This window comes from Halichoerus grypus, chromosome 3, assembly GCF_964656455.1.
Source record: "Halichoerus grypus chromosome 3, mHalGry1.hap1.1, whole genome shotgun sequence".
NCBI lineage: Eukaryota > Metazoa > Chordata > Mammalia > Carnivora > Phocidae > Halichoerus > Halichoerus grypus.
The window spans coordinates 181,660,408-181,731,526 of NC_135714.1; the positions used below are offsets into that span (position 1 = coordinate 181,660,408).

The window sequence follows — 71,119 nt, forward strand, 5'->3', positions numbered from 1 at the left end:
CACACACAATACATCCCTACAGAACCCCCACATCCTTCGTTTAAGTACCAATATGACAAATATTCCTCTGACCCAAGGGGCGTTTTCAAGACCAAGCTTGGCACAGCTCATATAACAACTAAAAATATGTCCAGGGGAAACCATTTTTCCCCAGAACAGATTGCCTTTAGAAATGAAAATTCAGAGCAGACGTTCAGGTGAAAATTTGATTACTCTTTCAGTCTGCTCAGAGGACAGCAGTAGTCGATACACAAATCCTTGGCTATAGATTCATTACTGACTCAACGAACACTAATTAAGACACCTTTGTTTTCACAGCCTGTGGGATTTTTGCCATGAAAGGTATTCTGCCCACCAGACTTGTGTCCCAGAGAGAAAATAACTGCCCACCTGAGCAGCCCGAGTGGCCAGGAAGGATGAGATTAAATCATTAGAACAAAAGCCAATGAAACAGTTATTGCAGGTGATAGCTGGACATCTGAGGAGAAAAAAATAATGAGCCTCAAACTCCAGAATCCTGCGGCTTAAAAATATGATTGTAAACTGAAAATTTTAGTAGCTGAATTCACCGTTCGCATCCAAATTGGTGGCCTCAAAAATCAAGAACGCCTCGGGCGCCTGGGAGACTCAGTTGTTAAGCGTCTGCCTTCAGCTCAGGTCATGATCCCAGGGTCCTGGGATCGAGCCCTGCATCGGGCTTTCTGCTCCCCAGGGAGCCTGCTTCTCCCTCTCCCACTCCTCGTGCTTGTGTTCCCTCTCTCGCTGTGTCTCTCTCTGTCAAACAAATAAATAAAATCTTTGAAAAAAAATCAAGAATGCCTCAATGAATAGAGAGAAGACAGTTATGGGGACAAGATAAGAGACTCAGATGATAGATTCAGGAAGCAACGTGGAAAATGAATGCCTGCACAGGCTGGGTATTTATTATCAAGGTATGGCAATAGTATTGTAGTTATGGTATGGGTGAGATCAATGCTGGCATTCTTAGGAGTGGAATGATAAAATGTCAAGGACTTGCTTTACAATTCTCAAACAACAACAACAACAACAACAACAAAACAAAAAAACCATAAACAAGCCCAAGCAGAATGAGGGAAAGTGCCATGAGATGAAATAAGAATGCTAATATGTTGATAATTGTTGAAACTGAATAACAGTGCAAGGGAGTTCTTTATAGTGTTTTAAAAGGAGTTAAGTTCAAACAAAGTGACAGAGAAGGGTAGAAAGTTGGGGGGGAGCAACAGAATGGTAGATCAGTCACTCTGAAGCTCTCACATCCACTGAAATGTAACTAGTTTCTTGATCACTTACAACAAACAAAAACCATAATGGTATATGTAGGACATACTAGAAAGGAAACGTTCAAGACCCCGAAAAAAAGAAAAACAAAAGCAGAGACCTAAATCTTGAGTTGGGAACACAAGCCATACACGGGTAAGTAGGAAGATTAATAATATATGACAATCCAATGAGGAAGGGGCAATCTTTTGAACAGATAGTTCCAGAACAATTAGACTTTCATATGTAAAAATGTAAATAGATACCTAAGCCTGATCCTTCCCTCACACCATGTACAAAATGAAACTTAAAATGAATCACAGACCATCTTGACGTTTTTAAAGGTATCAGGATTGGACTTGATATTCTCTTTTTACCCGGTCTCAGGTTCTTTCTCTCACCACGGATGAATTCCTGATGCGGAACCTAAGTGGAAGCCAACACAATGACTTGAAGCCTTCTTACGCCTAATTATTCCCACTAACCACCAACTGTTCTTCACGACAAAAGTCATGTTTATAGGGGCGCCTGGGTGGCTCAGTCATTAAGCGTCTGCCTTGGCTCAGGTCATGATCCCGGGGTCCTGGGATCGGGTTCCCTGCTCTGTGGGAAGCCTGGTTCTCCCTCTCCCACTCCCCCTGCTTGTGTTCAGTCTCTAGCTGTGTCTCTCTCTGTCAGATAAATAAATAAAATCTTTAAAAAAAAATCATGTTTATATCATTGATATCACTGGACTCCTACATCCTACGGATGCCATTACTGCTGTTTGCCATACAATTCCCGTTCTACCCCCTTCCAGTCACATGATTGAAGTGCACTTCCTGTCTCCCTTGTAGTTCATTGGGACCACGTGGATAATTCTGGCCAATGAGCTATGAGGAAAGAGATGTGCGGCACTTCCAATGTCAATGATGGAATTACAGTGCAACTAGCAACATTCAGCCTGGGGGTTTGCATATCCATGGTGAGCGGAGGCACAACAACCACTGATGGACGCAGTGAGAACAAGAAACAGACCTTTGTTGTTCGGAACTTCTAAAACCTTGGGGTTGCTTGTTACCAGATGGTAACAAGCTGTCCCATTTCAATTAACACCACCCTTAGGTGGAGGAGATACCATTTTAATCACTTCCGAGTTGCATTCATTCCTTACCGAGCCCCTACTTTGTACTAGGAATTGTACTCGCTCTGGAGATACGGAAGCGCAGAAAGCACTTGCCTAGGTCCTTTGCCTGGGTCTGTGACTATAGATATAAAAATAGGGGGGAAATAAAAACTCTATTCACCTAAGTAATTTGGCTTGTCTGTTAGCCTCTCTGAGGTCAGTTCCCTCATCTATAAAATACACATAATGCCTACCTTGCAAGGGTTTTATAAAGATTAGCAACAATGCCTAGTATATGAAGAGGAAACTAAACAACAGCTATAAATATTTTTTTTCACATTTCATAAAAAAAATATTTTAGGCAAAGAATGAAAATGTAGCAGAAAATAAGGATTTAAATTCTCTGATTATCAGTTGCCATTTTTACATTATTCTTTATCCTAAGACATCTTGGTATTGGTGGTCCTTTTTCAATTTAGTGATTGGTACCAGTTGGCCTGCCAGCCCCGCTCTGACTAGTTTCGGGATCTGTAGCGAGTAGCCTGGGCTTCCTTGGAGACAAACCGCATCAGAGAGGAACTTGTGTTTACATGGGCCGAGCTTGCTAAGGACAAGTACCACCTTCCCACAAGCTCTCAGGAAGATCCATGTGAAAGTGAACCTCTGACGTGTTGGGATCTTTTCTGCATTGGGGACAGCTCAAAGGTGGGAGAGGCAGGGCGAGAAAAGATGTCGTCCCCAGAGGATCGGTTGGCCAGAGGGATTTGAGAAGGTATGCATGTGGCCTACACAATGATTTTCATCAGTGTGAATGAATGTGTCTCCGAGAGTGGGTGTCCATGATTCAGGCCAGGCCCCAGTGCCTAAGCATGTGCATGATTTAGAAGCCTTCCCCTGCTTCCTCAGTGTCAAACAGAAATTGAGAAAAGAGGCTGCACATGGAGGCAGTTTCCTTGAGATAACCATCGCTGCCATCTCGAAACAGTCCCTCAACCCTCCTGGCAAGAGTGATGACATTTGGACCGTCTAGAAAACATGCAAAATAGCCAAGCATTTGCTTAATCTTTAGGACCTGAGCAGCAATGGAAAAACAAATTCAGTGCTCACATCCTGGAGAGCTAATCAAAGCCAGTGAGCTGTTGACTAACAAGTCTGAGGAATGGGCAGGTCTTAGGGTGTGAGGACAATGCTTTCAGCTTGGGTAGCTGGTGAGTATGCGGTCAGAAGTATGAATGTAAGCCCAGGTGAAAATGTTGGGGCTGAAGAGAAATATTTGGGAGTCATCCTTACATAAATAGTAATTGAATCCTTGAACATGACTGAAAATAATCCAGATTCTGGACAATGAAGGCAGGAGAGGTAAGAGGATGGTGTGAAAATCATCAAGATTGCTAAGAACATCAGGTCTTCTCCACAGTGCTGCTAGGAAAGAAATAAGAAAAATAAAGAGGAACTTTGGGTTGGTCCCTGTCTTTTGTTTCAGCCATTAAAGCCTCAAAGTGGCAGTTCTTCCTAAGGAGTATAACATAAAAAGTAAGGGCACGGGGTTTTCAAATCAAGTAAACTGGGATTTGAATCGGTTCCAAGATGTACTGCATGTGTGACCTTGAGCAAGTAATTTAATCTCTGAGTTTCAGTTTCTTCATCTATAAAATATGATAAGATCTACAACAAATAGCGGTTTGTTAATTAGAGAATGACATTAGATGGTGCATCTATATGCAGTACGATGCCTTGTAAATAATGTGTGCAAAAGATGTCCCATAAAAATAGTATGATTATGATTATAAAAGAAAGATAGCTAGGTGTCCAACAAAAATCCACACACCCTCTTCCGTGGTATAGAGTCGTTGCTAGAAAGTGGATGCCAAGGGGCACCTGGGTGGCTCAGTCCATTAAGTGTCTGACTCTTGATTTTGGCTCAGGTTGTGATCTCCAGGGTCGTGGGATCGAGCCCCATGTTGGGCTCTGTGCTGGAGCCTGCCTAAGATTCTCTCTCTCCCTCTCCTTCTGCCCCTCCCCACCCCTCCTCTCTCTCTCTCTCTCTCTCTCTCTAAATAAATAAATAAAGTTAAAAGGAAAAGTGGATTCCCAGCCAGAGACTACATTTCCCAGGCTCCCTTGCAGTTAGGTGGCCATGTGACTGAGTTCTGGGCAGCCGAATGGGAGAGGAACGGACCCACTCAACTCCCAGGTCTGGCCCATACAACCCTGCCATGCAGTTCTTCTCCATTTTTTTCTCCTACCAGCGGATGGAGTGTCAATCTTGGAAGCCACATGTTGGAGAGAGTAGAGTGAAGCCTGGGTCCCAGAATTATGATGTGGAGGAGGGTTATCCTGCTGAACTCTTCAATCATCCACTTGTCATGTGAGCAAGAAATAAATTTTGAGTGTGTTAGAGCGAGCCATTACATACTTGGGGGTCTATTTGTTACCGCAGGTAGAAACAGCAAACAACAAATAAGGTGACAGTTAGCCTATTCTGATGGGTTTTATTTTTCAGTGACATGGCCCCTGAGCGTCAAGCATATATCTAAGGGGCGCTGATAGATAATAGTATCATGTTAGTGCCTTCAGGCCCCACTTCTGTACTCATAAGGGTGCGAAAAACTCAGAGATGTCTACTCTAATCTTTAGGGAGGAAGAGAAGAAATTGATAGTGTTAGGGTTAGATATCACAGGCTTTGAATAGATCCCATAGGAAAGAAAGGAGGCTCTGAAAGAGGCAGGGCATAGGAGGTTGAAGTTTGCAGAAGTGTGGTCAGTAAGGAATTTCTTGTGGCAGTGTGCCAGGGGGATTCAAAAACACAGGTGTTAGGGGGCACCTGACTGGCTCAGTGGGTGGAGCATGGGGATCTTGATCTTGAGGTTGTGAATTCAAGCCCCACGGTGGGTGTAGAGAATACTTAAAAATAAAATCTAAAAACAACAACAACAACAAAAACCCCCCACAGATGTCATATATTCCTTTTTATGTTAATTACATTGCTGAAATGTAAACCTTCTCCCAAAACTTAAACAAGTTTGATTTGTACACACACACACACACACACACACACACACACACACTCTATACTATATATCTCTAAATGGAGCACACAATTTTCTGTAGCGATATGGCTGAAAAGCTTTGGGAAAGTCAAAATGTAAAAGACTAACTACATTGTGCTCAGAAGGAAGGAAGGGTAATGGTAATCATGAAAACTTAGTGGGGCAGGAGGTGGAGAGGAGAGAGTGAAAAAAAAAAGAAGGGTCAGACTTTGCCATTGTTTATCAGTGTCCAGGAAGAAATCCACTTGATTATGGTATATCCATACAATGGAAAAATCAGACATCTTGGAAAGATATCCAAGGTATAATATTAAGTGAAAAAACAAGGCATACGATGGAGTGTCTAGAGTACTACCAGAGGTTCATATAAAATATGAGTGAAAGACATACACAAACATGTATATCTCTACACATATAGAATATCTCTGGAAGGAAGCTCGGATATTGGCAGGGATTGGAGAACCGGGAACAGAGGTGGGAGCATGATTCGGTTTTCACTGCATCCTCTTTTTTTATTTGAATTTTTTAGCATGTGCATGTTTATTATTATTTTCCAGGAATAATAATAAGTAGTAAATAAAAAGAACAGTAGATAATCTGAAAAACTCTTTTGTAGTTTTGTTTTGTTTTGTTTGACTTGAGCAAGTCTGCTACGCACACAAAAACAATGAAGGGGTGGATAAAATTGGATGTGCATTCTAAATTCCTTCCTTTCCCTCTGATTCTAGCTGTACCAAGGCCCTTTCTAAAATTATAATTGGCTTTTCATATACATAAGTCTAAAAAGAGAAAATGACCTGCCCAGGAAGTACACTGTCTTCTGGTCCCCTCGTGGTTATATTTCTTATTCTAAATCGATCATCCCCTCTTGGAAGTTTGACTATAATAATTGTGTTCCTCTATGCCTCATCAGCATACTTACATCTGAAACTCCAACCGGAAAACCAGATCTAGTAGGGGGATTTGCCCTGGAGAGCGACAGTTAGTCAGTCTGGAACACTCCATTTGCCGAGGGGGTGGCTAATGGCCAGAGGAGAGGAAGAGCAGGTTGCCTAAGTGGCCCCCATGCCTATGTCAGCCATGCTCCCCACCTCCACTCCGCAAGCTCTTCCACTCGCCATTCATCCAGCCCTTTATTCCATGGAACCCAGGCCATTTCTGGCAGGAAAGGGAGAAATGCAAATTTTTCTCACTAGCCAATAGTTCTGTACCTCATGGGAGGGCTAAAATATTAGCAAAGGACCTGTCGTGAACCAAAAGAGACAAAACAAAAAACAAAAGCAAGCCTGAGCTATCCGGAGACTGTGTCATTAAAAATGATTTCATCCCACTCGGCTCCGGAGATGTGATTTACAGGAGGCAGTCAGCCTACCCGGGTGGTGGGAACTCATTTTTAATAAATGATAGCGAGTAGGTTTATCCCAACCTGTGACTATGAGTCACCGTATTTGAAGCTGTCTGACACCATCAGAAACAAATGACCTTGTCCAGGGGACTTTCTCTTTCAGGGAAACGAAGTGCATTTCCTGAAAGTGGGATTGAAGCACGAACGTCTCAGGTCAGATCAGCCAGAGAGGCGTGGGCCTGTCAACAGAGGACCAGACCACATTGTCGCCAGGGTCCCTTCCTCCTCAAGAGGTCTGTGATTCAGCGTGCTTGGAAACCTGGTAGGAAGAACAGCATTTAATTCTGACTAAACCTGAGCTGTGGTGGGAGAGGAGGTTGCGTTACGTTTTTGGGGGAAAAAACGATACACTTGTGATTCCTGCTGTCGCTAATAATAGTGCAAATTAATAACAGGCCCAAAGCTCAGCAACCGTTTGTCGCTTCAGATTCCCTTTCACTGTGACGGAGCACCTTTCCCAAGGGTGAAAGGAGGAGACTGTTCACAGGCGCACGGGTGTCTGTGATGTGTCGGGCTAGGGGCCAGGGACATGAAGGGGGATTCTTTGTGAATCCCCGCAGATGTAGGAGTGACAGGGACAATGGCACTGTCAGAGGCCACAGTGTCACCCCTTTGACGGACACTTGCCTTCCACAGTCTGGGAGCTGCACAGAGCTCAGCTTGGGGCGACTGGGGAAGGTTTTCCAGAGGCAGTAGTGAGCGGCCTACTACAACCTCCTTCTCTTCTCTTCTCCCCATTTCTTCTGCTTGTTTGCTTCTTGCTTGAAAGGACCATTCTAGGGGCACCTGGGTGGCTCAGTCGTTAAGCGTCTGCCTTCGGCTCAGGTCATGGTCCCAGGCTCCTGGGATTGAGCCCCGCATCGGGCTCCCTGCTCCGCGGGAAGCCTGCTTCTCCCTCTCCCACTCCCCCTGCTTGTGTTCCCTCTCTCGCTGTGTCTCTCTCTGTCGAATAAATAAATAAATTCTTAAAAAAAAAAAAAAAGGACCATTCTATCATCTAATAGTGCATTTTTTTAAGGCAAGAAGAAACAGGTGTTTGGGATCAGAGAGAAATGGGAGTGGCACTTTCTCTATCAGCTAGAAGAGGGAAGACTGAGATTAGAGTCTGACTCTCAAGCCCAAAGAAGAAGGTAAAGTACGGGGGAGGTAGGTCCGTCCAAAGCCAAGCAACCTAAAACTCACTTTATTTCCAGTCTTTGTTTTGTTGTAATTTTGGCCCAAACAAATGATGCCAAACAGACACAGTAAACACTTGTGTGCATGCACACCCATGTGCGCTTGCTTATATCAACAGGAAAAATCTCTAGAAAAACACGCAAGAAATATAACTTTCTTTGCTTCCAGGAGGGAACTTCCTGTACCTTCTTCCTGTTGAATGAGGTGGGTAGATTACCTATTCAGGCTAAACATCAATAAACTGTATAGAAAACAGAATGTTTCTTAACTAATGGGTATAGGGAAATGGTGGTTCCCATCTGAGAAGTAATGAGTATGATGTGATAGGGAATTGAACCTTTCAGCAAATGAAACACTTCTAGATGAATGTCACAGTAGGAGGTCTCACAATCAGATACACACACACACACACACATAGCCCACTTCCAATATATGGCGGCATAAAATGTTGTGGTTTTGAGATTCAAGAATATGTAAATCTTTAATATTTCTATTTTAATAGTTGTACAAGTAACACATGCCAGATGTAGAAGATACTGAAAATATTTTTCTTAAATAAAATTACACTTACTCCCACAATCAGAATGAACTACTCCAAGTCCTTGCTCTGCCTATAGATGAAGTAGAGTCAAGATACAAGACCCCTTTTTGGTCCTCTCTGACAAAACCTCAGTGTAGAATTGGCCCAGAGGGAGAAATCCCTTTAAAAAATCTGCCAACCCCAAATCCATAGCTTGATGTTTTGAATATTTTCCATTTTAAGTCTTTCAACAAATAAGGCAACATTTTTTTCTCTCTCTCTCGGGGTCATCAAGTATCTGATTCCCGCAGTGTGGAAGATTCTCTAGGATCCCTTCAGAAAATATCTGGGCCTTTCCTAATCTGGACGGACTAAGGTCAAGCTTTCCCTGAAAAGAGGAGGTGGGCCACCATTAACCATGGGCTTCTCTGTGGCCCACCAATGATAGAGAGGTTCTAACCTTGAACTAGGTCAGCTGCACCCTTTCCCCACCCCTGTACTCCAACACTCCCTCCAAAGAAATACAATTCTATTTGTTTACTGCATTACGTTTCTTAAGTTAAACTCCCTTTGGAGGGCTAAAGTAAAGTGAAATCCCGAGATGCCACCAACAGAAGGATGAAAGGTGTATTGTTTAACACTGTTTAGAGGTATAGTCCATCAATATGGCACACAGCGATTCACACCATGTGCACATTAGACTCACTTTCCTTTACATCACACTGTGATAGAGTACCGCAATTAAAAGCAGGGCTTTGGAGCGAACCAGCCCAGGATCCCATTACTGGTGCTGCCAATTATTTAATTGGGACTTTGGGCTACATTTTTATTCTCTTAAGTCTCTATTTCCTCATCTACAAAATCAAGATAATAATACCTTCCTCATGGAGTTTTTGTGAGATTTAGATGAAAAGGTATTAAAACATGAGCCCAGTGCAGGAAGCATGGTGCGCACTGAGTCAACATTATCTGTTATCGTTGTTCACATATTGTGGAAACAAGAGTGACTGTCTCCTAGGTGAGTCAACATTGGTCATAGTTTCCTGTCCCTTTCTGCCCTTGCCAGTCTTTGACACTTATTCTCGTCCGTTGGGAATAGAGAAAAAAAGATCCATTTAATTCCGTGTGTCTGGTTTTTCTTTATTGGGTTCAAGCGGTTGAGTGAAATTGGGTTTTAAAATATCTATGAATTTCAAATGCCTCTGTCAGCTTTGGTGGCATTTCCTAACAATCACTGAGAGCCGGTTAATGTTTCTCTTATTTCATACAGGTTTAGCCACGTTTGGCCAAATTCTTATGTTCTATTTTTCCAGGTTCTAAAGCCCTTGACTTCTCAGGAGCCATAAAAGTAACAACTCATGTCTTGGGCTCCATCTAGTTCCATCCCTGCTACCCCCACGACCCAGCCGTATGAGTGAGCAAACAACCCATTGTCAGAAGGGAATGGATTTTATCATTTAGGATTCAACCCAGATCACACGTGAGCTGTCTTTAAGAAAACTCCAAACAATAAAAAGATGGCTTAAAATGTTTTTTTTTTCTTCTAAAATCCTAGATAGTCTGGGAAGCTTGGCAAGGAGTTTTCAAAATCCTCTTGGTCCCATGTGAAAAATGGAGAGACCACCGACATCAGCTCCCAGCTTCCCCAGACAAGAAGAGAACATCCCATTGCTCAAGGACCCAGCAAGTGACTTCAGAGGACTCGGGAGTGCCCAACCACTCTTTTCTAGATCATTGTGCGAAAGGGCCCAAGGTCATAGAATTTGGAATTTTTTTACATAACAGGACACATTTCCTATATCCCACAGCAGTGAGAAAAGTCAGCATGTAAGGCACTTGTGTTCAAAACGAACACTTTCCCACCAAAATAAAGATAGAGCCATGTAGATTGGCTTAATTCCAACTTGCTTGATATGTTCTGTAAATTCCTCCAGTGTGTTCCTAAAAGGAGACTATGAGAACACGTACTGTACTCCCACGGCTTTTCCCCTCCCCCCCCCCATTCTGCTCCTACCATTCCCACCCCACCCCTACCAAATAACAATAACCAAAAAAAAAAAAAAAAAAAAATTTAATAAATAGGATGCCTTGCATTTGCGTGATAGGTTTTCCTAAAAGGAGGCTGTATCCTGTTTATTATGAGGAGGCAAACTAGAACGGAGTAACTTAAGCCATTAATACAAGGCACGGATGTATTAAATAAAACAAGGGCTACAGGACCAAGAGTGAGTTCTACCGCCAACATCTCCACATTGAGGAAATGAAGAAAGAAGAAGAACACAAAACCCCAGCCCCAGGACATCAAAGCCTAGTAAATAGTGGCTTTTTGATCTAAATTAAGAAGAATCTATAAGCTAGGAGTCAGGAGCAGCAGGACAGTTGCTGAGAAGGCAAAGCAGGTGAATAGAGAAGGGGAGGACTTGGGTGACTGAGGGAGGAGGGGGGGAGGCTGTCAGAAGAGGGGACTTAATTTCCACTGGTAGGGCGACCATCCATCCCGGCTGGCCTGACGTGATCCCAGGTCATACCTGTAGACCCAGTTTAAGGAGTAGTGACATCTCCTTTCCCTCTCAGAACTGTCCTTGTTTGGATGATAAGTTAGCTCTAGTCACCCTACCAATGGGACACATTAAATGTTCCACGAGGGACAATAAGGAAGATTCATTTTCTTTTTTTAGAAGAGACAAAATATAGGTGAGTGGATTGATATTCCACTGAGGCTGCTGCAAAGCATCAGCACCAACAGAGAAGAGTTGATAAGGCACAGAGCGGAGCCCAGGGCTATTATTATCCCTCAGGGACATCACAGCCTATTACCACGCTTTGCCCTTTGAACTCCCTGTGTATTTGTACTTGCACTGTTGTCACCACTTATAACAGTCTGTCTTATACTATAGCTATGTGCCTGTCGTACCTACAGAGTATTTCTTCTACTCAGAGGTAAATTCCTTAGGGTAGAGAGGATGCCTTTTTCCTCCTCTTTGTATCCTCACCCAGCGACTAGAAGCGGTTTGTACATAGAGCAGTAATAAATTCTTATATCTCCCATTAGAATGTTATAATTGAGGCTGCTAGCTGCCCACCAAAATCCGTTTCATCCTTATTTCTGGGCACATAGCTGACCACATTTCCCAGACTCCTTTGCGGTCAGGAGCACTCCATGACTAAGTTCTCCATCAACAGAATGTGAATGGAAATGGTATGTGTCACTTGTAGGTTTGAGCCTGGGAAAGCGGTTGTGTCTCCTCTGTATTCTTTTGTTCCTTCCTTCCAGCAAACCCGCCCACCATCCAAGCTTCACCCGTGTAGCAATTATAAGACCCTGGTTGATGGTACAAAGGACTAGTGGAAGGAAACTTGGTCCTTGATAGTTTGTGTGGAGGAGAGCTGTCTGCCAAACTGGAATGTTCCCTTGGACTGTTATGTGAGAGAAAAATAAAATTCTGTCTTCTTTAACCACTGAATAATCACTATGTCTCTATTATTATAGCTAGCCCTGACCCAACTAATAGAAATATAAACTCCAGTAGGTTGGGGATCTTGTCTGCTTTGTGCCTGGCAGGAAATAAGCATTAACGAGTATTTGTTAAACTAACTTCTGATTTCACCAAGCCACTGTGTGATATTCTTTGATTTCACAAGCAAAATTTTCTATGAGAAGAAATATAAGAAGCACTTATTCACCAGTGTATATGAACTCAACTGTTATTTGTATCCATGTATCAGTCAGTATAAGCTAGGTTATGCTGCAAGAACAGAAACCCCCCAATCTAAGTGCTGTATAAGAACAAAGTTTTATTTATTGCTATCATTTACCCGTCCATCATGGGTTTACAGGTGCATCCTGCTCATTGTGTGATTCAAGGATATAGAAAGACGGAGTACCTCCCAGCTAAATGTCAATCACTGCCACAAAGAAAAAAAAGATGGCTGTGGAGGGTCTTGAACTAGCAATTAAATGCTCCATCTAAAGTGACAACTGGCCTGGTTTTCTAGAGACTGTCTCGGTTTAACGCTGTAAACCCCACATCCTGGTAAACCTCTTCGTCTCAGGCAAATTGGGGTGGTTGGCCACAGTTCTAGCCCAGAAGTGACACATATCATTTATATTCACAAGCCAATGTCTAGAACCAGTCAGCTGGCTTCACCTAACCACAAAGCGGGGCAGGGAAGTGCAATCTAAAAATATGGCCAGAAGTGGAAAGAACCAGAAATAGTTGCCAACCAACATTAGCATAATCCCTTATCATGAACTGGTAACCTTATTTTTTTTTCAAGATTTACTTACTTACTTTAGAGAGCTAGAGTGCATGAGTGGGGGTAGAGGGAGAGGGAGAAGAGAAGCAGATTCCCCACTGAGCGGGAAACCTGACAGGCTCATGGAGTTTATGGGGCTCAATCCGAGACCATGACCAGAGCCGAAACCAAGAGTCAGATACTCAACCAACTGCGCCACCCAGGCGCCCCGTAAATTGGTATTCTTACTTCTAAATCATTCTCTCACGAGTTTTTTTTCTCCTTGCTTTTGATTCTATGGGAACTTGGTTATATAAGTAAATCCTGAATTTGGCTCAGAGTACTGAATTCCCACCTCTATGCTGAGTTACGCAGGCTCTGTAGAAATAAATAAGCTATAAGCCCTGCCCTCAAAGAGTTTAAAATTATTAGGGGAAATAAGATACAAATATTATAATGTAAGGTAGAAACAGAAGAATATACAGAGGCTAGGGCATTAAGAATAGAAGCAATCACACCCAGCTGAGAAGACATTCTGAAGAGCAACCCAAGGGGAAGAGTATTACCCCATGATACCATTCTCTCCATTTTTCTTCATCAGATGATAGTAGCCATTAAAACCCATCTGCCTTAAACGAGTTGAAAACCATTCGCAACCTTTCTGTATGGAAAATGAAGAAAATATTTTGCCTTGAGAAATGTTTGGCATTTCCCTATTCCTGGTTGTGATCCGTGCAGCCTGAGAAGAGCCATTGTCATACATACTATTTTGGGACATCTAAGCCCAATGTTGAAAAAAGGACAATTACACCAAGTCAAGGAGAGAGATTTAACCACAAGTTGTGTTCAAATTGGATTCCGTTCAGTTTTGTGGTGGCAAAACAGTCCTGCCTCCTACACAGGCTTTGTGGGTTATCCTCCAAAGCCCTGTGAGGTTCCTCCATGTGATTAAAGTCACCAAGAAGTTTTATGATTGAAAACTCCCCTTTGCCTAGGATTTATTTAGCTATTCCTCTGACACACTCTCTCTAACTCGAGCTCCGGTGGGAATTGTACAGGGAAATCTACTCATAAGTTACAAAACCAAGCTAATATGACAAGCAGAGAAGAGCCATCTGGCAAATTGTTTGTAAAACACTTTCCTTGTGTTTGTTAAATCCTGTTTCCTTGTAAGTCACTTACCAGGAGACCTAGCACACACAGCTGAACCAATGCTAAAAGTCCCCCAAAGCTTTCTTGGTGAGTATCAAAGGCAGGAAAAGAGTTAAAGCCTTCCAGGTATAAAATGCAGACTTAAAAAGGAAGATTCCTTCAGCGTTAGGCATTACGAAAGAGATGCACGCATTATGAAAGACTCAGAAGCTTCTAGAACTTCTAATACCTGACATTAACAAAACCAGCCTTTGGTAGCTTAAAGTGCCAGCCTGCTTTCTTGGAGTTTACAAGAAGTTGAGAAGGAGAGAGAGAAGGGTGGATATGGACACACACACACACACACGTACACATGCACGTACACACACACACACACACACACACACACACATTCCCTCAGACTTCCAAGGTAGAGCCAAAGTTCTAAGATGGTTAGACATGCAGCGCAGCATTCCACCCAGAACAAGAGGTATGAAAATGAAAAGGCCTCAGACTCTCATGGAGCTGATGGTGGGTAGGGAGCAGGAACCATTAGATAAAATCCAATCAAGCCCCGCACAGTCTTTAATAAAGCACCAAACGTACTCCATTGCGTTTCAAAGCACAGCTTACATCTCTCTTTGGGCCCTGGGACTATGAAATGCTGAAAGACTTTAAATGGGTCTTGGATTAGCATCTGATAATTAGCAATCCCCATTTCTCACTTTGGACTTTATTCACAGCCTAATTAGTAAAGACCACATTGACTCTTGGGGTTTGGAACAGCAAAGTGGAGCTTCACGCCGCAGCCTGCCACGCCTTTCTCCCTGCCCCCTTCCTCCCCTCTGCCTCACTCCCTCCTGACACCAGAAACACAGGAGTGGCCCCAGCCCAGCCTCAGCTGCTCTGACTGCTCAGCAGCTGACAGTGTGGGCCGGGGTGTGGACAGCTGTTGTCACCCGGGTTCCTACAGAGGGGAAGACGCCAGAGGTAGAGACCTGCAAAATGGATAAAATGTGTTTGAGTCAACGGAGGCGATGTCAGATGACAAATTTGCAAAACAGGAGTTTCCAGCCTGAAGCGAATGAAGGGATTTAGCAGAGCCCCCAGCTTCCATGGGCCCCCACGCGTGGGAGGTGCCCCACACCGCATGCTCACTGACTTTCCATGAATTCACCCCACTCTAGGGTGAGTGATGGTCCTCGTGAATCCACTAGTGCTGGGAAGAAGATAGGGAAATGTACTGGTTAACATCCTTAAGTGCTGGCTGTCCCAGACTCGTGGGTAAGGGGGGGGGGGGTCTTGTTTAAAGTCTTGTGTCAGGGATCATAAAGTTTTCTACTTCACTTTCTTTCTTTCTTTTTTTTTTAAGATTTATTTACTTATTTTAGAGAGAGAGAGGGTGGGGGGAGGGAGAGGGAGAGAGTCCTAAGCAGACTCCGTGCTGAGTGTGGAGCCTGATACAGGGCTCGATCTCACGACCTCGAGATCAGGACCTGAGCTGAAACCAAGAGTTGGGTGCTTAACCGACCGAGCCACCCAGGCGCCTCTCTGCTTCACTGTCTCCATCTCTCTAGTGGGGATGGTCAGAGTCAACCCCACATCTCCTGCCGGCACGTACTGTCTCCACAACCTTAGCTTTGCCATACTTTGGAGAAGAATGTGTTGATATTTAAAGAAAGTTATTGGGTTTGAAAAGGTGGGACAAAGCAATGATCGCCAGAACCAGAATGGTGAGGAGGACGAGACCAGAGAGTTCACCTAAGAGGCAGTCACAATTGGGATCTCAGGAGAGTTGATCAACACATGGTGCTTCTTCATCCCTGGACTTTGAAGAAGAAAATTATTTAAAGAAAGATATCTATAAATATGATGCATTGGAAGGATTGGGAAGCTGAAAAATCAAACAGTTTTGTTTCAAATAAAGTTACCAAGTCCTGGACATTTTCATGCTGGCCTCTCCAGACAGCTTGGTGTCTAGTACACATCTTCAGAAATTATTTTTCCAACTGCACTTGTCAATTTTCTAATTGTCCATGTTGATAAGGGCTAGAGATCGTCTGATGACCTGAAACCTTATTGTACTGAGTCTGAGTGGTGCTTCCTCTTATTTTCAAAGCAAGTAAATGTCATCCCTATTTTCTTCTCTTTAGCCATCTGAGCGGAAGAGACGAGACTGAAAGCCAGGTGCGCTGTGTAGTACAGGACCGGTGTGGACTCAGGTCTGCTGTTTATTCAATGTTTATATTTTTGCCAGCCTCCTGTGGAGATGCTCCAGGACGTTTTCCCATCCACAAGGTCAAATTCCATTTCCATCCATTCACTGGAGCTGCTGAGTGATTTAGTCAAAAGCCTTTTTCCCTCTGTGCTCTCTCTGGCTTGACCACCCCACCCCCCCCCCCCCGCCCCTCAGTCAAGTTGAAAGATTGAGCAGATCGGAGAAGCAGGAACGAGAAGGAAACAGGGTCTCTCTGGCGCAAATGTACCTCCCACCCCCTCCCCTGTTCACCGTGTCCAGCCCCAAGGTATCTGGTTTGAAGAGGTGGGACAAAGCAATGACCACCAGAACCAGAAAGGTGAGGAGGATGAGACCAGATAGTTCACCTAAGAGGCAGTCACAGTTGGGAAATCAGGAGAGTTAACTGACACATGGTGCTTCCTCGTTCCTGAACTTTGAAGAAGAAAATTCAGATCACAGGGGGCACCTGGGTGGCTCAGTCGGTTAAGCGTCTGCCTTTGGCTCAGGTCATGATCCCAGGGTCCTGGGGATGGAGTCCCGCATCGGGCTCCCTGCTCAGCGGGGAGTCTGCTTCTCCCTCTCCCTCTGCCCCTCCCCCAGCTTGCACTCTCTCTCAAATAAATAAATAAAATCTTAAAAAAAGAAAGAAAGAAAGAAAATTCAGATCACAGTGTTGCACATGCAAATCACATCACAGGTCCTGGCAAGCACTGTGCCTGTTGAGAGAGGAGGGGTAACTCAGGATAAAGAGGCACAGTGTCTGAGGGCCTGATGGCCTGTCCACGGTCTGCCCCCCCCACCCCCCAAGGTACCTGCAGCCCCACCGCATGGCAGCGTCTACAGGGTCTTTAAGGAAGACAAGTGTTTAAATACGGACAAAGGAGGAAAGAAACGTTTGCAGTTTATCCAGGGTATTTGCTTCTCTTTCTCCTTTGTTTTACTCACAATATAGGAGGCCCCCGAATGAGTCGGGAAATATACGCAAACACAAAGTGTTCAAAAAAAGATGAAATTTGTGAAAATAGATGATGGTAAGGGATGGGGCGTAGGGGTGGCATTGAGAATGGTGGTGAGCGCAAAAGTGCCGCTCCTGGGAGAGGGTTCTGAGAAATAACTGGATAAATGGATATGTGTCAGTGTATATATTTTAGCGTTATTTGTAATAGCAAAAAATGAGAAAAAAACTATCAATAGGACATCAGCTAAATAAATGGTGGTATATCCCTAGAACAGAATACTATGGAGCCATTTAAAAACATCGTAAAAACAACATCGTTCATTTGCATTCGACATGGTTAGATGTCTACAGCGTGGTAAGTTTTTTTTTTTTTTTTAAAGATTTTATTTATTTATTTGAGAGAGAGAATGAGAGACAGAGAGCATGAGAGGGAGGAGGGTCAGAGGGAGAAGCAGACTCCCTGCCGAGCAGGGAGCCCGATGCGGGACTCGATCCCGGGACTCCAGGATCATGACCTGAGCCGAAGGCAGTCGCTTAACCAACTGAGCCACCCAGGCGCCCCTTTTTTTTTTTTTTTAATTTTATTTATTTATTTGACACACAGAGAGAGAGAGAGCACAAGCAAGCAGAGCGGCAGGCAGAGGGAGAGGGAGAAGCAGGCTCCCCACTGAGCAGAGAGCTGGATGTGCGGCTTGATCCCAGGACCCTGGGGTCATGACCCGAGCCGAAGGCAAACGTTTCACCGACTGAGCGACCCAGGCGCCCCTACAGCGTGGTAAGTTTAAAAGCAAGTTGCAGGGGCACTTCCTGTCCCCACAGGCCACCTGAGGAAACACGGCTTCCTCCCCAAATGACTGTCCCGACCCAAGTCCTCATCCAGCTGGCTGACTCAAGCTTGACTATTTCTTATCAAAATTTAAAAATCAGCTTTTTTTAAAAAATGTATTTGAACAAACTTTAACGAGCAGCTTAGGAAGGTCAACCATTCCCACCACCATAGGCTCCAATCCTGTGATCTGAGTTTTATTACCCCTATTTTTACAGGAAGAGCCCAAAGCTCAGAAAAGTTAAGTGCCTTCCCCAAGGTTACACAGCTTAACAAGTGGTAGAGCTGAGCTGTGAATCCAAGACCCACAAAGTGTTCTGACGTCCTTGGTGGTGTCATAGTGATAACCCCAAATATAAGAGAGAAGACTCAGGATCCGTCCAGGAGCAGAAGTTCGAGGTTCTGTTTGTAAGTATTAAGAGTAAGGACACTTCATAATGACCCCAGGGCCAGGTTGTTCGGTAGCCTCAAAGGTAATCCCTACTAATCCACTGAAGATCTCTCGCTCAAGATCTATTTGGTTGGCTCTGAAATACTTGGATCTTTTCTCCAGAGCCACTGAGAATGGGTTATAGGCTCATGGCTGGTTTAGGGGCTGGTTAACAGAGCGTCCACTGATGTTGAGGTAAGTTGACCCAAGTTCCAGATCCCAGCGTCGCGTTAACTTGCTTGAATCAGATGGCGATCCTTTTGTTCATTTCAGAAGAACCCGTCACCACTTGAGCCTCCGCCACCTGCTAGGGGCAAAGTGGCCATTCTGAAGGCACAGCTCAGACCCCTGAGAGCCGGAAGTTCTGTGCTCACCTGTGACACCCGGACACCCCGTGTCCTCCCAGCTTCTGCTTCCCCTTGTCCGGGTCTAGTTTTCTCAGCTGGTCTGTCCCCGCTTCCCCTTTACCATTTCAGTCTCCCTCACTGGACATCCTGTCCATAGGAGGGCGGAGGCTGGACCGCACCCACTATCCCTCCCGGGGAGGCAGTGGGCCTGGCTCCTTCCCCTGAAGGTGCACCTCATCAAATAGGGCCTTTCGCAGGTAAGGGCATCCTCGGAGGGCCTTAGGTCATGGGCCTCTGGAGCATCTTTTTTTTTTTTTTTTTTTTTTTTTTAAGATTATTTATTTATTTATTAGAGAGAGAGAGAGAGCACTGAGCTGGGAGGAGAGGGAGAAGCAGGTTCCCCTTAAGCAAGTGGGGCATCTTTGATGAAAAACTCTTAGGAAAATATCTTTGAGGAAAACTTCTTGGTCTCTCTCTTCTGCGAATTTCTCTTTTTATGTTATTTTCTACAAGGGCACCTTTCTGAAAGAAGGGTGGGAGTGTGACTTTGACTTGCTTTTCTTTTTTTAAAAAAACTTAAGGAACACCCCCAGGTGCCCATAACTCCCTGTATTTGGTACCTCTGCTTTCTTTTTCTACCCTGTCAAGTTGCTCCCTTTCCATTCTTTGGATTCTTTTCTCAAAGAGGCGAGTGTAAGGGGATGAGTGTTTAGAAGCTCTATGTGCCGCGAACGCACACACGCACACACGCACGCGCACACGCACACTTTTGTTTATTCGCTACACCTTATCTCCTCTAATCCTCACAACAAATCCCTGGAGGGTTTTACCATCACCATTTTATAGATGAGGAAGCTGAGCCGTGGGGAGGTGCAGTAACTTGCCCTTGATCACTGCTACAGGGCTTGTAGAGTGATTTACAAGCACGCCAGTTCAAACAGCGTGAGCCTTGGACAAGATACCTCTCATCTATAGCACGGGCGCACCTAGCAAGTATTTAAGGACAAATTAGGGGTGACTGACAGACAAAGTGCCCTAATCAAGAATGAATACCTTCAGAGGCAGTGCCTTAGCATTTAAATCATAGTATGTCACTGTACACTAAAGAGATTATTAATTAGCATAAGGGATGCTAGAAATATTCCTATTGGTGAAGCGAATAGGTGATGTATTCTAAAATAGGTCACTGGTTAGAAAGATGACCCAGCCTCCGGTGCCATGGCAACCATGAGGCTTAAAAGGTGGGCAAATCCAGCAATTTAATGCCGAGGGGCATCCCCGCTGATCCCGAGTCCCTCCGGTTCCCCGGGGAACTACCAGAAGGCGTCCCCTGAACCCCTGAGCAAACCTTCCGCGCCAAGTCCTTTCCAGAGCGCTACAGAATAGGTTGGGTGAACAAGTTGTACAACTGTGCCACCGTGCTAACAAACGTGTGTACGTTTAGCAGAATCTAGCCTAAGGCTGGCTCTTGCTGTCACTCGGAACACCACTGTGGGGAAAGGGACTCGGAACACCACTGTGGGGAAAGGGACTCGGAACACCACTGTGGGGAAAGGGACTCGGAACACCACTGTGGGGAAAGGGACTCGGAACACCACTGTGGGGAAAGGGACATCAACCCGCTTGCCCCTGGTCTCCAGAGGACCACCCCCCATCTCTGCCAGGTGGTCTGAGCCACGTCCTGAAGGATCAGACCGGCTTAGGGGCAGTCTGCAGCCATCCCATGAACAGTGAGGGGCAAGGCCAGAATGTGGGGCCAGGTCCATCTCCTCCAAAGCCCACAGGCCAGCTACCTCTTTAAAAAGGGGGAAAGGCTGGGCGCCTGGGTGGCTCAGTCGTTAAGCGTCTGCCTTCGGCTCAGGTCATGATCCCAGGACTCTGGGATCGAGCCCCGCATCGGGCTCCCTGCTCCGCGGGAAGCCTGCTTCTCCCTCTCCCACTCCCCCGCTTGTGTTCCCTCTCTCACTGTGTCTCTCTCTGTCAAATAAATAAAATCTTTAAAAAAAAAATAAATAAATAAAAAAATAAAAAGGGGGAAAGGCCAAAGTGAACAAACAGAACCCTTCGAGACCAGTAGCTCTGTCAGTCAACAAAGTAGGGAAAAAAATCCTCTTTATTGACTGAACTATCTTTAATCTTCAGGATCTTCCATTAAGTGAATCCTTTAGAAATCCTCCTCGAGTCCTAAGTTCTTTAAAGGTCAGGCTGAATATGTAATCCACTTTTAAGTCCTAACAGGAAACAAACGATGTTCAGCTTGAAGTATGTACTTAGAATATCTCATGTAAAATTCAGTACTTAGGCGCATGAACGGGAGGGGCTTGGAGTGGAAACCACGGATACAAGTTTCTCAGTGTTCCCTTTCAAAAGGTCAGATTTATTTTAATTCTGGTGTCCCTGGGCCCGGCCAGGGAAACGCACCCTTCTCTTCCACGTGCTAAGACTCCAGGCGGCTCCCGTTTCAAGCAATCACATTGTCCAGATCATCAACAAATACTTATTTTTAGACCTGAAAGGATGAGAATTTCCTATCCTTCCACCATCCTCTGAAGGCAGTTGGGGCCTTGTTTGTGAGTATTATCAACAAGGATATAAAGCAGAAAATCTTCCAGATTTTTTTTCCATCCGCACTGACAGTTGACTGAAAGCATTTCCGAATTGGACCCAAAAAAAGAAAACATTGTGAGCAGGAAGGTCACCTCAGTGGGAATGAACAGTGGGTCATGGTCTTTAAAACACACACGTGCTTGTCAGAGCGTTTCCCCCCCGGAATGTGTTTATAGTGGTGCGGCCGACAGATCACCGCTGAGTTTGTCATCCTGGAAGCATAGGTTTCGGAGCTGGAAGGGGGCCTTAGAGATGGTCTAATCCAGCTTTCTCACTGTACACATGAGGAGACAGGCTGACCTGAGGTCCTATGAACAGCTAGGTGTAGAACCAGGAGAATAGAGGAGTTTGGAATCCTAGGGTCCTTTCCCCACTACCACTTATTAGAAACTCAAGTGCCTGTGAGTTCCAGGCCAAGTGCTAGAGTTGGGGCATCGTCGACAACAATCTCTAGATCCTTCTATACAAATCTTTTTATGATAAAGAGTCACACTGGAGACAGAGTACCCAGCAAACCTCCTCTTCTCCACACTTCTCTTGAGACCTTTAGGTGTGGCCTAGAAGGACTTGAAGTTTTTGATATTTGTCCTTTAAGGAAATCTATGTATCCCTGCATTGTAACAAACACACTGCAACACATTTTCTATTCCTTGTAAAATCAGCTACCAATCCACAGCCACGTGTCTGGTTTCCTGAGGAGCTGAGGGGTCAGAGCCCCTGGCTGGGGTACATGGAAAGCTCTCCATCATCTGGCTCTGTTTGATGCCTTTATGAAGATCTGAAAGCATCAGTCTGAAGCAGCAATGGGAATCGAGAAAGGCTGCACGTGTGAGACCTGGTGGATTCCCTGGGGCTCTCCAGGTGAGTTTCTTGATCCTAAAGGGAGGAGTCCTGTGCTTGGGTCTACCAACATACAAGAATAAAAGAGATAAGGAATGGGGCCGGGGGCAAGAGTGGGAACCTAATCTATTCTAACCTTACTCTGGAAACTCTTAATCACCTCCTCCTTATCTCCAGACCCCTCCCCTAGACCTTCTCCCCCTGTTTGACACTGTCCCTTTGACCCTGTCCCTGGAAGGCGTGTCTTTCCAGGAAGCAAGGAAGATGCGAAAGCTAGGATGACCCAAAAGCAAGAAGACCCAGTGATTTCAACATCTGACAGCCTTTGTACTCCTTTTCATTCATTCAGTGTGTATATTCTGAGCACTTACTCTGTGCTAGGCCCTGTGCTGAGCACCGATGCTCTGGTATGAACGAATACCTACATTTGTTCTGCTAACATTCTGCCTAACTCCTGGTAAGCTGACCAGGGCTAGTCCTGACACCTCATCTCTTGCATTAGGCTTGAAGAACTCTGCATCCTGCTTTGCCTTTCATCCATTCCACAAAGACTTATTGATTCATCTACCATGTTCAAAATGCTGTAAGGGTATGCAGATGAATTAGGTAAGCATCCTGTCCTCATTGTCTAGGAGAGAAGATGCTCATATAAAAATAGAATGCCCATTTGGGTTGTTTCCAGTTTGGGGCCATTATGAGAAAAGCTGCTATGAATATATTTATACAGTTCTTTTTATAGACATATGTTTTCATTCATCTTGGGTAAATATGTCATCCAAAGGTCCATTATCAGGTGAATAGATAAATTGTGGTATATTCATCCAATGGAATATTACTCAGAAATAAAAAGGAATGAACTACTGGTATTTGCAGCATCATGGAAGAATCCCAAAACCATTATGATGAGCAAAAGGAGCCAGGCATAAAAGAGTTCATTCTGTACCATTCTATTTATATAAAGTTCTAGAACAGGCAAAACTAATCTATTGTGAGAAAAATCAGGACAGTGGTTGCCTCTGGCAGGGGGCATTGACTGGAAAAGACACATGAGAGAAAATTCTATATCTTGTCCTGTCCGGGGTGATGGTGACACAGATGTACACGGTTGTCAAAACTTACCACACTGTACATTGAAAATCTGTGTACCTTATTGTATGTAAATTATGCCTCGATAAATATGTAATTAAAAAAAAGAAACAAGGCTGCACAGGGTTTATTTGGATCCAGAATAGAAAGTTAAAATATGACGATTAAGTGTTCTTTACATGTGTTTGTTAGTTACTGTATTATTTCTGTACTTTTCCATATGCTTGAAAAATTGGCACTAAGAAATCTTTTAGAGATGCCTGGGTGGCTCAGTAGGTTTAGCATCTGCTTTCAGCTCAGGTCATGATCCCAGGGTCCTGGGATCCAGCCGCACGTCAGGCTCCCTGCTCAGGATGGAATCTGCTTCTCCTTCTGCCCCTCCCCCGCTCAACGCTCTCTCTGTCTCTCTTCCAAATAAATACAAATAAACTTAAAAAAAAAATATTTTAGAAGTTCAAAAGCAAGAAATGGATAGAGAATAATCAAACCCTAAGTTGGAAGGGAACTTAGAGTTCATCTGGCCCAACTTCCCATCTTGAACTTGGATCTTCTTAAAACATCTCTCTCCAGACTACACTTGAACACATTGAAGGAGAGCACTTACTACTCCCCTGGGGCAGCAGATTCTAAAACCAAAATGATAAGTGCAGCAACCAGGAAGGTATAGAGATAAGGTGCTATGAAAATCCAGTGGAAAAAGAACACCCCTGCATAGCCCACCCTCCTTAGGAGCAGGTTCTTTAGAGAACCACCATTCATTGAGCACTCCCGAGAGGCCTCCACGAGAGCTGCAGGAGTAAGCCAAAGCTGACCACATCATGGCAACTGGGTTTGTCAGGCTTAAGGTTCTGGTTCTTTCCTCTCTGTCTTACACTCTCTCTCCAGCACTGACCTGGCTCCAGGGTGAGCTGGTCTGGAGGAGAGTGGGAGGGCCAGGAAGGAGACAGCCAAGTTGGAGTCTGACCTAGTAAGGAGTCAGACCTGGGAGGCCAGGCTAGATGCAGGCAAATGCTGAGAAGACCTACCTCCCCTCCACTCTGGACTCAGGCAAAGTAAAGAGAACATTCTGGAAACTGCCGTCCAAAATACGAAGGAACGCTGGCAACACAGTGTTCTTCTTCCTGGCAGCACTGACCACACAGCAGAAGGGTGGGGGCAGGCCAGCTACTCGACAGACATCAACAGGGCAGCTAAGTGGCTCTCGTGACAGAGGCCTCCTCTTACCAGGGCTTCCCCGTCATGGGTAAAGCAGGTCCAGAGGTCGCTGTAAGCCTGGCTGGTCCTACGGCCACTTCTCCCTGTGCAAGATCAGGTTCAGAGACCAGCCACAGATTAGCTTTCTTAGCACTTCAGGGTCTAAAGTTACCATCAACAGAAAAGAACTCTAGATAATCTCGGCAAGAACATGGATGTGTTAGACAGACACAGGGTAGTTTCCGCAATTGAATCATCAAGCTTGGATAGGGTAGGAATCAAAGCCATCTGCGATCTGAGGAGCAGAATCATATCGACGGGCCCACTGAGACAAATCCATGCCAGGTGACCTCATGTCTGCTCAGGAGAAAGAGAGGTGGAGAGGATACCCTGCTGGTTGTGTCCATTGCAGGTGGGCAGCCTGATTGACAGCCCCGCCAAATGGGGGGAAAGCACATTTCCCTGCAGGAAAAGCATGGTGCTGTGGCCACAAGAGGGAACACCGGGCAGATGGAGGGCCTGGAGGAGTTCTGCTGGGCTCAGTGCCGGGTTGTGTCCTAACTGGACCCCATGCAGGGCATTTTCCAGGGGATGGGATGTTATGAGGCATCAAGGGGCTGTGGCTACCTCGCGCCTTCCCTCAAGTCGTCTCCCTGCCGTCCCCCTGCTTGCCTCTCAAATAGTAAGCACAGGAAGTCAATGTCGTGCATTCCAGAAGGTTTTCTCCAACTTTTCTCCAAATCCACCAGCCAGGTTATGCTCGCAAATGTGAGTTTCCCAGGACCCCCACTTCGGACCAACCTAAGTTCAGATGGAGTGGGAATTTTCGCTGAGCCATCCCTGGGATGGCCCGAGTGAGTCACCTCTGTCTCCATCTGGCCCAGCAAGACTTCAGGTCTTCCCTCGCAAGCCCTGCCCCAAAGCCGGCACTCGGGAAGGCTGTGCCTTCGGGAGCGAGGCCCGTGGACCTGAATGTCATCTCAGCCCTGCCCTGCGATCTGCACCTGGACTCCCCAGGTGACCGGGAGCAGGAGGTGGGACAAGGTTGGGGGAGGAGGCAGGGCTGGGGACATGGGACACAGGATGATGGAATGCCCATCGGGGTCACATCAGCTGAAGGCTGGAATTCTTCAGGACCGGGCTAACATCACTCACTCATCCACTAGCCCGTGAACTCCTGGGCGGCAGAGTTTCCTGTTTGTTCCGTTTACAGCTTTACCTCCACCGCGGAGAGCAGCCCCTGGCCCACTTGGGAATCAGGACGGATTTGTACCTCGAATGGGGAATACTAACATTGCTCTGCCTTCTTTGCATAACTAGTCTGGGATCTCCTCCCCTCCCGCCCCGCCCCCGCCAACCCCGGCGAGCTGGGCCTGCGTGCGGAGAGGAGCTGGAACGTCACCCCCGCCATCTGGCACTGGCCACTGGAGGCGGCCGAGTGACCGGGCCAGGCAGCTGGCCATCTGCTCAGTGGTGCTCAGGGCTGGGGATGAGTCAGGAGCCCCGCCTTCAGTGCTGTACTCAGGAGGTGCGCCCTCCCACCTGGCACAATTCTTGGGCTGCTTTTCTTCCTTCAGCTCTAGAGGATGGGATGCAAAGGAGGGAAGAAACCTGCTGCTGGAAGAAGCTTCATTCGCTCAGCTCGGGAGACAAGCTCTCCTCTTCGCTCAGGCCCCTCAGGAGCTGACAGGGAGCCCATCGGCCACCCGCCCTCCACTTGCTCCCCTTGGGAGGAGCCCAGTCCTTCCTGGCCTCCTGCCCGGTCCTGTTTGCCAAGCCCATTGTCAGCGATCTCCCTCCCTCTGCACCCCCATCCTGCTGTTTTGGGGGATCTGGTGATGGTGGGCCCAAATGGCAGCCCCCTCTTGGCTTCCTTCTCTCCTGCTTCTCCCCAGGGTTTCTGTGGTCAAGAAGGCCCTCCCCTCGGCAACCAGCTGTCTGGGGGGTAAGGAGAGCTGCCTGTCAAAGCTGTCCCTCCAACAGCCTGGCAACGGTCTCCTCCTGCTTTGCGCAGCTCTGCTCCTCCCAGCCAGTCAAGGAGGTCTCTGCACCCCAAACTCGCTCCTGAGCCACCTTCAGGGCCATCTCTGTTCCCCTCCACTGCAACAGGCCCGGGAGCCGTAGGAGGGGGATCGAGAGTAAGAATCTGGAGCCAGACACCTGGGTCACACTTGTGGCTCTGCCGCTCCCAGGTTCCTACCTGGGAACCTCAAGAAGTGCCCCAAACTCTGCGCGCCTCACCGTCCTCACTGTAAAGTGGGGGTCATTGCAGGACACACCTCATAGGCCTGGTGTGAGATTAAGGGGGCCACCGTAGCACCTAGAACAGCTCCTGACATGTAGTGAATGCTCGATACGTATTTATAATCATTATTACAACTCTCCTCACCCCTCCTACCCTGCAGGGCCTACCTAGAAGTCTCATCAGGGTCTCTCTCTTCTCCAGACTCCCAGAGTATGGTCATCGCAATCACGAAAGGTAAATGCTTTCTATCACATACTGTCCTTGTGACCCCATATCGTTCCAGTCACTCCAAGAGGTTATCTTTGCTCCTCAGGGAGGCTGAGCGCGCCCAGCTGGGTGCAAGGCCTCTCCCGTGGACGCCATTGCCCTGAACCCCTGCCAACAGTCTCCATGAACTAGGACATGGTGGGGTGGGGGCAGGGGGACGGATTGCTTACAAACTGGTTTCAAAACTGTCTTTTAGGGTCTCCATATTTAAATTCAGACAACCAAGGACTCCTTTTCATGATCGATTGCGTGTTTAGTCCTGTGGACACAAAAAGAGTAATCAACCCATCGGCTGAGTTCGAGCCAGAAATCGTTGAGCCATCCCTCCCTCTCGCGCTTCCCTTTCCCCTAGTCTCCATGTCAACCTGTCGCTGGGTCCTGTGGCTTTCACCGTGTCCTTCCTCTCCTGAACCTCCTCACGGCATCGCCCTCATCCGGACCCCTGTGTTTCTTGCCTGGACTGTTGCTAAAAGTCCTCACGGGTCTCTCTGCCTCCAGTCTCTACTACTAAAATCCCAGAGGTTTCTAACAAAATACAAATTAGATCCACTCACTTGAAGACTTAAAAACTGTCAGTGTTTCCTATTGTCTACCGAATACAAGTTGAAATCCTACACAAGGCCATGACCACTGTGGTCTACAGCCTTAACGGACTCAGCTCCCACCATCTGTATTCCTGTACACATTCCAAGTAGCTCATCCTCATGTCTTGACCACACTCCTCCTTCTGCTGAAAACAACTTTCTTCCCTGCTCTACATGGCAATCACCACCCTTCCTGCAAGACCAGATCAGATGTCACCTCCCGGAATTTCCTCCAACTTCATCTCTGTATCTGCCTGTTCCCATAGAACTTGGTGCAATCCTTTATTAGGATGCTTGTGGCTGTTCGTAGAATTTCCTCTGCTGGGTGGTGGCTCCCAGCGGGGAACATGGCTCCAGCTTCGTTCATTTGGCACCCATCCCTAGCCTGCATTAGACGATCGGGAAATATGGCATTGAACCTCATATAAATAGCACCCTAAAGGGATTTACCTCCCCTTCTTCTCTTGCTCTTTTCAGCAATACTGATCAGAAGGGTGGTTTATACTCACTAGCTCAATTTTGCTCCTCCCACTCTCTCGCATCCCCTCTAGCCAAGGGGTGGATTCTCGTCAAGGGCACCAGAGACCTCCATGTTGTGAAATCAGATCTCCGTCCTCATCTTCACAGTGGGTCACCACCTCCTCTTTGTCCACTTTTTTCCCCTGGTTCCCCAGGAGGGCACACAATCTCCTGGTGTTCCTCTGGTCTCATTGGTGGCCCCTTCTCAGACTTAGCTAGTTCCTCCTTGTCTCCCTGACCTCTTAATGCTAGAGAATCTTAGAGCTTGATCCTAGGACCTCTTCTCTTTTTAATCTACTTTCTACCTCACTTTCTGGGTCACCTTATCCACCTTATCATGGCCTTAAGCACCATCTCTATGTTGATTACTTCCGAATTTAGAACTCTTGCCACTGAAATCCTGACCTACCTCTCCAACACCTTCTTCCCCTGAGCTCCCCTCTCCATCTTCCCCCTCATCCAACCTTCTGGGTGCTCAACCCAAACACCTTGAGTCGACTTGGAGTTCTTTCTTTCTCTCACACCCCACCTCCCATTTGTCACCTAACCCTGCTGCTCTACCTTCAGTGTGTATGCGGAATCCAACCACTTCTCGCTGCTCTGGCCAGGCTCACCTGGCCTATTCCAGTAGGTCCCTAACTGGTCACCTTTCTGTGGCCTGTGTCCCCATCGATTTATTTCAACAAGACAACCTGATCGATCCCGTGAAAACCTGAGCCAGATCATGTCACTGCTCTGTGCAAAATTCTCCAGTGGCTTCTGTCTCACTTACAATGGCCCACAAGGCTCCATGTAATGTGGCCCTATTACCTTTCTGGTGTCACCTGCTGCTGACTGCTCTCTCCCTCCCTCCTTGACTCGGCTTCAGCCGCACTGTTCCTCAAACAGGTCAGGCACACTTTGCTTCAGGGACGTTGGACTTACTATTCTTTCAGCCTACAATGCTTCCCAAAGATGCATGCTTACCACCTTCAAGTCTTTCAAAAGGCCACTTTCCCAATGAGGTCTTCCCTCAATACCTGTTACGATACTTGTAATTTACCTTAAAATACTTCAGTATGGTCGGTAGTGTATTACGTATGTGTCCGTTCATTTAAATTTTAATTCTAGAGACGGTCAGTTAATGTGTAATCAAGAATGCACAGTTCAGGAATGCTCAGCTGGTATTCCACTGGAAAAGGTCACACTTCAAGGCACTGCTCCAAGAGTTTCTGTTGTCCCCATCTCAAGCAACAACCGACACTGCTAATTAGCGCAATAATTTTTTTTTTAAAAAAGGTCTTTATTGGTGAAACTACAAACCTGTTAAGTAGCATAGTGAAAGTGAAGAACTGGCTTTCTTAGCTGAAATTAAAATCATCTCTGCTGATTGGCTTCAACAGTTCGCTACAATCATTTGGGACTGAGGGACACAACCTACTCGTACATAAACAGGGTATAAGAACCCAGCAAGGCTTGCAAATGGCACCCATTGGGAGAGACTTATTCCCTACTCTGTCCCATATCCAGACATTGGTTTGGAATAATTTGTGGTGCATGATCCCAACCAGAAGGCACAGAACCTTGGAGATGCAGAAAGGTCACTGGGAACTCAGAACAGGTTTTATGATTGATTTTAGGCCTGCTTTGCTAACAATTATTTGGTTAATAGATGTCATAAGCAGAATCTGGTTTGAGATGTGTTTTGGTTACTCCCTGATGGTGACATTATGGGGGGCTGTCAAACCCTCACCCACCTCAAACCTCTTAGTGACCACCATCATCTACCAAAAAGAACCTAAGAATTGAGCATATCTAAACCAACGTACGTCAAGTTTACAAAACCTTCTTATTTAAAATTTTTACCATCCTCCCACACTGTACATCGCTATCCTTGTTTTATTTTTCTCTGTCAACATCTAACATCCTTTACATGTTACTTTTTGGTCCTTATTGACTGTCTCTACCTGTAGATGGTCTAAGCTCCACAAGGTCAGGGATTTCTATCACAATCTATTTGTCTGTTTTGCTCACTACCATAGCCCACTACAAATAACAGTGCCAGGTATAATAACAATGCCTGGATATTTGTTAACTGAATGAATTAAAAATGAGGGAGTGCTGAAAGAGTTCGGAAGAAAAGAGGATTACTTTTGGCTGGAAAAATCAAGAAAACATAGCATTTGATCGTGACATGGAAGAAAGACAGCCAGAGTGGTCTAAATGTATAGACACGAATTTATCGCTTGCCAAGCAAAGAGAGTCACAACCTTTAAGAAAGGTCAGTGAGTCTCCCTGAACTGAAAGTGAAAGAGGCAGATATAATGTCAACAGATTTTGTCCAAATTTCCAGTTGATTCAAAAGTGAAGTTTGAAGTCTCTCTTCAAATGGGTTCCTATTCTGGTTTTGTATCACTCGGATGTGGGGCAATTCTCAAACTGGTCCACGAGGGGTTGCGTGAGGCCCCGGTGGGAGCACACTGGGAATCACACAGGGGGCAGATTCGTCTGTGCATGCTCAGAGTGGGGCAAGATCTTTCTTCAGCTGTCCCCAGAGATCTGGGAGGAGGGCATCTGGGGCAGAGAGAATGGTGTGAGCCAAAGCACTCCGGAAAGAAAATACAGAGCACATCCAAGGAAGACACAGAGCAAAGGGTGACTCCAGACAAAGGGTTGAAGATGTTGGGAGAGGAGAACTTTGTATTCTCACTGGAGACCCCTTGATCGTGGCCAGCAATAGAGTCATCAGACATTTGGAATCTGGAAATATGATCAGAGCTGTGTTTAAGAAGGTTAATCGAGGGCGCCTGGGTGGCTCAGTCGTTAGGCGTCTGACTTCAGCTCAGGTCATGATCCCGGGGTCCTGGGATCGAGTTCTGCATTGGGCTCCTGCTCAGCAGGGAATCTGCTTCTCCTTCTGCCCCTCCCTACTGCTTGTGTGCTCTCTCCCTCTCTCTCTCTCTCTCAAAAATAAATAAATAAAATCTTTAAAAAAAAAAAAAAAAAGAAGGCTAATCGAGGGCTGTGGACGCACGGCCAGGCTGGGTGGGAGATGCTGGGACAAAGAGACACCTGTGTCTTCATGGATATTCTGGAGAGGGCTGGAAATTCCTCTTCCTATGCCACATTGCCCTCGCCGCTCCCCAGCAAAGCCTCGGGCAGATGCTCGGGCTGTGGAATAATGACCAGTGCTTAGTTAACCTCTGCCTATGTTCTGCTGCATTGGGAAGCAAGGAGGTACTCCTAAGGACACAATACCCACATAACTCTCACGCAGCTGCTACCCCTGCCAAGCAAATCGTACTTGCTTCTCGGTCACCTCTTTCCTTTTTGGCACCTACTGGAGAAGATGGGAACTAGGCTTAGAAGGGCAGGCAAAGGCAGAAGAGAGGGAGGAGAGAACAGTGCCACCGAGGGGCTGGCTTACGCCCATGCATCCCCCTTCCCGTGGCTGACCTCTTCTCTCTTGCGGTTCCTCCACCACAAAGTGCTGCCCACCAGAGCCTGGACCACGGTCAAGCCTGAGAGAGCGTGGGAGGGACGTGGGGATGGCACTTGGAAGGCACTGATTCCAGCAGCCCTGCAGCACTCCTTCCGATTGAGAAACTCCTTCCCTGTCTTCAGGGACGCCCTCCATGCGATGCCTTCTAGAGCAAAGAGAGCTAAGCTCTCCCCGCGAATCTGGCACTCTCCCCTGTCGCCTTTGCTCTCCTCAACTGCTCTTAGCAATTGCTTTGGACTCTCCCAACAAGCCAGAGGTCACCTTCCAGAGCCTGGGAAACTGCTAATCACTGGAGTCTGACGACTAGTACAAGTGAATTTGCCTTGGCCCCAATCCAAGGCTAGAGCTATTCGATTTCGGTCTGCGGCCACGTTGGACTCTCCACTAGGAGCCCTCTGCCCTTCCCCCTACCTGTTCTGGGGCAGCTGCCCTAGAAGAAGAGGCTTCCTAGCCTTCCCCCACCCCCAGCCCAGCAGGGGAAGGGGCTGCTGGAGGGAGGTCCTGGAGCACAAAGCAGGTTTAGTTATGCAAGTGGAAACCAGGAGACCAAGATCCTTCCCTTGAGGTTCTGAGGAATTAATGGGGGGGTGGGTAGGGCATAAGCTATTGACCCGGCAGGCACTCGCTCACCTGATCAGAAATAACTTCATCTGTCTGATCTCTAGATGGGCATGTCCCTGGGGCCTCAGAGAGGTGAATGAGGCAAGAGGTGATGGAGGGCAACTGGGTCTTGAACCAGGTAGTGTGCCAGGCTCTCTTACATCATCATACTGGATCCGTGGGCTAACGCTGAGGTGTGTGTGTATCTTGTCCCACTTGGCAGCAGAGGAAACTGGAGCTCGGAAATATTCAGTAACTGACCTAAGAGCACACAGCTAGAGACAGCCAATCTGGGGTCCAAATCCAGTTCCAGCTGATTCTAGAACTTCAGCTCTCTCAACTTCACGGAACTACCTCCTGGGGAGAGTGTCCAGAAGAATGACATTGAAGACTTCAGGTGTCTTTCTGGGAAAAGTTAACAACAGTTCTATTATGTCACCAAACTTCCTATGTTAAAACCCTAACTTCCAGTACCTCAGAACGTGATGTATATATTTGGAGATAGGGTTTTTAAGAGGTAATTAAGTTAAAATGAAGTCATAAGGGTGGGCCCTAATCCAACATGACTGGCGCCCTTATAAGAAGAGAAAAGTAGGACACAGACACAGAGGAAAGGCCATCGTCAGGACCCAGAGAGAAGCCAGCTGCCTACGAACCAAGGAGAGAGGCCTCAGAAGGAACCACCTCTGCCGGCACCTTAAGCTTGGACGTCTGGCCTCCAGAACCGAGAAAATAAATTCCTGTTGTTGTTGAAGCCACTCTGTCTGTGTGTGGTTCTTTGTTATAGCAGCCCCAGCCGACTGAGACAAGTCCCCACGTTCCGGGTGCTCGTTGTTTCCTAGACTCTGTACAGGGTATTCAACATGGTGGAGTTACGTTCAGAATCGAGTCCCATCCAAGAGGGAGGCAGGGAGGCTCGGCCTCTCAAAACAGGACTAGAATAAGTGTAGGAGGGAGAGACAGATAGACAGACACTGGCCCTGCCTGATGACAGGCAGAGGCTGACTTGAGGCACTGGCTTGGGGGGGGACGGTGGGGCACCCTTCTTCCCCTGGCCTAATTCAGCAAGAGCACCTGCTTTTCTCCTCTTCTGCTATGATCACAGGGAAATGCAAAACGCCTCACTACTGGGGACGCCCTGATTCTTCCTGTCCCCCCCACCCCCGTCAATCATCACCCAGCAACTGCTTCTGACCTTCCAGAGTGGTAACTAACTTTATAGAAGCATCGACAAGTGGGAAAACCCAGACAGGAGGCGGAATAAAATCGGTCTCCGAATTTTGCGAGCACTTAATTTGAATACCTCCTATCAGGAGGGGACAGGAGTGAACACACACAAAGGGAGAGGAAAAAAGCCCCTTTGAATTGCAAGGGCGGTGAAAGAACAAGGGGGTTTTACAAACATGAGCCCAGATATAGAGAGGGAGATTGGTAATGGGTGTTTCAAGAAGAAAAAAGAATTTTTCTACATACTCGTTTGTGCGGATGTATATGTACATACATACACTTGCATATGTGTGTGTGTGTGTGTATGTATTTGTGCCCCCCACACACACACACTTCATCATCTGAAATGCAAGGTCTTGGGGAATTTCCTATGGAGAAAAGGCCTTTGCCAGAGCTGCCCTACGGGGAAGGTTTAAACCCGTCTGCCACATTTTTCTGGATTCTTCAGTCAACTGGAGAGAAGACACACAAACCGGGGCCTCATCAGTACGACCAAAAGAATCTATATTTTTAGCATTCTGCAGTTTGGTATCCTTCAAACTTGGTAACTCCCAAGTGGACACCCTGACCATTTAAAAACCAATTTCTGTGTTCTTCCCAACCCAAAGACCGTGAAGTGACTGCTACAGGTCCCCAGTCCAGTCTCCTGCCTTTCCTTTTAAACCAACAACTACCACAAAAATGTCTGCTCTAGAGTTGCATTCACTATTTGTGTAAAATATTTAACAGCGTGCTTTGTTTAAAACAGAAAAAGGAAAAACCTCTGCCTGACCACACTTCATTCCAAGCCTGAAAACTATCCCTTGTGAAAGGGGAAAAAGATGCTATGTGGTGTTTCTGCCTCAGGTCTTTGGCTTGGGCCCTGGCGAGCCCCCGACATCCACACAGAAGCTTCTGCTGTGTGACTGCCTTCGGGCGCCTCCGCTGAGTGGAAGCCGCTAGCTGGGGCAGAAGTTCCGGCCAAGCACACGCCTGACCGGGGCAGGATTGGAAAGTGCCCGGAGCTCCTTGGAGCCCCAGGAGCCCAGGGAGCGGTTGGCCCAGGGGACTGGCTGGAGGCTAAGGGTCTGGATGGGTCTCTCCTGAGAACTGGGCTGTGGTCCCGGGTACCCCGGCTGCAAACATCAAAACCACATAAAAGGTGCGGGTGGTCGGAGAAGCCCGCGACAGTGACTGGTGTGGCGGAGCAGGTGAATCCTACTGGGCGTTTGAAAGACTGTGAGGAGCTCAAATGCAGCAGAGAGGCTGGGGAGGGGGCGGACGGGGAGACACAAAAACTCTGAGCAGTCACAGTAATTAATACATTAACAGATCTCAGTTCCGAGTATTCCTGGCCTGAGGACTGTAGTTTTGCCAAGGTGCAAGAACAGAGCTTACAGTGTGGCTAGGCACATAATGGGCACAGAGGTTTTACTGGGGATTTGCTGGGAATGATCTAGGATGACTTCGTTCTGCTCTTGAAAAGAAGGAAAACTCAGTATAGAAGTGGGTAGCTTGCTACAGACTGAATATTTGTGTCTCCTCAAAACTCATATGCTGCGGGGCCCCTGGGTGGCTCAGTCGTTAAGTGTCTGCCTTCGGCTCAGGTCATGATCCCAGGGTCCTGGGATCCAGCCCCGCATTGGGCTCCCTGCTCAGCGGGAAGCCTGCTTCTCCCTCTCCCACTCCCCCTGCTTGTGTTCCCTCTCTCACTGTGTGTTTCTCTCTGTCAAATAAAAAAATAAAATCTTTAAAAAAAATTCATATGCTGAAACGCTATCCCCCAAGGTGATGGTACTAGGAGGCGGGGCTTTGGGAGGTGATGAAGTCATGAGGGTGGAGCCCTCAGGAATGGGATTCGTGCCCTTGTAAGAAGAGCCTGGCAAGAGCCTGCTTCCTCCCTTTCTGCTCTGTACCATGTGATAATGTCATGAAAGGCAGCCATCTGCAAACCAGAAAGCGGGTCCCCACCAGACCCCAGATCGGCCAGCACTTTGATCTTGGACAGAATTCCCAGCTTCCAGAACCTTGAGAAATAAACGTCTGATGTTTCAGTCACCTGGTCTGTGGTATTTTGTTATAGCAGCTTGGTCCCACTAAGACAGATCGTTTGCCCAGTTGTAGAATTAGAGGCTACCATTTTATCAAGGAAATTTCTTACATAACGGTGAAAAGACATGCACTGTGCAGAAAACAGTAAGAAATAAATGAGTGCACATATGTGGAATTTGCAAAACAAAACAGATGAACATAGGGGAAGGGAAGGAAAAATAAAATAAGATGAAATCAGAGAGGGAGACAAACCATGAGACGCTGCACTCTAGGAAACAAACTGAGGGATGCTGGAGGGGAGGTACGGGGAGATGGGGTAACTGGGTGATGGACACTAAGGAGGACATGTAATGTAATGAGCACGGGGTGTTGTATGCAACTGATGAATCACTACATTCTACCCTGAAAGTAATAAAATATATATATATATAGGTTTGGAACAAAAAGACATTTAAAAAAAGAAAGAAAGAAAGAAAGAAAGGAGTGAAAGGCAGCAAGTGTTGGAGAAAATCAGAAGGGGGAAGGGTTGTCCCGCTGAAGTGGTCACAGCAAGTCTCCCTGATACAGGGAGATGTGTATGTGGATGCAGAGGGGTGGGGGGAGACATATCGAGGGGGCTGGGAGGAGGGGGCAAGGAGCGGTCCAGGATAGTGGGAAGCAGCAGAAAGGATCCAGGGGCCTTTCATGGTGCCCTGGCCGATGGGCAAAGGACTGGGCAAACACTTGGCTTAACAGCTGGGCCAACTCAGTAGCCTGGCCTGATGACACAGAACCTACCTGTGTTTTCTAATGCCCCTAGCGTTTTGCCAATTGCCCCTCCAAGGAGAGAATTATGAATAAATCAGAAATGCTGCTTCGCAGACATCACCTAGCTTCTTAAAAAAAATCCTCTAAATGAAAGGGAATAAGAGTTAGTCCCCCAAATTAGTCTAGGTGTTAGTAACACACCCATTGAGAAGATGTGGGAAGTGAAGGTCAGAACTTATCCAAAGTTCCCCAGCTGCTAAATGGCCGAGTTAGCCTGGAAACCCACATTTGTCTGGCTCCAAAGCCCGTGACTTTTTCCCCTGTACCAAACAAAACTCAGGTCTGGAGAGGATATAGCTCAGATTCAAGGCAGGGGCATCTGGATGGACGTTCAAAAGGGACCTCTGGTCACCTAGAAGAGAAGACAGACCTCGTTACTTTGTTCCTTGCTGGGGAAGTTCAAGGCTGTGTGACAGAAAGGATACAGGACACTGGGAGTCTGGGGAAAAAGAGAAATAGATTAGATTAAAAATGGAGTTGGCTGGGTGCAAATTAGTTAACCTCTAATAAATGGGATAAATAGCAGGATGTAATTAACCGCTGCTTAAAAGAGGACCCTGGGTATTTCCCTCAGTGAGCAAACCCCTGGGGATTGTTATACTAATTCCAACTGAAAAGGTAGAGAGAGAGACTACAGTTCTTATCTGGAAAAGAATGGAGCACATTTAGCTATTTTCCTTTTGTATGTTGATGCCAGATGGCCCAAATCTTTTTTTTTAGATAAAAACTGGATTACACAGAGGATTAGATTAGATGGAGGAAAATTTACACCGTCAGAAGAGCAGCTCGCATTGCTGGCCAATCGAGGCTGCTGTTGGTAGTGGGTGCCTGGGCAGGTGGGGCCCTCATTTTGCAGGAGCGGCTCAGAACTGCCACCCACTGAGAAGCTGGAGGGAGAGAGCGGAGTCCTTATGCGCCTCCTCACCTCTGCTCTGCCTTTTGTTCCTTTGCAGGGCTGGTAATCAGAGTATACCATCCAGCTGGGAGAGGCTGTTCAGGCCCCCGCTCCAGAAAACTGTTATTGCAACTGACGTGAACTGATCAGTCTTAGGGCAGTGTCAAAGCCTTTTGCTTTTTGCTAAAGTTGTTAATTAGGTGGATGTTTTTCATTCACGAATTGTTGGTTCTTGGCCTTTCCCTTCTGTCTACCTGAAAACTCAGAAATAAGGGCTTCAGGGTTTCTAAATGACTAAGGGTTTCTAAAGCCACTGATTGGCTAAGTGGGCCCTGCTCATCACTCAAACGAAGCTCAAGCTGAAACTCTGATATCTCTCTTTGCACTGCCCAGCACCTGGTCCAGCTGTGATATGGTTATGGAGGGGATCGGCATGTACCATGGCAAAGTACGCCACTTTGGCATAAAGGTTGTTTTGAGCTGAAGGCAAGTGAAAAAAAAGAGACATAAGAAGAGCTCTCTGCTGTCCTTCCCATCTGCCTAAAAGCAGAACATAAATTTCCCTTCCGCAGGTGTCTCCTTCCCCCTCCATGTAAGGAAGAGAACAACCCTTATCACCAGAGACACACCCCCATATATTTCCTAGTTGCCTTTCCATAATTTATCAGCCCTAGAAGTCCAACCCTTCTTTCCTTTGTCCAGTCATTTATCTACAATGTATTGCCCTTTGTTAAAATGGCATATAAGTCCTTACGTTTAACCACTTTTTGGTTTTCATTTCTTTTCTGTGAAGCCCATGTGCATGTAAAAAAACAAAACAAAACAAAAAAACGAACATCAATTCAAATTAAATGCCTTTTCTCCTGTTAACCTGTCTTTGTCAGTTTAATTTGCAGGCCCTGGGTATGAACCTAAGAGGGTATAGGAAAGACTTTTTTTCCTCCCCTACAGTTACGATGAGAGTTAACCCACTGTTATACAAAGAAAACCTCAACGAGGCCAAAATGTGGAAGCAAAGAACAGGATAAACTTCTGAAAGGCAGGATACACACTCCCCACTCTTATGGGGCAGGAAGGACTGTGTCCAGGACTGTCTGCAGAATGCACGTGGGAATGTCAGTGGATAATGATGATCTGGGGCTGTGATGGCAAACAAGTGGCACAACATGGGTCTTCTGTAACTTAGTATTTTTGTTTTGTTTTGTTTTTTGTGTTTTGTTTTTTACTGTTTCTCCAATGAAGAAGTAATACCCCAAAGTCCCAGATTTTCTGTGATAGTCTCAATTTAGTGCTATTTTTATTGCTTTTGATAAAAGAAGATTCAGAAAACATAAAAACAAATGTGATTAATGTTTACTTCTTGGTAAGAATTTTTACAGAAATAATTTTGTAAGTCCAAAAATCTTTCCTGAGCATGTACTTGAACTTGTACTTGAACGTTTGGTTTGGAAAATATGTTCACCAAGGCTGGATCCTTAGAAAGGTGATTTAGACATTTTTTTTTTTTTTTTGTCCTAAAACAAGTAAATAATTATGTTATTTTTCCGGGTTTTACAGATGGTAAAATTAAGATCTAGAACAACGGACTTGTTTGAGATATCACTAGTCACTAGTTGGAGTTGGGCCCACCCCTAGGTCATCCGGTATCTAGGTTGGCTCATCATCCACGGCATAGATTTTCTAGAGAGCTTTTGCATCATCCTGGCTCTCTGATAGCTTCAGACCAATCGCTCATCTATTTTTAGCAGGCAAAACCACTGGGGAAGAGAGAGGTTAACAAATGAAAGGAAAAGATATAAGGCACAAGGACGGAACCAATGTCAGAGGTGGGATAGACGTTAAAAAAGAAAAGAAAAAGGACCTAAAAGAGAGGCCAAGGATAACATTTAAGTAGATGAAATGCATTTTATTCGCATTGGCCTTTTTCTTGCATTTCCCTAATCCCACAGCAGAGTCCAATCCCTTTTTCTGAATCCCCCTGGCATTTTGTTTGTTCTTCCCTAATGACATTTATTAGATCCTGCTCTATGGTAACATACAGTGACATTCCCACCCTGACTCTAGCCCAACTACATTATAAACTCTTTGAAGACACAGTCAGTGTTTGGGACAAATTTGTTTCCCCCCGCCAGAGTTTAGTGTGTTTGTTGAATAAATGAACAAAGCAATATTCACAGCTACGGTGAACACCCCCCCCCAAAATGCCGAGCCCATTTTTATCTCCTATTTGGAGAAGTATTTGTTCCCAAAATTTGATTTGGAACAGCTGAAGTTTTATCAAGCTGCTTGGGACATTAGCACAAAACATACAAATAAAAACTACCAACTTTGCTCTCCAGGAGCCGAAGAGGGACAGATTGGAGCTAGAGCCTGTTCTTTGTCTTGTGGATTTGTCTCGGGCATTTTAGTGTGCCTGGCTTTGGGGAGGGAAAGGAAATGCCTGCGCAAGTTTGGGCTTGGGGTTGACAGGGAGCTCTCCTGCTCAGATTCACACAGGGTGCGAAAGAGACTAGACCTTAAAAACTGCCTTGGCCCAACTCCTCATCTGCAGATGAAGAAACTGAGACCCGTGCAGACTGTCTTGCCCAAGATCACAAAGCTACATAGTGGCATGGCCTAGATCCGACAGTTTTCAAATAAAGTAGTGAACCAAGCAATGTATTAAAACCTTTCTAAAGAGACCCTAAGGTTAGAAACCTAGCATTTTATTTTATTTTATTTTGAAACCTAGCATTTTAAATCATTAGCAAGTGCTATAGTATTATGCATAGAGAGTACATGTGACAAAGTCAGGACTAAAACTTGAGGCTATGTTTTTGACATTGCTTGATGTTCAGTCTAAATGTTGAAGAACCACTGTTTCTGAGTTCTGACTTGATGGGCGGAGGTGGGCAGGGAAGGACAGGCATTCCTCAATTCCATTTGTACATGTTGCCTAAGAGAACACAGGGGACATACACTTTTCTGCTTTCAGGAGCATGAGACAGCTTCCCAGTCCTTTTGAGCATTCTCACTGCCAGAGGGGAAGCTCCCCAGTCAGCTGATCTAGGAAGCCCATGCAAAGCAGATCATTCCAGTTCCAGGTGAGAGTAAGGAACAAGGTACCTTCTCCCCTCAGAAAAGAGAAATCCACAGGCCCTTTCTTTCCAATGCCACCTTGATTAATGCATTAATGGGCTTTCAGGCAAGTTTTATTCAGGCACTTTGGGACAGGGCAGTGAGTCAGAGGATGGCATCGAAGACAGAATAGAAGCCGTAGTCCTCTCTGGGGATCTGACTCTGGGCTTTAAATTCCCAGATCACACAACCTCCTAATTGGAAAGAAATGTTCTTAAACAAGAGCAGGGGTTTTGCCAGGCCTGCCAGTCACTAATAAGGTCGGTCTAAGGACTGCCTGATGAAAGAAAAGTTGGATTTACATGTCACAGTGAATTTTTAAAGTATTTTCACCCCGAGGTTTACTGCTCAGTATAAATAAAATCTCTCTCTTTGGGCAATCCCACCCCAACTCCTGCATATATGCCTTCCTTAATTAAATTAACTTTGAGATGACATCCAAACAATGTCTTCCTACCAAACGCCTTTGTTTTCTCCAAGATCTACCTTATAGACCAGCTGTTTCACAAGGTTCCTGTGTAAACTGATCGTTTCCCACCCCCAGCCTGCACACTAATTGGAGACAAGTTTTAACATCTCTACAGCCAGAACCATGAAGCCGTGTCCCAAATGGCCCGCACACCTAACAATACCAAACATTAAACATTAAAAAAAAAAAAAAATTATTTAGGGTGCTTACAGAGGATCGGATAAATACAAAATTTAAATTTCATTTGTTGAAATTCACACAACTGAAGGCTAATTCCCGAATTGAGGAGAGGATTTTTTTTTTTTATTAGTCTCTCAAAAATCAGGGGTTCGCATTCGTAATTACAGCTGCTCTTGGCTTAAACACATTAAGTCCGAAGCCGCGGCTCCCCTACGGGGTGCGGGCGCGCAAGACACACGTGGACACACACACACACGCACACGCGCCCGCCCACACCACCTTCCTTGTGAATCGCCTGCGGGATTTATGGGCTTCGCCACCACGGATTACTGTCAGGTGCAGAAAGCAAGCCTTTGTCCTTGGGCATTTTCCTCCCCCCCCCCGCCCCACCTTTGATGGTTATTTACCGGCCACGTGAGCGCCGGGCGGGGGTCGGGCGGGGGAAACAAAGGCTAGCGGAGCGCGGCCGCGGCGGGTGGGGCTCAGGGACGGCTCCCCAGCTCCAGCGACACTTGCGAAATTAGCCCAGACCTGCCTCCGACCGAGAGGCTCCTCCAAGAGAAATCTTGTCCAAGCCCTGGTAAAGGCGCCGGCGTTTCCTGAGGCCGGGAGATTTCTCAGCCGGCGGGCCTGGCAGGGCCCGGTTCCTGGGCCCCGGGAGAGGAACGGGGCCCGGGACGGTCGGGCCTGGGGGGCTCCCTGGAGAGGGCGCACACTCCTGGTGTACCAGCGAGAGCGAGTCTTTAGAGCCTTACAGCCGGCTCAGCAAATGAGAAACCGGGACAGAGGCCCCTTTGCCCCCGGGAGGAAGTACACACCCCTCCCCACGGGAGAGGCCACGCAGCGAGCCTTAGACTGCTGACCCCCCACCCCGAGTGCCTGGCGCCCCAGGGCCGCCCCCCGGGGACCTCGGTCGGTGCGCAGCTGTGGCCCCTTCCAGGGCCTGATCGGCGTGCCCCTGGCGTAAAATTTCGTAAAAAGTCAGTGTTCAAAAATGCAGCGCTTTTTAAAGACAATGAAAATTAACCAATTGCAAAAAAAAAAAAAAAAAAAAAAAAAATCCATGAACAAAATATTAAATTCTAAATAGAGACAGGATCCTCGCGGTGCCGAGCCGAGCCGAGCCATTTTGCATTCCGAGGGAAAACGAAGAGCCCCTACTCGACCCGGGCAAAGGGGGATTCGCGGCGCAGCGGGAGGGGAGCGCGATGGTAGGCCTCGGAAGTGGAGGTCCCCTCCTGAGACCTGGTAGGGGAGTGGAGGGGGCCCTGGGGGCCCGGAGGTGAGAGCTCCAGGGAGCCGCTCTGCCAGCAACAAAGGCCGAGCGGAAGGCCGAGTTGGGGGCGGGAAGGCCCCCGCGGGTTCCGCGGCCTTCGCTGCCGGGGTCGTGTTTCCAGGAGGGACCCGGAATGGAAGACTCGACTCCGCTGCTACCGGGGCCGCGAGCGAGTCCTGCAGTACTCACCACCCCCCCTCCCCGGCTCGGTGGTTAATTCTCACTAACAAGATTTGGCAAGATGTCGGGCGAATAATTTTTGGCTTCTGTCGTGTCCCCACCGCGGCGCGCACATACCCCCTGCCAAAAGCGGCCTCTGGGAAATTAAATGCCTAAGTAAAACTGGGGGCGGGAAGAACGCTACAGGACCTGGAAAGAGGGATGGAATCGCCCTCAGAACTTATTAAATCCTTTACGCGTCAATTTCTCAGGGTCTAGCTTCGCACCCCACGGTAGACCCTAATTGTCATTTCCTGAGAAAACAATTCACATGTATGCAAGATGAGGTGAGGACTTTTCCAAAAGCCCAAAACGTCGGGTTTTCCCCCCAAACCGGGATTCAATAAAGATCTTTAGGAAGCGTGGACGGGAGTGGCACCCCTGCCTTCCTCCGTAGGAACAACATTCCGACAATTAATGCCGCCCTCTGGGTCGTAAAGCAACAAACCCAACACCTCGCTATTACCGGGCTTCGGGGCAGGAGGGCATTTCTCTTTCATCTTGTACGTTGGGGCTTGCCCGCGCTCCTCGGGAAGCTATAAGGCTGATTTAATGGCGGGAGATGAAAATCGATCGCGCTAATGCATAAGCTAACGTCTGAGGAGTCGCGCTGAGAAAACGACCGGCCAGGCGGAACGCACTCCGTAAGCCCGGGCCGTGCCCGCTGGGCAGCGGGGCAACGTGGCCCTGTCCACTCCGGTGCGCCGGAGGAGCCCTGCGAGGCTGCGAAGGGGGAAGCACGGAGGCAAAAAGGAACGAAACCTCCAAACCGAGCCCCGGCCTCCGTTAGGCCGGCTTCCTGGCTGGCCGCTCTCCGTACGCCGAACGCCGCACCGCCGCGGCGGGGTGGACTGGCTGCACGGCGACTAGTGTCGGGCGGGCCGCGCGCCGCGGAGGCCGGGGACTGCCCGCCGACTGCGACCGCCGCCGCCGCGCTCCATTCACAAAGTCCCGGCGCTGCCGCTCGCCTGCCGGTCGGAGGCCGCCTCCCTCTTCCTCTAGGTCTCGGTTTTATGAATGGGCCTGACGGCGAGCGCCGAGCGCCCTGTTTACTCCGCTCTTTGTGACGTCGCGTTCCCATGACTGGGCGCCAGCGGCCCTCACTCCATTCACGCGCAAGGGAGGGGGCGGAGGGAGCCGGGATGGGGCGGGGAGCCGGCGCGGGGGGAGGGCGCGAGGCCCGGAATGGCAAGAGGCGGGGCCTCGGGAGGTAGTAATGAATCTGCTCCCTCCCGGGGGAGAGCGGAGGAGCATTAATACATCTATAAGCCAAAGAGGAAACTCTGGCTGGGGCAGTGCGCGGAGCTCCGGCTGCTGGTGGGGAGCGGCGGCCGGAACGGCAGCGCCGGTGGCGGCTACGGCGGGAGCAGCACAACGGACCAGATACAATAGAGGCCACAACAGAAGGGAGCCCGTGGTCCTCTCCCGTAAACACACTCCCCTCCACCGCCACCTCCCCCTCGGCAGCGCGCGCGGTGCTGCCGGGTGCCCGAGGCCGCTCGGACTGCTATGTAACGGCGAGACTGCGGGAGGAAGGGGACCGGGGAGAAGAGGTCCGCCCGCGGGAGGCCGTGGGGGCCAAGTCTGCGGCCACTTCTGCACGCGCTTCCCTTAGCCCCCGCTTGCCCCTTCCTGCAGCCCAGCCGGCCCAGGTGTGCCTCGCCTCCTCGCGTGCCCGGCGACCATGGTGACGGTGGAGGAGCTGCGGGAGATGGACTGCAGCGTGCTCAAAAGGCTGATGAACCGGGAGGAGAACGGCGGCGGCGCGGGCGGCAGCGGCGGCCACGGCACCCTGGGGCTGCTGAGCGGCGGCAAGTGCCTGCTGCTGGACTGCAGACCGTTCCTGGCGCACAGCGCGGGCTACATCCGAGGCTCGGTCAACGTGCGCTGCAACACCATCGTGCGGCGGCGGGCCAAGGGCTCTGTGAGCCTGGAGCAGATCCTGCCCGCCGAGGAGGAGGTGCGCGCCCGCCTGCGCTCCGGTCTCTACTCGGCGGTCATCGTCTACGACGAGCGCAGCCCGCGCGCCGAGAGCCTCCGCGAAGACAGCACCGTGTCGCTGGTAGTGCAGGCGCTGCGCCGCAACGCCGAGCGCACCGACATCTGCCTGCTTAAAGGTAAACTCGGGCGCCGGGGCGCGAGCCGGAGGGGAGATGTAGCGGGGCTCGGCGGCCTGCGCCTTAGTGGGCAGGGGAAGAAGTGCCCGGAGGGTTCGTGGCCGCGAGGATCCCCGCGCGCTGCTTTGTGCGCGCCGGTGTGCATGGGTTTGCAAGGTCTCTGCGTTTGCGTGCAAGTGCGAGCGCGCCCGAAGTCCTCAGAGACGGTGAGGGTGCGTTTCCTCTGTCACCTGCAAGTCCGTACTCTTCGGAGCTTCTGCATTTATTTACACTCACTGACCGTCGGGCCTCTTAGGCGAAGCGACTCCACTGCGTTGCCCACCTATAGTCCAGGGGGGTGCTCCCAGTGCCACTGTGCGGGCGGGGACAGGTCAGGCCTGTTGGCTTGGCGTGCCCGGGCCCTGCGCCGAGTCCCGAGAATCCTAGAGGTGGGGAAGAGGGTGAAGGGTGAGCGCCGAAGTGGGAACGGCTCCGTAAACGCAGGAAGGCAGCTCGGTTTGCGCACATTGTGTGGAGCTGTGTCTCGTCCCCTGCTGCCCGACTCCGAGCTCCGCCTGGAAGGTGGCCAACTTCTCCCGCCTCGGGCTAGACCCCAGCTCCGGGAGCAGGGGGGCGGGAGGACTGAGTATCCGGGGAGCGCGCGATGGGACGGCGCCCCTTCAACCCAGGCCGCGGAGACGTACGACCTTTTGTTCGGACCCGCTTCTCGACGCTCTGTTGGCGGCGCGTGCCTGCTTTAAGTGAACCCTGGCGCAACTCTTCGGGGACGCGAGTTCTTGTCAAATGTGGAAGTCAGAAACCCCCAAAGGACCGCGTGCTAAGTGACCGGAGGGACGGTGCGCCGGCCGCACCTGCCCGGCCTGGAGGAGCCGCGGCCCTTGGCGGTCCCCGCGCGGGGCGGCGGGGGGGGGCAGGACGGGCTGTGGGTAGGGGCGCCCCTGCCGCGCTGCGCCCCTGCCTCCCACCGCCGCATTCCGCGCATTCTTTCGCCGGCGTCCGGTCCCGGCCTCCGAACCCGCGAGGCGTTTCAGACCCAGGCCTTCAAAGAGCCGCTCCTTTCCCTGCAGGCGCCCTTCGCCTCCTCCCTCCTTTCCTTTCCCCTCCGGACCTGCTCACCCGAGAGGAAGGGAGGTGGTGGCGGGAGGAGGGGCGGAAACCTCTCCCCGCCGCCCTTTCCAAAAAGCACAACAACCTCGCTCAGTGCCGGCGAGCGGGGCTCGCCCCTGCCGAACAGCGGGGGGCTTTGTTCTCGCCAGTTGTTTCCTGGCCATTTGACCTGTCAGCTGCTGGGGAAATGCTGCTGTTGACCTTTGGTTGAACTACTAAGGCGATTTTGCTGATTTTTCTTTTTCTGTGAGGGCTGCCTTTTGCATCGCCGAGGGAGCCTAATCCTCCTCTCTTCTCCCCAAAGCGCTTTAAGAGAAAGTGCAGGGAAGGGGTTGCACCGGAAGGACCGGCGCTGAGCCCGGGACCCGGCGGCCTCGCCTGCCTGGTGGCCGAGCAGTGCCCGGGAGCCCCCGGCGGACGCACGGCCAGCCTCCTACCGCGCCAGTGTGGGGGGCGAGGCTGTGGAGCACGGCAGCCCTCCCCTCCCCACTCCTGGCGTTCGTGGCAACGGGGAGAGAAATTTCTCCGGGGCGATGGGCCCGTCGAGGGGCACGGGCTGGCCGGGGCGTTCTTCGTGCCGCGCTGCGCTGGACTCTCCCTCCTGATTTAGAGCCCAAACCTGCGCCTTCCTTCGCGGGCCTCTGAAGCCAGGGCCCTTCTGGAGGTCGTGCAGACCCACGTGGAGTCTGGGTGCGTTTTGTTTTGTTTTTCTTCCTGGAAGAAATCCGGAGGGGATCGCCCTAGAGCAGCAGCTCGGGGACCTCGGCCCCTGGGCTTCCGGGCGCGGACTCCTAAGCCCCGGGGAGGGAAGGCATATTTTTAAGGTTTCCTCCTCCGGCTCGTGGCACCTCCCTGATCCCGCGGGGAGAGCCCAGAACCGGATCCGTCCGGAAGAGCCGCCCCGCCGACTCGCCGCGAGGCTCGAGGCTCATGCTCGGGGTAAGACAGGAGCCTCTGGGTACAATGACAGCCCCCTCGTAGGACAGGAGCCTCGGGGGGAAATGACAGTCCCCTGGCCGTTAGCGAGGTCCCTGGCCAAAGGAAAAGAAGTCTTCTAGGGTCTGACCTGGTGTGGCAGGGAGGGCGACGCCAGGTTTCTCCAAGTCCACATCCTCGAGCGTCCAGGCTTGGGCAGCAGGTAGAACCAATGCCTCTGCAGGACCAGGCCCGGGGAGTAGCCAGGAAAGGTTTCGCTGTGTCTTCTAAGCAAAAGGAGTCTGCCTTTGGGAGCAGTCGCCTCAAATTCAGAGGGGTGGGTGGGTGGGTGGTGGTGGTGGTGGTGGTGAGGGGCTAGGTCTGCAGTGATGGTAGAAGGTCTGCCAGGTTAACAGGGGCATATTCTATGTAACCTAGCTTCTTCTCATACGTGTGCTAAGGAGAGGAAGCTTCAACACCGTTCCTCTTCCTCCTCTTGGCCCTCTAATGAAAAGGCATCCCTAGTGAGGCCAGAAAGACCCGGGAAGTGTCTTCTCGCACCCGGCTGGGAGAAGAAAGCAAGCCTCCTAAGTTCTGGTGTAGAAAATATGGGTTCGTGGGAGGGCACTCTGGGGGTAGGGAACTAAAGGGAAACACTGGTGAGCAGGAGAAAAGCCCCTTAGATTATCTTTAGTAAATGCCCTAATGGGTTAGGGGTTGGCTGATACGGTTCCCATCAGAGTTGCTCATTTCAATTTTCATGTAATGGGACTGTGTGTAGGTCTCATTTGGTGAGTGTAGAGTAAAAGTGGTCAGAGGTGAAGCCAGAGGAAGACCCGAGTGTTGGTCTCTGCCAACCTGTGGGGACAGAAACGCAGCAGAATATTTTCAGAAGTTATATTATCCCCCCCAGCCGAAGGCTCTCTAATTCTACCAACTAATGGTGCTTCAAAATCTCTTTTCTCTTTCTGCCATTTGGAAGGACAGTGGTTGCTCATGGCTGGTAGTTAACTAATACCACATGCAAGAATTCACAGTTTTAAGAGTAAATGTTACTTAATATCAATAAAATGTTGCCTCGCCTTGACATTTCCTAATAGTATCCAAGTTTTGCTAAGAGCAATCACCTAAATCACTACATTTTCTGGTCTTTTTGCTGGTAAAGATTCCCATCCCCCCCACCTTTTTTTCCTTTCTCCTCTAAGTTTACTTTATTTAAAATCCTGTAAGGCATTTTTAGGGAAAGTTTAGAAATTTCAGCTTTTCAGATTTAATTACAATACACATCTCCTTTGAAGTCCCTTTCTCTTTCCTTCGTAAATCCTAGGATTGGGGTTTTAGACCTTGGTCATAAGAGAAAGACAAAAAGAGCATTTTCTTACCCTAATAGAAGTCATTCGTTGCCTCTCATACTTCTCAAATAAGTCAGTCTTACACAAAAGATTTTAGGTATAAAAACACTATTTTACTTTTGTCTAAAATTCATCTCAGCTCATGACTTTTGTCCATTTTTATTTGAGTTCTGATGTCAAAGTTGTCCTGGCGCTGTTTTGAGAAAGGATGATCAACTAGCTAGTCCAGCTTCTTCCCCCAGGTTGGAACGCACATATGCTCTAGTCCTGGGGCCTGACCGTACGGATGGTGACGTGACACTTTCTGTACCTAAGTGAGCTTCTCACGCTGGGACCCCAGGCGCTGTTCCCTGTAGGAAACAGCCCACGAGGCCCGTGATGGAGTGGGGAGCGCTCAGCCAGCAGCCCTGCTAACTCTGCTAACTGTCTTGTCTCTCTCTGTCCCCAGTTGCCCAGCCCATCCTAATCCCCTCCCTCGCCCCAAGGTCAGTGGCGTCAAACAGCAAACCCCGGGGGGCATGAGGTTGTACACCTCCTCCACCCAAAGACAAATGGGTGCGCTTTTCTTCTTACAAACATGACACAATGCCCATGACAGCCAAGGCTTGAGAGCATCAGAATTACACTAAATGGTGGGCATTAAAGATAATCTCTAACTTCCTGAATGAAGTGCAATTCATTACAGAATGACAACGAACGAAGCAAACTCACTGCTTTTTGCATCATTTGAACTGGATGCTTCCAACGAACAAAAGTAACGAAAGATGGGGTGTAGGTACAGATTGAAAGTGAAAACCTGATAGTTATTAAGCCCATCACAGCTCCCTTGGGCTTGTCCTCATAGGCTGAGAGGGGAGGTGGGCTACACAGGACTGACGGAGGGTGGCTTTTTTTTTTTTTTTTAAGATTTTATTTATTTATTTGAGAGAGAGAGAGAGAGAGCATGAGCTGGGGAGAGGGGCAGAGGCCGAGGGAGAAGCAGACTAGTCGCTGAGCAGGGAGCCTGGGCCAGGACTCGGTCCCAGGACCCCGGGATCATGACCTGAGCCGAAGGCAGACGCTTCACCGACTCAGCCACCCAGGCGCCCCAAGGGCGGCCTTCTTAAGGAGCCAAGAAATTCCTTTAAAAAATCAGAACATCTGAAACCAGATAGCCAGTTTACTGGGAGGCAGTTGCCGCCTGAGAAAGGCAGTTTGACAGGAAGAAAAGTTCCCTCTCCAACGGAAGCCAGCGGAACGGAGCAGATAGCCCAGAAGTCCTGGGAGGGAGGGCAACCCGGCCCCAGCTCCAGTGTGGGCATTAGGTGTCAGCCGCCTGGCGCAGGACACGCAGCTCTGTGCCTGGGGTCCCGGCGGGAGAAGCTCACTTACGTACATTTTCAGGACTGCTCAGGATTTACGGGGGCGCTTACTGAGTTAACGCCCACATCAGGGGAAGTATTCTAGAGTATTTTCTAGAACACTTTTATGCACCCCGTCCCAGCTCTGCATGGACGTGTGGCCAGTGGGTCGTCCTTTGCAGTAAGCTGTGACAGTTGTCTTGCTGTGTGAGTGTGAGAAAAAGAGTGTGGAGTTCAGCTATTCCTCAAGAAAGTTGATCGGGGGTGGGGTGGGGAGGCATTATTATGTTCCTTTTCTCCCTTCTAGCCTCTCAAGTTTCAAAATGAAGATGAGAAAATGAGAACTTTAAGACTAGAAAGTCTATTATTAAGAACACGGGAAAAACGGCTCAAAATGAGTCAGATTATCTGTTGTGGAATTACATTCTGTTGGACACAGAACAGGTGGAAAGTCATTGGTGTATGTGTCATGAAATTGTATTCAGGAGCTCGGAAAGCAGATCTCAGAGACACTTGCTGTCAGTTCATAGTTTGCAGATGGAGTTTGTGACGTTTAGGATCACAGAGTATTGGCACTTAAAGATGATGCAGTCTGAAATCCTGACGTCACGACCCTGTAGGGACACAATCACACCTGAAACCAGAGTTCCGAAAAAATTTATTTTATTTAAATAAAATTCAGTCTAGAGGTTTCTATTCTGTTATATCCTGTTAATTAAAACGTGCTGGCCATGACTTCTAAGTGACAACCTGTAGTTTGAAAAGCCCTGGGAAGAAGCAGAGTTTGGTGAAATGCCAGGAGTGTCCTGTTCAGATCCTTTCTGGTTTTGCCAGAACATTCTGTGTCTTCAACGCGGTGAAACCAGCAGGCTGTGCCTCCCCCAAGAGAAGGACCACCAGGAAGGCAGAGATGGGCACACAGCAGGGTGGGCTCCTGATGGCCAGACTAGCAGGTGGCTTTGAGGCCAGTGGGCTGAACGCTGGCCCTGCCCTTACTTGGGGGTGGCCCTGTGCCTCAGTTTCCTCTTCTGTAACATCGGGGCCAGTCACCTCAAGGGCTGCTGGTTGGACCCATGTTTGGGAAGAGCCTGGCACACAGTGGGCATTTCCCCTTCATAACAGTGGCTATCATTTTTACTAAAATGGCGCTGATGGCCGTAGAGGATGGATGCTCTTGTGGGGTGTGGGCGTGGGTGGTTTCCTAACTTGCAGGCTTCTGCCCCTACCACCCTGCCTGCATACTCTTGGCCCGCCGTCATTGCCAGTTCTACTCATCTGACACGTCCTGGCCCAGTGCAGCTCATCTGCCTGCAAGAAGGACCTCCTTTGGTGCTGCTCCTTGTAATGGATCCTCTGAAGCTAGTGACAGCTCAGGAGGGAAAAACCCTCCCATTGCTGGCCCTGGCCTGGGATGCTTCAGTCCCTTGGGCTAATCTGCTTCCTCACTTGGTTCCTTTCTGCGTGTTCTTTAAAGATCTGCCAGAGGGAACTGACTTCAGTCATAATGTTTCTGTTCCATTCTAATGCTGTTTCCTCCCACCCTCTCTGCCCTGTTAGGAGAGGTCTGGGGGCTTTGGGGAGGGGGTATGACAAATGGCCCCCCTCAAGCCTGGTCTGGCCCCGGGTCACCTCTGTCCTGCCCAGTTGGCCGCCTGCCCCCTGCCCACCACGGCCCCTGGAGCCCTCTGTGCTTGCTGCTCCGCTCTCTGCCTGTGGGGTTGGCTGAGGATCCACCCCGAGGCAGCGGATGTCCCCGAGGGGGAAAGGTCCTGGAGCTCAGACAGGGCAATGCCTGCCTTTCTACTGTCCCACGACCAGATCTCAGGACCGTGAGTGGAAAAAAATCAGTAAAGCCCGGGAGGAGAAGGCTGTCCAAAGTCTAGGAAGTTGCCAGTAATGCTGGGTCCCCTTGTAGGTGCCACAAGAGGAAGCCTTCATTATACGTCTCTCCGGGGCCAGGCGCAGAGCATTGGCTCTTCCAAGCGGGGCCTCTAAGGACGCCGCCGGGCCCCGACGGTTCATCGCATTTTACAGATGAGGGAGAGGCTCAGAGAGGTTCCATGACAGCCCTAGGCCGCACAGCTGATGATTTTCCTGGGTTGGCATGCAACCCAGACCTGCGAGTCTGAAGTCGCGTCTGTCTGGTTCCCTGCCCCGTGCCTTCTCAGCAATGGGAAGAACACGGTGTCAATCACTCTGAGGCCCCTCCCACTTCCGCTGCTCCGGGGAGGGCGGGGCGCTCCTCCTCTGTGACCTTGCCGCCTGGCCCTGGCCCCCCCAGGACTCCTCCCCGGCCACTGGCCGGTGGGCACTGCTAGTCTGCCTGTCTCGGTGATGCGCTTATGGAGGGCACCGCCCAGGTCTTACATTTCTGTGAAAAAAAAAAAAAAAGATGTATTTGAATAGCTCAAATTATGTAATATAAACACAGAGATTAGTTAACTTAAAAATCTTCAAATCCTATAGAAACGTGTAGAGTAACAAGTAATGGCTTTGTATAGGGGTGTTCACCAACGGTTGTTGACTGATCCGTTTCCCTTTCCCCCATCCAAGGGGGAACAGTGAGGGAAGTTGCCCCGAGTCCTGTCTTAGGGGTCGCAGCTAAAGACATTGGCTGGCTCTTCCCCCATCCTCTCTTCACTGCATTTGGGACAGCCATGTTTGTAGCCTTATCGGGAAAAAGGGGTGCTAATGGGCAGGAGGGGTGCCCCTGTGCTGAGATGACCACGCGAAGGCCACCAACGCGCCTGGAACTGCCAGTCCTGGCCCCTCAAGCGGGTTTTTCCTTCCGGGGAGGCTGGTGGTTGTGACTCAGCAGGAGCGAGGCCGGTGAGCAGGGAGCAGGGAGATAGCCATTTCTATCCCAAGGGAGGCAATGAAGGGGAACACAGAAGAGGGGGGCTCAGAGGAAAAACCGTATACTGTGTTTCCGTAAGCCTCCTGATGCGGCGAAGAATCATTTCCCTTCCTCTGCAAAGCAGTATTTTCTAGGGGCAGGGGAGTGGGATTTGGGCAAGTCATTGACCCAATGGTGCATGTCTGCATGTTGGAAGGTTCCCACGAATGGTCCCAGGGCACACAGGCCCCACACCGCTTACACACAGACACTTAGCTGTGCCAGCCACCGACGTGACCGTTGGGTGAACGGGTCCGTTAGAGTGGTTGTTCGGCAACCTGCAGCCTCTCCTGAATTAATTTATGATCCACTGTGGGTCCTACAGAAACTGCAAAATAAAAATACAGGCATGGCCACACGTGGATAGTAGATGCTGAGTTACTCGCCAAGCCAAGTCCCGGCGCTCCCAAGTGAATCAGATACTGGCCAGGCATCTCTGTCCTCCTGGTGTCCCCCTGCCCCTCTGCCTACATCTCTGCCCACCCCCAGCCAGCCGGCACCTTTCTGCTCAGCACTAACACTGTTCCAGAGAAGTTGGCCCTTTATCTCTTTTTACTTAAAAGACCTCCCTTCCCCGGAAGACGATCCCACAGATAACCATTCCAGAGCTTAGCAACTCTCAGGGCAGGAAATCCTGCCTTGCCCCAAACCTGTATGTAGCAGGAGGGATTTGTATTTAAGCCCGTTTCCTCTTATTTTGGCCCCTTGTTGATGGAACAGCTGTTCGGGAGGCCGGGCGATTGGCATCTGTTCTGTTGCTGAGATCCAGAAGGGCTGGTGCCAGGGTAATTTTTTTTTTCCTTCTCTCCCGCATTCGAGAACCTCTCCAAAGGAAGGGCTGGAGTTGGGGGATGACGGACATCTTGGTAGGTCCCAGGGCCCGGCACCAGGCTGCCTCCCTACTTGTGGGAACCCCCAGTGGCCATCCTGTCTTCCATGCTTTATCATTACCCTCAGGAGCTGATGGGGAAGGTCTCTTCGGCATACCCCCTGCACGTCCTCCTTTCTGTATCTGCATCCTGAACCTATCTCGTTCCTAAAACTTTCCTTCCAGCCTTCAGGATGAAGTCCCCGCCAAATGAGGCGCGCTCCACAGCCATTATCTCTGGGCCCACAGCGCCACCCGGTGGCCAGTGTAGATCAGGCCAGCCCCAGCTTCGCAGCCATTCTCCTCAGTCTAGGGGTAGGACTCAAGTACTTTCTGGTTTCCTGCTGGCTTAGTGACCCTATTAACCTGACCATATTTCTCTTTTACAGGTGGCTATGAGAGGTTTTCCTCCGAGTACCCAGAATTCTGTTCCAAAACCAAGGCCCTGGCAGCCCTCCCACCGGCTGTGCCCCCCAGCGCTGCCGAATCCTTGGACGTGAACTGCAGCTCCTGTGGAACCCCACTGCACGACCAGGTAGACTCGGGACCCAGAGCCCGGGAGGAAGCGGCAACGTGGGGGCAAGGGGGCTTATTTTCAGGTTTCTGCTTTTCAGGGGTTTGGGACAGAGTCCCTCAGTTTGGGGAGAATGTAGCGAACCCTGAGTATTGGGGTGGGGTGTTGGGGAGGGTCCATTTGATCCTTGGGATTCTTCCCCCTTCCCTCTTATTAGCCTCACTCGGAAAAATACAAAGACGTACCTTTCCGACTTAGCCTCTGAAGTTACGTGCAGACAGGCGAGGATTGCTGAAATCAGAAGTGTGTGACAGGCCACGTAGAAAGCTGAGAGAGCACCCCTCTTTGAAGGCGCGGCCCAGGGACCTGAGGCCACCCCCTCTGTGCACAACCCACTGTAAATGCCAAGTGGACATAAATGGTCGGCCAGCCCTCCGCTAAGGAAACCAGCTTAAGCTGCTATATTCCTTACAAGCTGACTCTAGCTCTTTCATTAGATGGGGTGAATTTATGGGGTCCAGCAACTCTGCTCCCAGATCCCAGATCATTTGAGTTGATGTGACTCAGAAAGTGTCACGAATTAAGCTGACGTTACCTCATATTGCCAAGACACCTCCTCTGGCCTGTGAGGCTGACATAACACCCATTTTTAGTGTGCCACCTGACCACACACCAGCGAGGTGTAGATGAATGTCGCAGATGGTGTGGCAAGGCCAGCATGGCGTCTGCCTCTTCATGTCTCAGGGCGGAGGCGGGCTGCTTGAACCGGCGGGGGGGCCCACCAGGCTTTACCGGCCCAGCTTCTCTGCTCACAGCAGAGCCGAGTGGAAAGGCCAGAGAAGCCCCCTGGGCCTGTCATTCGCTGGGAGCCCCAGCAGGTGCAGGGGAAAGCTGGGAGGGCTGTGTCCCCAGGCGTTCTCCCCAGGGCTTGTGAAAGCCCACCTCGGGCAGGTTCCCTCTCCCTGTCCCGAGCATCCCAGCCCTTTTCCTGGGTGCCTGACACTCATCATGTCCGGGGGCCTTTGCTTTCCCTTTCTGGTGCAGGGGGGTCCTGTGGAGATCCTTCCCTTCCTCTACCTCGGCAGTGCGTACCACGCTGCCCGGAGGGACATGCTGGATGCCCTGGGGATCTCGGCCCTGCTGAATGTCTCCTCTGACTGCCCGAACCACTTTGAAGGACATTATCAGTACAAGTGCATCCCGGTGGAAGACAACCACAAGGCGGACATCAGCTCCTGGTTCATGGAGGCCATCGAGTACATCGGTAGGTTGGCGCTGTGGCGGACGCCGGCCAGGGCGGGAGGATGGCAGGGAACCCCAAGTCCTCGCCCGCTGGAGGAGGGCCTTGGGGGGGCGCTGCGTCCAGGGTGTACGCCTCTAAGGGAGGCTGGCCGCCTGGATGTCCTGTTGCAGGGGGGATAGGGAGATCTGCTCCCGCTCCCGAGCGGTCAGCCTACCCAGCCAATACCGCTTTCCTTGCCCGGCTCCAGACGTCCAGATGATACGGCTTTGGGGATGGGGAGGAAGACAAATAAAGGGAGAAGTGGGGTCATTGTTTTTGTTTCTGCAAATGGAAATCCTTGGAGGTATGTTGGGATTTAACCGGCTTGAACCCGGGTTTTTCCCAAGCTCAGTGCATTTGTTCGGTGAAGTCTCAAAAATAGCCCGGAAGGGGTGGAACGCTAGAGTCCCTTGCGGTGGGCTTCTCCCCGCCCCCTCCTCAGTAGGAATGGGAGTGCCCCTCCTCCAACACTCCTCAGGCGCCCTCCCGCCCCCCCCCCCCGCCGCCCCCATTGTCCGCACCTGCCGCCGGGCCACCCCGGGGGGTGGGGGCGCGCAGGGCACTAACCGCGGCGCGCTCTCTGCCCCAGATGCGGTGAAGGACCGCCGCGGCCGGGTGCTGGTGCATTGCCAGGCGGGCATCTCGCGCTCGGCCACCATCTGCCTGGCCTACCTGATGATGAAGAAGCGCGTGAGGCTGGAGGAGGCCTTTGAGTTCGTCAAGCAGCGGCGGAGCATCATCTCGCCCAACTTCAGCTTCATGGGGCAGCTGCTGCAGTTCGAGTCGCAGGTGCTGGCCACGTCCTGCGCTGTGGAGGCCGCCAGCCCCTCCGGGCCCCTGCGGGAGCGGGGCAAGGCCACCCCCACCCCCACGTCGCAGTTTGTCTTCAGCTTCCCGGTGTCGGTGGGCGTGCACGCGGCCCCCAGCAGCCTGCCCTACCTGCACAGCCCCATCACCACCTCCCCCAGCTGCTAGGGCCGCGGGGAGCCCTGACCCGACCCCGAGCCCGGCCGCCGACTCTCTGCGGGGCTCTGCGGGGCTCTGCGGGGCTCGCGGGGTGGGCAGCGCCCGCGGGGACTGACAGCGCGAGGGCCCGGCGACCAGGCATTCCCCCCACCCGCCCCCCAAATCCCCTCCTCCGGGGCCAGCTAGAATGGCAATAAGGACTTCGAAAACACCTTACAAGCAGACAAACAAAACACTCCAACCTAGAGCAATAACGGCTGCCTCAGAGGGCAGGGAACACCTCGGTTTGGTTTGTGTGTCCGTGTTACTTTTCAGATAGGAATTTCTTACCTCATTTTTTTAAGCAGTAAGGCTTGAAGTTATGAAACCCACAGATCCTGGCAAATGTGCCCACCCAGTTTTATTAAGGGGTGTGGGGGTGGGGTGCGGGGGTGAGAGAGGGACAAAAAGAAAAAACAAGTTTGCCAGAAGTGCCTGGTTCTGTGTGCTTCCTTCTTTTTTGTTCTTGGAACAGGTTTTGTTTTTGTTTTTTTAAGAAATCTTACAGGACCTGGTTTTCCTTTCGAAATCACCAACAGGTGGATAATGATGCTTAATAATAAATAAAAGTATCTATTAAGAATTTCCTCAGAGGATGTAAGTGCAAGGAGCCTAGTGACGGTGAATTTAGGGTATATTTCCGTCGATGCCCCGCCGCGGAGCCTGATGGCTCGCAAACGTCAAGGCGGTTAGGAACTGGACCGTGTGTCCCAGGTCCGGAGCAGGTAGCCTGAGGGTCAGGGGGCACTGGTTGTCACTGAGAAGCACGCAGCGTGGGGTGGCAGGAGGAAGAAGGGAAGGACTGCTTTCTGATTCCTTTTGAAGCTGGTTCCTGGGTACAGGGAACACGAAAGCGGCTCTAGGTCTCAATGATAGAGCCTTTTCTCAGGATCAGTAATTCAGTTTGGCGGTGGGAGCCTTTTCTCACAGCCCTTCCGGAAGACTTGTTTATCATCTGTGATAAATGCCCTGTCGTAAAAGGTGCTCCTGGGAAATGGGGTGCAACTGAGATTGTCCTACAGTGATTCGTGGAGCGAGGCCCTTGGGGCAAGCAGCTAACTAGAGATGGACCTGACGTGCATCCTCTGGTGATTAGAAGCACCACCTTTTTCCTCTTCTGCATAAATCGGCGTTTTTCGTGTTACAAGGTTTGCTTAGAGGGAAGTACAGCAAGTTCTTGCCTTCTTAAAACTCCTGGGTTAGGTGAATATTTTTAAAGGCCCTTATTTGAATAAGAGGGGAGTGAACACCATGTTTCAGGTCTAGAATGGAAGAGGGTGTAAGGAGCTGGCTAGACCCTTGGCTTGGGAGCCGGCTGTTGGGCTTCTATCCTGGGCACTGTGGGCACGCAGGCGCCGTTGTGGAATTCTCTTTTGGGATAATGCCCTTTTAAGGGGCCTTTCCAAAGGGAGCTAAGGCTTTCGGAGGGAGACGGATGTTTTCTGCGGGTTGGGCTTGGGGGGCGGGAAGAGGGAAGCTACATGTTACTTCATCTGTCGTAGAGTGGAACAGTGTTACAGAGTGTCAGCTTAGAGGTGTTTGCAAACTTGTCTAGAAATGAGAGCATGTTTGTTTTTTGGGTTTTTTTGTTTTTTTGTTTTTTTTAGCCCCTTATGAGTCTAGATCTAAATGAACATTCTTGCTCATCCATGAATAACTTCAAGCCTCAATGTCAGAATAGCGTTGGAATGCTCTTTCTCATCCTGGCATCCCAGACAGGACCAGGTTCATTACATTTCCTTCCACAAACATGAACCTGTGTTGGCATCACTCATCCTGCCTTTGTCAAGCCCTGTCTTTGGGTGAGGCCAGAGTTCCCACTTCCTGTTTTTAGAAAAGCCAGAGGCTCCCTCCGTCCCCGGGAGCTGCTTGGCTGAATAGGTAGGGGTGAGGTGAGGGGTTGGGGTTCCTGGACAATGGACCTATTTAGAGATGGCACAGTTGGCCGTTCCTACTTTTTCCTTGATTCCTGGAAGTTGCTCTGTGTTTTGTGATTAGTGAGGTCCAGTGAGCTCTGCAGCTACGAGAGCTATGGGTTGCAAGAGTGGATAGACCTGGGGAGCGGGCGAGCCTGCGGCAGGGGGAGGGCAGGCAACCTGGAACAGACTCACTTTCTATAGAACAAGTGTACATTTGCCAAAACCTGTGTATCGTGCTTTCCCAGACTGGATTCCAACCACACGGACAGTCGGAGCTCAGGACCAGCCCCAGACATGTCTTTCCCCCGCTTTCCAATTCAAGTCTTCTGTCACCGTGTCAAACTGCTATTTATAAAGCCATTTTCTTTGTACTGGATAACAGCCTGAGTCTCAGAACTCTCAGAGATAAAATAGGAAATTGGCTAGATCGGAAAAGGGGACTTTTTTTTTTCCTGGTCATAATTCTGTCATCAGGAAGTCTCTTTGATGACTCAAAGTAACAGTAATGAAGACACCACCACAGGGTCAGCCCAAATGGCCAGGTGGATTTCAATTGGCATCTCTCCCATGAAGTGATTTCTGGTGATGCAAAATTTCGGAAATGGCCAGAAAACATTGCCACTTTCACTGATCCTATCAACGGTGCTGTTGGCTACCTTGGATCTTCTCTAGAGACCAAGGGATGAGGTAGCTCCCTCCTGGAATCTTGTGTGACCCAAGGATGTCTGTGGAGCACTAAGGGTAATACACTTGACTTTCCCTTGGAGAAGTATTAGACTGAAGCGTCTGTGAATGGTGCCTGGGCACTCGAAGCTTTAGTCATTTCCTCCTGACGCCGTTTTGCTCAGGTGCTCGTTCCAGCTGGATTCCAGAGTTTTCCACAAGGTTGGGAAGCCATGAGAGAAATTTTAAAAATCTGTGGGAAAGTGGGCAGAAAGGCGGTAGGTGGTTGATTCAGTTGGGACCTGGCCGCCGCGTCCGTAGTATTAAAGCAGGGGTACACCTTGGCTGTCCATTGGCATCAACTGGGGAGTTTTGAAAACCTTGCTACCAGGCTGTCCCAGAGCAATGAAACCAGGATCTCCGGAGCTGGAACCCCGGCGTCCGTATGTTTCAAATCTCCCCAGGTGCTTTCCGAGTGCGGCCAAGGTGGGGAAAACCACCTTGCTTTCCGGAGAGCAAGGTGCTGCTGGAGGTGGGTCTTAACGACACAGAACTAGCTGGTCTCTCAGAAACCACAGCCAGGGGTTTGTCACTGGCTTGGCAGGTTCCTGCTGCCAGTCCCAGCCTGGCGGAGGGACAAGATGGTTTCTCTCAGGAGCTCAAGGAGCATGCGACCTCCTGAATGGGGCACCTTTCATGCCCCTTGAAGGGCAGCTGATCTGCGGAGCATTGTTAGGGACCTGAATACAGTGTCTGGATGTTGAGGTTTTTCCTTAAATGTCCCTTGTCTAGCAAGAAAAAGAGTGGGGAGTTTCACCTCTTGGGATACCGCTGTCCCCCAGGAGCACCCTGCCCGTCCTTAGAGCTTATGAGTCATATGAGGAAGAGGCTTCTTCAAGACAGAGCAATGCAATACTTGTAACTTTTGTAAATAGCCCCATCTTTCAGAGTGATGTCATTTCTACATTTGATATGCTTGTATTTCGGTAGGATGTATATAGTTTAGGGGATTTTTTTTTGTTTGGTTTCGTTTTTTAGAAGAGTTGACATGTCTTTTTATTTATTGCTTGAAAAAGATCATTTGAAGAAAAATAAATACATTTTCAACCATGTCTGGCCTGGTTTATCATTTCCTTGAAAACCGCACTGCTGTGATGACTTGGAAGGGAACGAAAGAAGGTCTGGGGCGTTTGATAATCCTGTGCACTTCGTGACTGCGACGTTAAGATGGTAGACTGGTGGGCCCATTTTTGCACCCTGAACTCCACCCAAGGACAGTGATAGGAGCAGGCTGACCTGCATCTCTAAGAACCTGGTTTCTCCAGGAAGAGCCTCCCATGGGAAGAAAGAATTGAACAATAAGAGACAGAGAGTGTCCTCCATCTGATCTACTTTGGGCCAAGCACAGGATGGCGTGACAAGGATGGCTCCTTGGTGGGAGAAGTCAATCAAACAGCCTAAGCAGGAAGTGATCAGGGCTATAGCAGGAGAATATATAAGGCGTTACCCACACTGGGACACCCCTCCCTATCGATAACAAGGGGCCCTGCCTGGCTCACACAGAATCTTAGGAAATTTTACTGGCTTCATATTCCATCAGGATCATGAAAATTAGCAATATTTTTCAAGGCCAGATTGAAAAAATAATGGATGTAAGTCATGGTCCCCCAGTGCTGATCTGTGGATTGCTTATATCAAATTCCATTGGTACGAATTTCCCAAATTGTAAATCGAAAACATATTAGTAAACATGCATTCCCACTGCATCACTGTTATTTAACCTGGGAACACTAGCCAATGTGATTAGCACTTGAAAAAAATGAGGTATAGGATTTGGAAAATTGGGAAGCCAAATTGTTTGCAGATGATATGTGTCAGAAAAAGAGAAGAAAACCCAGTAAAAGACCATCAGAAACAAGAGAATTCAGTAAGTACTTGATTGTAACATTAATACAAAAAAAATCAATAGCCTTCTTAGGTAAATATATCAATTAAAAATAAAACAGAAGTAGTAGATCCCATTTACAATATAATTTAAAAATGAAAAGTCTACAATAAACTCTACCAGAGATAGGCAAGACCCATATGATGGACATGGTAAAGTGCTACCAAGGGACATAGAACACATAAAGTGGTTCCTGGGTGGCTCGGTTGGTTGTCTGCCTTCGGCTCAGGTCATGATCCTGGGACCCTGAGATGGAGCCCTGCATCAGGCTTCCTGCTCAGCTGGGGGTCTGCTTCTCCCTCTGCCCCCCACTTGTGCTTGCTCTCTCTAGTGCTCTTTCTATCTCTCAAGTAAATAAATAAATAAAATCTTAAAAAAAAAGAACATGTAAAAAAAAGCAAAGGATATATACTATGCTCTCAGATAAACAGACTTAATACTAAAAAGCTATTATTTCTCCATAAATTAATCTACATTTCATGTGATCTCAAAACACCCAACAGGATTTGTGAGGAACATGGCCAAATGATCCTGATTTCACCTGGAGAAATACTTATGCAGAAATAGCCAGGAAAACTGATAAAGAGATGGGAGAGACTCCCCAGGTGGGAGGATGGGATTTACATCATTTTGTACTGTGGGAGATTATTTTAAAAATAGAGATTGTTGGGCCCACTTAAAACTTAGAGAGTCAGAGACCTTACAGACCCACAGGTGATTTCTGATTTAAAACTAGTTCAGGAATGCCTGATACAGCTCTGTCTTCTTCCATCCCCCTTCCATTCAACTTCCAGACCGTAACTTTCAATTATTGTCACTATTACTATGACAATTTACCCAAGAACTTCGTTGTGTAAATCAATAACCACTTTATTTTGCTCAAGAATTTGTAGATTAGAAACTTGAGAAAGGCTCTGCTGTCGTCTGAAGGTGGGTAGGCTGGGCATCCAAAATGGCGTGCTCACATGATGGGCAGTGGATGGCTTTCAGCTGAGAGCTCGGTTGTGACGTCACCTGGAGTGCCAACACACGCCCTCTCCTTAGAGCAGTCAGATTTCTCACAAGACAGATCAGAGCTCCAGCATGAGGGTTTCAGCCAACACCCCTTTTTATGATCTGGTTTCAGAAGTCACAGAATGTCACTTCCTCTCTACTATATTGGCTGAAGCAGTGTCAAGCTTCTCAGACTCAAGAAAACCTGAAAATGCACTTTTCACTTGAGAGACATTTGTCATCTAAGATCTCCTCCCAGGACTGAAAGAGCTTTCAATCACAATGCACACTATCAATGGCCCCATCTGATCCAGAAAACATCACAAGATACACCTATTCTTTGATAAAAAAATGCCAGAAAGTAGAAAGCTGTAAAAGCACCATCCAAGGAGGGAACACAGGTGGGAGGGTTTGAGGTAACCGCCGATTTCAGGACCCCCACCTCCACATGAGATTTCACCTTTTTGCATCGGTGTCCCCCCAAGCTGTCTTTCCTGCTACAAAGTGAGTGGCACAGAGACCAGCCGAGTGCCTAATATGGAGGACAGTTGGCTAAAGAGAGTGTGTGTTGGATTCTCCACCAGCAGAGTACAGAGCTACTGAAATTGTCTGTCAGACAGCTGAGGCAGGCCGACCTGGGTAGCTCCGGGGTCTCTGGGTAAGACAGACACGTTCCCATGAGCCCTTGCTTAAACTCCTTCCCCTGCTTCTCTTGAGCACATATCACGCCGTGAGGGTGGGGAGGTTTGGACTGGATTTTCATCCAAGGATATTATTAGTAACATCCATCAAACGGGCACGTATCTGCTACCTCCCAGCAATGGGCTCTTAGACAAGACCCGAGTAGGACAACCCAGCTTAGACCAACAACTTACTCCATGAACGTAAAAGAGCTAAGTTGAAAGAGGCAGCCCCACACTAACTTACCTTCCTAGCTGCTGGTAGAGAAGGCAAGGGAAGAACTTTGTGGCAGGAGAAAGAACAAGAAGAACATGTTAATCTCGAGGCATAGGAACTCACCCAGTGGGAAAAAAAAAATGTAGTCCAATGGATGTCCTGAGTTCTGACCAGCTGAATGGGGCGTCCTCTACCTGGGAGAGAAGTTTGTTAGTGAGAGGGTAGATGGGCAGGTGGAGGCATAGAAAGGGGTTAGAAACAGGTGAAAAGGATCAGTTTCTCCAACATGTGTGTTTGGAGGAGAGGCCTTTATAGAAAAGTCTTGTTACCCTTGAGGTTGGGGATTTCATAGCTGTCTGTTCCCTAAAGGTTTTGTCCAGCCTCTGGATCCATGTGTCTCAGTGGTGTGCGCGCTAAGGGTATTAGCAAATCTATCACAGTCCCAAGAACCTCACGGCTGCCAGCACAGACAGAATAGGGAGTCTTCTGGAAACAGTGCTCAGATCTCTCATGAAAGCAGGGGATCAAGTCCTATCAGAGCAATAACCCAGGGACTTGGCTCCTTCATGGTGTCGTAGGGAGGTTCAGTGGGAAGCTACTGAACTTGGCCTTGAGGCTCCAGGTATCTCCCATCAGAGTTCCAAGCTGACTTTGTGTCGCCACTTTGGTGGTGGTTGTACAACTCTTAAAGTTAGCAAACCTACTAAAGATCCCTGAATTGCACACTTAAAATGGGTAAACTTTATGGCATGTAAATGATATCCCAATAAAGCTGTTCCATGATAATATATGCAAATGTGCTCACTGCCCCAAATTTCAAAGAACACAAATACTTAAGAGTAAAAATGGAAAGCTTCTCCTCCATATCCCTGCCCTACATCCCACTTCTTCAACTTTCAGTAACCAAAATGAGCAGTTCGGTGTCATTACTTTGAGACTTGTGTTTATGTGTTGTATAAATGTATGTGTTTGACAGGATAATACTGTTAGGCAGAACTTCTTCTCTTGTTCCTTGTTACTCCTGCCCTGCCCTCAATTTGATCAGCTGGACATTTACTCTTGTCGCCCCAGGTAAAGGATGGCACTGGGCCAGAACACAGAAATTAAGAAATCACATTCTTGTCTTCTGAGTTGCAAAGGCGTAAAGCAATAGATGAGAGAGTACGTGTCTTTGCTCAGTCAGACCCTCCTGCCCTAGGGGATGCTGGTGTAGACGTGTTAATCCACACAGAGCCTGCTTTTTCACCTAACTAACAGCACACTCTGGAGATGTCCTCTGTCTGTATGTACTGTTCTCCTTCACCCTTTTTGTTTGTTTGTTTAAGAGAGGGTGGAGTGGGGGAGGGGCAGAGGGAGAGAAAGAATCTCAAGCGGACTCCTCGCTGAGCACAGAGCCTGATCTCAAGATCCTGAGATCATGACCTGGGCTGCAATCAAGAGTCAGACGCTTAACCGACTGAGCCACCCAGGCGCCCCTCTCCTTCACCCTTTTTAATGGCTGCATAATATTTTATAATATAGTATCGACAAATTATTTTTAAATAATATCACTTATTTCTTCTTTAGCTCAAGAATGGTATGGGAGAGTGTTTTTAAACTTCCAAGAGGCTAGGTTTTTGTTTTTTAACTATTCTATGTGATGGTTATAGTTTTATTGCACTGTGGTCAGAGAATGTGATATGTCTGATGGAAATGTATGTGGTGTTTATATTTGTGTAATTTCTCCCCCCACACACTGCTTTTTTACCCAAATACGTTGTCATAAACCTTCCTGAGGGAATCTGATAGGTAAGTTGCATTAATTTACTATTTTAACTTGTGTTTCTTTTCTTATGAGATAGAACACTTTTATGTATTCAAGAACCATTTGTATTTTTTTCTATGAGCTGTGTGTTCATAACTGATTGTATCTTACAGATTTTCAGGAACTCTGTTCTGTATGGAAGAGATTAGCCCCTTGTCCGTAGTATGAATTGCAAACATTTCCCGTTTGTCTTTTGTCTTTGCTTATAATAGGGTTTTTTTTTTTTTTTTAAACAAATACCTATTTTGAGTCCCTGCTTTCAGCTCTCTTGGGTATATACTATCCTGCCTGACTTTATTATTTTTTTTTAATTAATTTTTTTTATTCTGCCTTAAAGACTATTTAGACAGAGAACAAAGCCTCTCGCCCTGTGGCCAGGTCCCCACCACCGAGAAGGACCATCACTTGTATTTTACTGTAATACACCGGGGGGGGCGCCTGTGTGGCTCAGTTGGTTAAGCGTCTGCCTTCGGCTCAGGTCATGATCTTAGGGTCCTGGGATCAAGTCCCACATCGGGCTCTCTGCTCTGCGGAGAGCCTGTTTCTCCCTCTTGCCCTGCTCTTCTTTCTCTCTCTCTCTGTCAAATAAATAAATAAAATCTTAAAAAAAAAAAAAATGTAATACACTGGTAAGCCCATGGGAGAAGAGCTCCTCTGGCTCGCTGTTCCCTTTTCCTCATAATCCTCCTGGGTCTCAACTTTGGAGCACCAGTCTATAAAATCCAGCTCCGAGTCCAAAGTGGAGGAAACAAAGAATTTTCTGCTTTTCCCCTTTGTTCTCCCCAGTTTCAAACTAATTGAAAATACCAGGATTCTTTAATATATGTTTACACTAATCACCTCCTTGAAGTCAGAGGAATTAGGTCAAAATTAACTGTTTTTATTTAATATTTATTTCTTCATGTGTGTCTCTAGGTTTCCTATCTCTTTTTTTTGAAAATTTAAATTATTTTATTATAAAAATTTATATAAACCATAAACACAACAGCTAAAAATAAAACCTAAACAGAATTAAGCCAGTACACAAAACATCTCAAACAAAAAAGTAGTAATAAGAACCTGATCAGCTTCTTTGAAATTCTTCATCTTTTAGATATCTGATGACTTCCTAGACTTAAAACAGTGATTTCCATTACACCTAGCCTGTGAAATATTAAATATTATTTCTAAAAGACAAATAAGATTTCAAACTCAAGGATTAACAGATATTTGCCAAGTGATAACCAAAACCTGTGTGAATTTAACAAAATTATAAATCCAAAGTACAAAATCTACCTGAAATCATCTAGCCAAATACCAGATTACTTAAATGAGACTCAGCTTCTGAGACGGTATAAAGAGAAAATTAAAAACTTACTTACATACAAAGTTGTGTACACAAAGGGGTTTTTGTCAATATACGTTTAAAAACAAACCAAACCAGCCACCATTCCTGAAAACTCTTCTTACACTGTGCTGGAATTTGAAAAGACTTCTAATAACCTCAAGGTTACATAGAAAAATAAGTTTTTTCTTGTTGAAATTACAAATAATTTTTCTTTTGAACCTATTGCACTTGTTCTAGAGAACAGTTCTCCAACATTAATGCTTTTTCCCCCCTCATTACAAAAGGAAAGAATTCTATCTGGGCGACAGTACTGAACCGTAAAGAATCCATTCTTTTTAAAAGAGAAAGTCTATCTATCCATCTACTATCTATCTATCTATCTATCTATCTATCTATCTATATCTATCTATCTATCTATCTATCATCTATCTATCATCTATCCTTTGCTAGAACACATTTCTATCCTCATCTCTCTTTAAAAATAGACTGAATTTCTAACAGTTTTAGATCTACAGCAAAACTGGAAGGTACAGAGATTTGCCATATACACCCTGTCCCCACACGTGTGGCCTCCCCCATTGTCAGCATCCCCCACCAGAGTGGCACATTTGTTAGCGGGTGAAGCTGCATTGACACAAACCTAACCACCCAAAGTCCATAGTCTACATCAGGTTCACTCTTGGGTGCTGCTCATTCCATGGGTTTGGACAACTGTATAATGACACATGTCCACCATCACAATATCCCAGAGTATTTTCATTGCTCTAAAAATCTTCTGTGCTCCACCTACCTATCCCTCTTCCCACCTAGCCCCTGGCATTCGCAGTCTTTCCACTGTCTCCATAGTTTTGCCTTTCCCAGAATGTCATATAGTTGGAATCACACAGTATGTAGTCTTTTCAGATTGGTTTCTTTCACTTAGTAATCGGCATTCAAGTTTCCTCCATGTCTTTTCATGGCTTGGTTGCACATGTCTTTTTAGAGCTGAATAATATCCCATTGTCTGGACGTGTCACAGCTTACCTGTTTACCTGCTGACGGACATCTTGGTTGCTTTTGAGTTTGTGCAGTTACGAGTAAAGCTGCTATAAACATCTGTGTGCAGGTTTTTGTGTGGACACAGTTTTCAACTCCTTTGGGTAAATACCAAGGAGTACAATTGCTCGATTGTACGGTTATGAGCACGTAAGTAACTTGCCAAACTGTCTTTGAAAGCGGCTGTCCTGTTTTGCACTCCCCCCCCCAAGCAATAAAGGAGGGTTCCTATTGCTCCGCATCCGCACCAGCATTTGGGATTTTGGCCGTTCTAACAGGTGTGTAACGCTTTCTCATTGTTATTTTAGTTTGCATTCACCTCATCACCACAGATGTTCTGTGAACATCTTTTCATATGCTTGCTTGTTGTTTCTCTTCTCCGGTGAGGTGTCTGTTCAGACCTTTGGCCTATGTTTTACTCGGCTTGCTCAATTTCTTAATACTGGGCTTTTTGTTTGTTGTTGTTGTTTTTTTTAAAAGATTTTATTTATTTGACAGAGAGAGACACCGCGAGAGAGGGAACACAAGCAGGGGGAGTGGGAGAGAGAGAAGCAAGCTCCCCGCTGAGCACGGAGCCCAATGTGGGGCTCGATCCCAGGACCCCAGGATCATGATCTGAGCCAAAGGCAGACTCTTAATGACTGAGCCACCCAGGCGCCCCTTAATACTGGGTTTTTAAGAACTCTTTGTATATTTTGGATAGCAGTACTTTATCAGATGTGTCTTTTCTCCCAGACTGTGGCTTGTCTTCTCATCTTTCCACAGTGTCTTTCACAGAAATTTTTTGATTTTAATGAAGTTTAGCCTATCAGTTTTCTTTCTTTTGTGGATCATGCCTTTGGTGTTGAATTTTAAAAAGTCACTGTGAAAGACTCTGCCAAAAACTGTTAGAATAAATGAATTCAGTAAAGTCATGGGATACAAAATTAGAATACAGAAAGCGGTTGCATTTCTATACCCGAATAAAGAACTATCAGAAAGAGATATTTAAAAGACAATCTATAATTTCTGTTTTCTAACACCGGCAATAACCACAGGGAAAACCCGAGTCTTACGGCATTTAGAATCTGATCTTCCCACGAGACATTGACAATATAAAACCATGTAGAAGAGTCACTGCTCTGGGGTTTTCATGCCCGTTTAAACATGGAAACTTGAAAACTTCAGATGCAGTCAGGTTTGGTGCCTAGCAATAGGTGCCAAAGTCTATATTGGAAAGAATTCTGGGACATAAATTATTTAAATTGTTTCACCTGAGTCTGTTTCTTTATCTGTAAAATGGGGATTAAAATTCCTACTTTGTGGGATGTTGGGATTATTAATGACAATGTATATACAGAGTACCTGGTTCATCATGTTTCAGGAATTCTCCGCCTCTAGGGCCCGCGGTTCTTGATCCCGCTGCTTCGAAGAATGAAGAGGTAGACCAGATGAAGAGTGGTGGGCAGCAAAGCAAAGTTTATTGAGCAAGCGTATAAAGCTCCCAGAGAGGGAGGGTGCCCGAGAGGGTTGCCCCCAGAGTTTCTAAGTTTAGGGGTTTTTATGAGCTCTTTTGCGGAACTTTCTTAAGCAATCAGGGTGTGCTGAGTCGTGTCAAACTGGGCTTTGGTCACATATCTGTCTACCTACTAGGTTAATGTCCACGTGTGGATGGTCTTTTCTGCTGATATTGGGGGGCTTATGTCTTAACCACTCCTTGCCTGTGATAGTGACAAATACTTGGTGGTTCATTGCCTTATTTTAGGACATTTTACAGAAGTCTTTCTGCAAAGGCTGCAAAGCAGAATGCTAGTGCGGTCCTAAGCGGCAAAACTGGATGTTAGTGCTGTTTTATTTTAGCTGTCCTGACTTCCATCTTTTCTTGTTGGGGACAAGGCCTGACTACCTAAATGTCCAACTCACTCCTAACAGTAAGGACTCAGTGATAGGTATTGTTATTTGTAGGGTTATTAGCATGCTTTCAAGTACTTAATTCTGTCTCCTTGTGACTCTGACACTCCCTCTGGCAAAGAAGTTATGGATGAAATTCTAGCTCCCGATTTGCTACCTAATGAGTCACTAGGCCCAGAGAAAGGAGAATGGAAGAAAAGGAAACAACATTCTTCGGGCTAGGAGCCAGGCGCTGTGCATGAGGGAGGTCTTGTGCTGGGAACGGAGGAGGCACGGAGTCCGTGCAGGGCCTCCGAGCTGCCCTGGGAGCCGGCGTGGCTCACGAGAGCCACGCCCCTTCATTTCAGAGCGATTTCTATTTTTTAACAAATTTTTATTTATGTAGAGCTATTTCTGGAAGGAGCCTGTGCTTCTCCTGCTGTACTTGGCTAACTGCCCTGCGAGCCGAGAGGTGCAGATAAAGCACTGCGGGCACAGATCTCAGTAGGAAGAGGAGAGGACAGTCGGTGTTTGTATTCTGACAGTTGTAGGTCAGTCGTGTTAAGGTTGCTCGGGCTGAAATGAACAGGGAAATGAAGACACTTCAGAGCTGACTGCTATCCAGACACAGTATACTTTAAAAATGTTTTTATTGACTATTAAACAGTTACAAGGACTGTTAGACATTTAGCCAAAGCACAATTACAGGTTAAATATAATCATAAAGATGTCTTAAATAGAAACCCACCACGCAGGCAGGTGAAGTTCCTTGACGCCCTCTTTTGGAAAGCAGAGGGCGAGGGAAAAAAGGTCTTCCATTCCACGTGAAAGACAGTGACGACTAGAAGGATTTACATGCTGTGAGCGATTTCCCATGATCAAATTGATAGGGTTGCCAGATTTAGTAAAACAAAATAAAACAAAGCAAAAAGCCAGGATGCTCAGTTAAATTTGAATTTCAGATAAATAACGAATAACTTTTTTTTCTTACCGTTAATATATGCCAAAAAATGCATGAAACATACTTAAGCTAACAAATTATTTATCCAAAATTCAAATGTAACTGGGTGTCTTGTATTTTATCTGGCAATCCTACAAACAGACAAATGCAAAAAAGCAAAGGGAGGGGATTGGAACCCCCTGCCACTGGTGGGTCACACCAAGACTAAAAATAAAAACAACATCGATAATGAACCAAAGAGTCACTACGATGGTTACTCACACAGACCAACATCACAATGGGAAAATACAATTACCACTCCAAATGCTGTTGCCAGGAAACATTCTAGATTTCCTCAAAGCTGGTTTTGTAAATGTTTTTCAGAAACCTTGTTGATAAAAGTACCTTTTCAGTTTGTAGCTATCAAAGACAAATACAACTACCACAAAGACCAATGAGCTTGAAACAACGGAAGCAGAAGCAGGTATTATATGCACATGAAGAGTTTAAATATTTTGTGTAATGAATACAATGGTTATAGGGTCAAGGTCATCTTCTAGGTCGAGGCTCTTAGCCTCAAAGATTTTGGTTCCGTTTTTACTGTTGTGTTTTCTGGCTTCTCATCCTGAACCTTGGGGAGGGGCATGGGAGTGTGTGTGAGACACCCCACTACCAGAGTTTAACTGCATTTCTTTGCAAACACTCTGAATCAACAAAGGGTTTTCAGGGCTGCCTGCAGAAATGTGGAGACAGGTAAAAAGTAGCAAAACAATCTGTATCATGGAGCATTAGAAATCTGTTTGAAAAGATGAGTGGGTGGGTGTGAAAAGCGTAGAGCAGAATAGAAAACATGAATGAAGGAAGAGTCCAAATGCAATCATCCGGGCGGTGTGAATGTTATTTCAAAGGAGGCAGGGCCCTCTGGCAGATGTATAAAATTGGTTACATCACGAGCGGGTTTGGTCTTAGAGGGTATAAAACCTGGAGCTTCCTACTGCCCTTCACTCAGAGCCACGGCTTATAATTTAAAATGATTTAAAAACAGGTTGGGCGACACTGAGATTCCACGTGGTATCTTCATGAGATGCTGCTGTGTCCCCCCCGCCCCCACAACACTGACTAGGTGTGGAAATCTTGCTAGCATTTCTTTAAACCAGAGTATCTGGTAGCTGAGGAATTTCAGACAGAGAAATCGGATGAGATTGATTAGATCCGCTCCTTGGCATGTAAGGGAGCATTACTTATGAAACGAGACCCTCATCAAATCAGCTTCACGGGTGTGACCTACGTGGAGACGCACCGACTCACTGACACCTTTCAAACACTAAGAAATGGAATTACAACTTTCTATTTATTAGGCTATAAAAGGTTAAAAAGTTTCCGCCATAGTTAAGGCTTTCTTAAGAAGAAATACTATTTAATTGTCTATTAATTTCAGAATGCACAAGGTATCTGAAGACGCCTTACTTTTTAGGGTGGTTTTTTGAAAAAGCATTTCCTAGTCATATGCTAGAAGTGTCTAACCAAAGCTCAAATATTATCTTCACAATTAACTTTCTTTATATTTTTCTGTCACTGATTTGACATCGGACAAGTTTCAGTTTAGTCTTTTCAATGAAATTTTTGACACATGAAACCCTATCTTAATGTCAGTTTTGAGTGTTCCCTGAATGACTAAAGTCTATAGCTCTATGGAAGATAACTGCCCAACAAAAATCACAGCAAAAAGGCTGCTTATCACACGTTACTGTACAAGTGGGTTCTGGCCACAATGGAGGCAAGGTGCTTGGAAACACACCCCGTTTCTGTTTGCAAGGCTGTTTGTGGGAACCCGAAGAGCGCATGCGTTTAGAAGGGGGGGGTGAGTGATGGCCAATACCCCTTGTGTAGCTGGTGGATGTACTGAAATAAAGAAAAACTGAGGCGACTTATTGCATTTTACTGCTCTTCGAGCACACACCAAAGTGTTATTTTTTGTATAAAGA

The 71,119-nt window shown here is 48.0% G+C and overlaps 1 protein-coding gene and 1 long non-coding RNA gene across 3 annotated transcripts; one reads left to right on the plus strand and one right to left on the minus strand.

The window, feature by feature from the left end:
• Positions 1–29,305: 29,305 nt before the first annotated feature.
• On the minus strand, positions 29,306–43,523 carry LOC144381421 (uncharacterized). 2 transcript variants are annotated; one of them, XR_013446643.1, is made up of 3 exons: positions 42,813–43,523; positions 36,332–36,542; positions 29,306–32,530 (listed from the first exon to the last, which is right to left on the minus strand). It is a non-coding gene; the product is annotated as an uncharacterized LOC144381421 (long non-coding RNA). The 2 variants fall into 2 exon arrangements; XR_013446642.1 differs by having other exon boundaries at positions 29,306–36,542.
• Positions 43,524–43,606: 83 nt separating this feature from the next.
• On the plus strand, positions 43,607–59,436 carry DUSP4 (dual specificity phosphatase 4). Its single transcript, XM_036088247.2, has 4 exons — positions 43,607–44,463; positions 53,331–53,476; positions 54,500–54,719; positions 55,327–59,436. The coding sequence occupies exons 1-4, from the start codon at positions 44,031–44,033 to the stop codon at positions 55,710–55,712; spliced, it is 1,185 nt and encodes a 394-aa protein (XP_035944140.1). The 5' UTR covers positions 43,607–44,030; the 3' UTR covers positions 55,713–59,436.
• The last annotated feature ends 11,683 nt before the right edge of the window (positions 59,437–71,119 follow it).

Coding starts and splice junctions, on each gene's coding strand:
- DUSP4 (XM_036088247.2), top strand. CDS start 44,031: ATGGTGACGGTGGAGGAGCTGCGGGAGATGGACTGCAGCGTGCTCAAA. Junction 44,464..53,330: donor CGACATCTGCCTGCTTAAAG/GTAAACTCGGGC, acceptor TCTCTTTTACAG/GTGGCTATGAGAGGTTTTCC. Junction 53,477..54,499: donor GAACCCCACTGCACGACCAG/GTAGACTCGGGA, acceptor TTTCTGGTGCAG/GGGGGTCCTGTGGAGATCCT.